Source organism: Peromyscus eremicus, chromosome 9 (genome assembly GCF_949786415.1).
Source record: "Peromyscus eremicus chromosome 9, PerEre_H2_v1, whole genome shotgun sequence".
Lineage (NCBI taxonomy): Eukaryota > Metazoa > Chordata > Mammalia > Rodentia > Cricetidae > Peromyscus > Peromyscus eremicus.
Window position 1 is genome coordinate 19,510,972 of NC_081425.1, and position 72,089 is coordinate 19,583,060.

Below are 72,089 nucleotides of genomic sequence, written 5' to 3' on the forward strand. Positions count from 1 at the left end.
CAGCCACACGAGAGGTTTGCTCTTGAGTCGGTTACTCAGTTATCCACTGTTGTAAAGACATCTTTTTCCACTTCACAGTGAATGTGTCTAGACAATTTATTCCAATGAAATGGCATCCTTTAATATTAACATTTATTACATTTATTCAAGACATGTCATCAAAAGGAACTGTCTGCTCTTTTAACTCATACTTTCTGAAGTTATCCTTTCCACTCATTCTTATTCAGAATGTGAAGTTGCAGAGGAAGATCTGCCATGGTATAAATGAGGAGCTGTGGTAGTAACCAGCCACTGGTATTCGCATATAATTTGGCATATGTTCTTAGTCCATGGAACAAATAGGGCTCATTATCATGCCCTGGTGTCCCCCAGCTTTTCTGTTAAAGAAATGATACAAGTCTGAAGATTCTTAACCACTCACTCCAAGTGATAAATAAGGCTTTACCTGTTATAGAAAGTCAAGATATTTACTATGAGTATTGCAGGTCCATCTTTCTCAAATTTCTTGTCCCAAACTGCAATTCTTAATCAGGGAAACCTTGGCTCCAGACCACATTTGGCAATGTGTGGAGGCATTTATGAATGTTGAGACTGGGACACTAGGTGGATGGAGCTATGCTATTGGCTTTTAGTGGGCAGAGGCCAGGGAAGTGCTAATGATGTACAAGGCTGCCCTTCATAAGGAAGAGTTGGCATAATCTGCTCCAAAATATAAATGTGTCATTGTCTAAAATACTTCACTATCTCAGCTTAGAGTGTAGACTTCAAATTTTAACATGAGGTCATTTAATCTCTACATTAAAATAGACTTATTTTGATTATTGTATGATGTGTACGTGTATGTTTGCACATGGGTATATGCACATGAGTGCAGGTCCCCTCAGACACCAGAGCTGTCAGATCTCCTGGGGCTGGCCATGGGTGCTGGGAACTGAACTTGGATCCTCTGGAAGAGCTGCAAGTTATCTTAATTGCTGAGCCATCTCTCCAGCCTCATTTCTACTCTTTATAACAACAAAAAAACTGAACATAATTTTAAAGGCACTTTGATGAAAATATTATAGCATTATTTGAAGATGATTTTTGAAACAAAAAACTGCTGCCGCACACACGTGTGTGTACCGTGTGTCATGCTCTCTCCAGAGTGGTTTATATTATGAAAATGAAGACAGAGTATTGGAAAATCATTTCTATAAATTATTCTCATGAAAATAATCTAGAGAATTATTTACTCTAGTACTTTATTGAGTCAGTAAGGTCAGGCATTTTACAGAATTGATTGCCTTGTTCTTTTGAAGTACAGTGCTTATACCTCTTTAACCGAATGAGTACAGCTTACAGATGAACAATTGAATCCTTTTACTGATCTCTGAGCAGAATTACAGGCTGTTGAAGAACGTGTAAGTTGTATTGACTCATAGAGAAATAGCGCATATCACACACACACACACACACACACACACACACACACACACACACTATTCACACAGTCAGAAACAAAGAAATGTACAGACTCAGCCCAGGCCTTTAAGGAAAGTAAAAGTGTGTGTGTGTGTGTGTGTGTGTGTGTGTGTGTGTGTAAACCAAACATAAAATACTCTCTTAGACAATTTTCTATTGAGCTTCCAAGTTCTGTGGAATGTTCCATTTCTAACTCTTAAGTCAATTTATGGGAGGGGTGTGTAAAAGCACTTTACGGAAGAGAACCCATGATCGCAATGCATCAAAGTTAAGCGGTAGCAGGGTTAGCACTCTTGAAAAATCACATAAACATTTCACATATAAAATATTATTCATCGAGGCAACACCCTCTATGGGGTTGAAAGATAACAACAGTGTCATGAAACTCTGTAGTTTGGTTTTCATTCTTCTTCTTTTTTTTCCTTGAAAAAAAAAATCCACCCCTGAAATGGAATCAGGAGCCGTGCAACAGAATGACAGCAAGATGGGTATAAATGGGAGGGAAATGAGGCAATTTTAACCATCCACCTCTCCAATATCATTACCCACAAACTTGCCCTTTTCCCCACCCCCTTTTCCCCAAAGACCAATGTCCCCCATCTGAACCGAGGGAGATGTGTGCTTTCTAACAGCTAAATCAACAAGGTCTCACATGAGTAGTGCTGTGCAGCGTGGTTGACTGATTTCATGAAAAACTAATCATGTATTCATCATTGAGATCAAACACTTCCTAAGTAATTATCATCCCAAACCAGTCGGGTAGGACCTGAGAAAGTGGCACTGCTGATGGAATCAGTGGCTGAGCAGAGGAGTTCTCCGAGCTTTTGTAAACCTTGGGTTGGAAGGCTCAAAACTGAGATTGTATTTTATAATTAAGAAAGCAGAGTTGGCAGGCTGCAATCCGGTTTTGCTATCAATCATAACAACTTTAGATTGCTTGGGTATTTACTGGGACACATTTAAAATTGACTTTTCAAGCATGGTCTCTGCAAATTTATTTTTATCTCAAAAGAGGGGAAAAATGTGATGATTTTAAAAATTACAGTATGATACCTGTGTGTGTTATCCATAGAGTGAAGTAGAATTACTTCCACAACCTCCTTATTTGAGGTATGGCATTTATCTATTTGATGAAGGGACATTATATATACTGAATTACATATCATTACAAAATGATTGCTTACAAAAATATCTTATTGTAGCTTTATGTCTATGATTATAAATTCAGATAAAGACAAATAATGTAACACATTAAATTCTTCACAGGATTCTGCATTCTGCTTTGTATGTGCCAGGTACTATGATTTTTTTTTTAACGTCTTACTTCTTTCCTCAAACAATTTAATGGGGAAGACAAAAATATAACCCCCATTTCCACATGAGCAAACCAAGCTATAGAAGTACTAAGCAACTTGCTTAGGATCACAAGTGACAAGGGGCAGAGCTGTGAGAACTCTATCCCAGTGAGTCTACGTGACAGCAGCCCCTTGACCACTTTTCTCCGGCGCTTCCTTGGCAGCTGTTGGGTTTGGGGCTATGAAAAAGTTTTCAAAGAGCTACATGCAACAGACTTTGAGACATTAAACAAATCTGAAAGTCAAAAAGGGAGAGTGTGTGCATTGGGAATTAGGCCAGGTTCAAAGCACAGCTCTGTTTGGTGACAAGTTTTCGAGCCTCGCCAAGGTACAGATTTTTTGATTTGTGAGATGGGGAGAATCCCTGGTGTCAGTTGTCAAAAGGAGAGCTAATGCAGGCTATGACTCTACCACTGCACATGTAAGAGGAAGGGCTTTGGCAATGTCCCTGAACAGGTTCCAGCAGTTAGCCAATGACATGCGATCTGTTTTACATGTCCACTAGACTCCAGGTATCAGCCAGAGAGGTCCTCAGAGACTCTGGCACAATTGTGCCATTGAACACCCCAAGTATCAGGAGAAAGTTCTTTTCACTAGATCATGCAACCATGGGAACACGCACATCACCTAATGTTTTAACTAACCACATATTTTCCTAATCACATACTACTTCTGAGAAGATGCTTCATCTAATTTATTACTGATTTTAAATCTCAGTTTATTAGTGTTACTTTATTATTAGTCCCTCCATTTTTACCCTTTCCTTAGTGAAATTAATGATTCATGAGAAGAGCATGCTAATAAAATCCTGGAAGAAGTCTTACAAGATAGCTTGACTATGATATTTAAAGTATGGATTTGTTCAGTAATACAAGTTACAGATTTTGTAAACCTGAAAATTTGCATTTTGTAGTCCCTTAAAGGTGAAACCACTATAATTCTTCATTCACATTTTATGAATTTATTTTCATTGTTCAAGATTAAAGAAAATTCAGTATATTTCCTTAATTGAGAAAATTTGCCTCATTTGCCAATCTTACTTTCTCTCATTTATTATTAACACTAACCAAACTCTATCCCATGTAACCAGTCTAGATTTTAAAGACTTTTTTATCCACAGACATATGGGAAGTATCATATATATTTCTACTTTTAAAAATTAGTTCTTTGAGAATTGTGTAAACGCATTTTGATAATATTCATTCCCTCCCTTAACTCAGACCAGATCCACCCCTTTCCATACCTACCCAGCTTTATTTCCTCTTTTTTTATATATATTTACCATTTCAGTTTTTGCTGCCCATATACTTTTGGATGTGTGACCCTCCACTGGAGTGTAGAGACCTTCCAGGGACCACAACATCCTTAAATAAAACCAATTTTCCTTCTCTTAGTAGCTAACAATTGCCAATAGCTAACAATTGCCAATAGCTAACAATTGCCAATAGCTAACAATTGCCAATAATTCCGTACAACGGGGTGAGGCTTTGTGCCTATCTGCCCTCTCCATGCTGGAATTTCATCTGACTTGAGCTTTCATAGCCACTGTGAGCTGATATGTGCCTCTGCCCTTCTGTGTCTAGAAAACATGGATTTCTTGTAGTCATCCTCTGAGTACTCCACTCTCACTGTCTCCCCTTCTACAGTGATCCCTGAGCCTTGGGAAGAGAGGGTGTGGTATAGAATTCCTGTTTAAGGCTGAGCATTCCACAGTCTCTTACTCTCTATACCTTGAATAGTTGTGGGTCGCTATGTTAAATACTGTATACTGCAAAAAGAAGCTTGTCTGCTGACAGTTCAGAGATGCACGAATACATGGATATCATGATAAGTTGTTAGGAATTAGTTAACACTGTGCTGATTTATCAGAATAATAGTAATAGGTTCCCCTCTAGCATCTGTGACCTGTCTAGTCATAGTTCCTTAATCCTGATAATAGTGCCAGGTATGGTTTTGCTTTATAGAGTGGGTTTTTTTTATCTGATAAGAAAGTGGTCAATTTAAGTATCTCATCCTGTTCATGCCACTATTGCGCTAGTATGTGTCTTTTGCTAGGCCAGTTGATAGGTAGCTTTAATTACCCACAGCTGGGTAAGTCTGATGACTATGTTTTTTTTTGTTGTTTTTTTTTTTTTTTTCCGAGACAGAGTTTCTCTGTGTAGCTTTGCGCCTCTCCTGGAACTCACTTGGTAGCCCAGGCTGGCCTCGAACTCACAGAGATTCACCTGGCTCTGCCTCCCGAGTGCTGGGATTAAAGGCGTGCGCCACCACAGCCCGGCTGACTATGTTTTTTCTTCAGGTAGCATCCACAACACCTAGCCAGTAGGAATGAAGCTTCCAAGTGATAGCCAGCTTGATTTCTCCATGCTCATGGATGTTCTCTAAGTTCATGTGTGTGGTGTCTTCAGCAACAGGGTCTTACTATCGAGTTCTAGATGGCAACCAAGAGCATTGACAATCACCTGTGATGTTTGAGGCTCTTTGGGAACTCACTCACCCACCAGCTTCAAAAGAGATAATGAATTCCTGGAACTGTACATTTGATTTGTTAGATGATCTTATAAAATTAGGAAATTTAAAATGGAGTTTTAAGAAGAAACCTCTTTATCAAAGTGAGTTTTTACACATTTACTTAAGATTAATTAGAAATTAAGATTAGTTAGAAAATTATGTTTTAAATAGAGATGTAGTATGATGTTTCCTCAAATCAGATCTATTGATGAGAGAACATCATTTATTCAAAAAATTTATTTTAGGCATTTTAAATTATTCTTTGAAAATTTCATGCATGTGTACAATGTATCTTGGTCTTTTAAGACATTCACAGAACCTTACTAATTTTCTTAAACTCTAGCACATCCTGTGGGAATGAGATCAATATCACACACATTTCATGATCTTTTAAGCAAAATTTGTTTTTGCCTTCTCACAAAATAAAACAACTCTTTAAGTGGAAAGGTCTTTTTTTTTTTTTTTTTGTTTTTTTTTTTTGTTTTTTTTTTGTTTTTCCGAGACACGGTTTCTCTGTGTAGCTTTGCTCCTTTCCTGGAACTAACTTGGTAGCCCAGGCTGGCCTCAAACTCACAGAGATCCTCTTGGCTCTGCCTCCCAAGTGCTGGAATTAAAGGCGTGCACCACCACCGCCTGGCCTGAGAGGGTCTTTTAATAAAAAAATGTATCATTTGCTGATGCTCACTTCCATGTACCTGTCAGCAGTAGGAGCATCTAGTTTTATTCATACACATTTATATTTATAGGAAAGATTATACTGAACTGTTTCTTGATTCTCAACTTACCTTGTCCATATAATGATGAATGAAAACACAAAGGGAAACATGAACTTTATTACTAACTCAGAAATTTTAAGAAAACACACTTTTAAAATAATAGACTACCTTATACAAGTCTAGAGACATACAGAAGAATAACTTTACCCAAATTGTCTAAATGGTTATCCTCTAAAACAATGGAAATGTGTTTTTTAATATTTAAAAATTATATCTATGAAATGAAATAATTGGGCTGAGCAGAAGGTAGGAAAGTTTGCCTACAAGGCTTATGACTTGAGTTGAATTGCCAGATCCCACAAGGTGGCAGGAGAGAACTGACTCCTTAGAATTATCCTCTGACCTGCATATGATTGCATGCATTCACACTCCATGGCAAAGTCAAAGCTCTTGATTTTGGTTTTGACCCAGTAGATCAATACTGATTGTTTTTAACCTACCAAGCAAAAAAGTTGATAGATATCTAACGTATTTGTGTTGACAGTTGCATGAATTGACCCCTTTTGATTTGGCTTTAGAATGGTATAGATAGTTTGTATATCTCCTCCTCATATTATAAGTATTTGTGTGGTGTGTGTGTGTGTGTGTGTGTGTGTGTGTGTGTGTGTGCATGTGCATGCTCATGTGTGAATGCAGTTATAATATTTACCATCAACTGAAGATTAAATGTTTGTTATAAATCTTGTCCACATTATGTGAAGAGATTATATGATGAACTGTAATGTAATGTAGTACTTAAGAAGCATGGATAGTATGGACATATCAGCATTTACACTTGTGTAGATATAGCCTTGGAAATGTCTTATTTGCTCAGTTTTCTGAATTACAACACAAGGCATTGACTTTATTCTATGTTCTTTCTAGCATTTATTTCTTGTTCAATTTCATTTGGCACTGTGGCTCTTTTGATAGAATAGCTGGGCTTTTTTATGAGGTGTCTCCATGTCCCTGTCATTACAGCATTTTCGTAATTGAAAACTCAAGAGATTGGGTCTGAGACTACCAGGACTATCTACAAGTGAAACTAAGACAAAACAAGGAAAGATTAAATACCTCATTTGTCAAAATACTGTAACACAAGTGAGAGATTATGTATTGAGGCAGGAAGAATCTTCAAGGACAATGATGCCAAAAACCTGGGAAAGTATTATGGATATAGTTAAATTCAGAGAAAGCCTAAAGCAAACAGAAAAAAACAAAATAGGATTATATTACAAAAAAGCATGCACAGTGTGGTGGTTTGAAAGAAGATGGCCCCCAAAGGTAGTGGCACTATTAGGAGGTATGGCCTTGTTGGAGGAAGTGTGTCACTGTGGGGTTTCATAAGCTCAGGATACTTCCCAGTGAGTCGGTTGACTTCCTGTTGCCTACAAGATGTAGGACTCTCAGCTGCTCCAGCACCATGTCTGCACCATGCTCCTCGTCATGATGATAATGGACTGAACCACTGAAACTGTAAGGGAGCTACCCCAAATAAATATTTTCTCTATAAGAGTTGCTGTGGCCATGGTGTCTCTTCACAGCAATAAAACAAACAAACAAACAAACAACAACAACAAAAAAACTAACTAGGACAGATGTGGTACCAGAGATTAGAGTATTGCTGTGATAGGCCGGATTATGTGTTTGCTTGGGAGAATTTGGACTTTGGTACTTTGTGTTATGAAAACAGTGGAATGCTTTAAGCACTCTTAATGAGCCATACTAGTAGGATCACAGAAGATAGAGGTGCTAAGAGTTATTTGAACTGTTGGGGGCTCACTCAAGAGGTTTCAGAGAAGAATTTTAGTATGTTGCCTAGAGATCATTCTTGTGATATTTTGATAAAGAAAGTGGCTGCCTTTGCCCTTGTCCAAAGAGTCTGTCTAAGGTTTAAATGAAGAATTTTAGATTAATTTCCTTGGCAGAAGAAATCTCAAATCCGGCTAGTATAGACTCTGTTGTGTGGATGTTAGTGGTACAATGAAGATTTATAATGAAAAGTAGCAAGCTGAGAATGGCAAATTTTAAAAAGTACGTTTTGAGGAGAAAAAGAGCACCACGAAGTAGAATGGAGCTAAATCCTATGTTCAAGGAGATAAACAGATTAAGAAATGGAATAAAGGGAGAGGTGACCTCAGGGCAAGATCCCACCCTGCTAGGTTTCCAACTTATGGAAAGGAATTAAAGAAAAGTTTAGAGCTGGGTATGGTGGTGCATGCCTTTAATCCTAGCGCTGGGAAGGCAGAGGCTGGAGGATCTCTGAGTTTGATGCCAGCCTGGTCTACAGAGCAAGTTAAAGGACAGCCAAGCATAGGCGGTGAAAGAAACAGAAAGCTGATGAAGATGGAATTAAACAAGGAGGTCATGTTCTAGCCCCAGGAAGCAGGAGAACTTGACAGCTTCTTGCTTTAGAGTTAAGGATAAAAGAAAGTAGTTATGGAATAAACCCCCTGAGGCCAGGTATGAGTCAGGGATGTCCCTGAATGGATTGTAGATTGTAGAATGATAGTAGAGAGGCCATTGAGTGAAGCTGTGAAATTGAAGCCTGGATTGCCTTGGAGACCCCAGGATATTAGAGATGCCAGAGCTGTGGGATACCTGACAAGGAGAGCTGCTAACAGGGAGCAGAAACAGCCCAAGAAAAAGAAGTGTGTTGCAGACAACAATGCTGAATGGAGTTGGAGATGAGAACCTTTTGACATCAGACATAGAGATGCAAAGTTTGGAGTTTGCCCAGCTGGGTTTCAGTCTTGCTTTAGTCCAGTATTTCCTCACTATGCTCCCTTCCCTATGTTTTAGAATGGTAATATATATCCTGAGCCATTATATATTGAAAGTATGTGATCTTTTTTTTATTTTATAGGGAATTACAGTTAAGAGATTGCATGAATCTCAGAAGAAATTTTGAGCTTTGGACTTGTAAACATTGTAGAGACTGTGGTAGACTATGGGGATTTTTGAAGTTGGACTAAATGCATTTTCCGTTATGAGCTTTTGGGGGCCTTGTGTGGAATGTGGTGATTTGAAAGAAAATGGCCCCCAAAGAGTATGGCCTTGTTGGAGGAAATGTGTCACCATGGTGGTGGGTTTTGAGGTTTCATATGCTCAGGACACAGCCCAGTGATTTAGTTGACTTCCTGTTTCCTGCAAGATATAGCAGTCTCAGCCCCAGCACTGTGTCTGCCTGCACACAGCTATGCTCCCCATCATGATGATAATGGACTGAACCTCTGAAGCTGTAACTGAGTCATCCCTAATTAAATGTTTTCTTTATAAGAGTTGCTGTAGTTGTGGTGTCTCTTCACAGCAATGAAAACCCTAACTAAGACATATAGGAAAAGGGAGAGGAACCAGTATTGTTACAACAAAAAGCTGAAATCATCAAATCATCTTGAAGGGGCTTTAGGAAGATTGAGGTGGCAGATACAGTAGGCAAAAACAGCAGAGATGCTAAGATGCTTTTGTCTGCTGTGAGCTTTAAATTAGACCACCACCAAACAACACGGAAAGATAACAAGGGGTAGATTTCCACTTGGGTTTCTTAGGAGCACGTTTTGCCTCATCACTAAATTGGTTCATTTCTATTTTCTCCAGATTTCTTGTGAAATAAAATACAAATCCTGTTCCTGAGCACTATTGGTGGTCATGCATTGCTGTAAATGATGCTTTTCATTTCTCAAGCCACCTTCTTTTTCAAAGTTCCATTTCAGAATTCTGTGCTATGCTAACCCTGTAGTTTATCTACTGGTATTAAATTAAGAAGAGAGCATATAAGATTCTGTGTTTAAGAGGAAAATTTAATAAAATCAACTTTCTCTTAGCCAATGGAAAGTAAATTTTTGGCCAGTGAATATTACCTTAATTACTGATAACGTACTGGTTGACACTTGGTAGACTTTCTACTTTTAGTGGATAATTCTTAGAATGTTCACATCACCTCACCTCTAAGATCATTACTTTACATAAAGTTCTAGTTCAGGTGGGAATATTTGAAAGCCTTATTAGATTTGCAGAACTGTTTAGGGAGGGTACTTCATGCTAGGATGTTGAATAATCTTACTTCTGTCTACTGGGCTTCCTCACACATCTATTTACTACCTTTTAAAATTGTAAATTAATGCTAAAGCTGTCATTATAAATTGCAAAAAAAGTTGAATACATCAGCCCATCCATACACATTGCTGTGCACAATAGAACGTTTGAAGACCCATGTAAAATAAATAAACAGGGAAGTCCATATGAAACTGTGAAAGGTTCATTACTCTTTGGAGCTATTAACAAAAATCAATATAAGTCACTTTTATTCATGCTAAAAAAAATCACTGTTTTGATTGTAACACTCATAAGAGCATAGTTCCAACAGCTTAACAGAGTTGCTTTCACATTTTATTTTAGACTAGGCTTTCTAAAACACACATACACACACACACACACACACACACACATGAGTGAGAGAGAGAGAGCGAGAGACAAAGGGAGAGAGAGAGCACATCAGATTTACCTATTATCTGTCTTATATCTATCTGTGCATTTGGGTATCAGTAACATTTAGCTGCATCTTCTTTTAAATAGTAGGTACCAGAGTAATATAGATCTGCTGTACTTTGAAACAATAGAATGCTATCCATTTCGATGTTATGTGCTCTGGCTTCCACAGTTTTATAAACTCAGTCTTCAATAACAGCCTTTGTCAAAGGACTCCCAGTTCAAAATTGTTCTTTTAGTCATCTGCACCCAAAATAGCAGTCCTTTACTGGTGTGTGTTTACCTATCTGTGAATAGGCGATTTAGAAATGAACTAGCTTTTTTTTTTTTTTCTCAGCATTGGACACTCATGAAAGCTCCTATTTCTATTCCACACTTTAATGTTTTTTTTTTGGCATATTATTGAAGTTTATTTCATGACATGCTTGTTAATACTTGGTAGTCAGAGTTTACCATCTCCCAAATGCAACTAGTCTTTTTTTTTTAGACACCTTTGCTTTGGTGAAAACATTCTGCCAGCCCAAGTTGGGAAATGTAGTGATACTTTATTTGTGCTGAAATGTGATATTTTATTTGGTTGTTAATAAATAAAGTTTGCCTGGAGATCAGAGGTCAGCGAGCTATAAACAGAAGTCAGGCAGTGGTAGCCAATGCCCTTAATCTGATCACATGGCAGGTAGATTCTCTGTGTGGTCAAGGGCACAGCCAAGCGTGGTGACACGAACCTTTAATCCCAGTACCAACTATAGAGACCTAGAGGTCTGTATAGACAGGCAGTGATGAGGAAGTCATGTGGCTGGACTTAGAGCCAATGAGAAGGCAGAGCAGGAAAGCAATAAAAGCACAGATCAGATGGGAAGAAGCTTTCTCTGTGGAAGCTACTGCTGGTGGTAAGTTAAGGCTAGTCATGGCTATTCGCTCTGATCTCTTTGGCTATTTCCTCTGTATTTGGCTCTGCGTTTCTTATTTAATAAGACTGTTCAGAAATGTGTCTACCCGGAAAGACAAGCATTGTGGGGTAAGGGCTCCCTCTACTACTTTGATTAGCCATCTTCCTTTATTCTTCCCTCAGTGTGTAAGACAGAAGTTGGCAGGACTGTTATTCACTTGCTTGAGTTTCTGCATTGGGACTCCAGGTTGAATTTTTCCATATGAAGTCCTGGAGGTAAGACTTGGTCAACTCACTGTCTTCAGAGTTATGATAAGTGAAGTAGATACAGCAATTATGACATCACTGTAACCATCAGGATGTCTTCCTATAGGAACACTTCTTCAGCTCTGTGCTGTCCCCCTAGCTCAGCAGGTGGATGTGAGCTTGGAACTAGAAGTACCTGGATGTGAACATGATTGCTGCCACTTTCTCAATCTATACCTTGGACAAGAGTTCATGAACTTTCAGTATCCTTATCTCTAAATAGGGGCAGGACTTTGTTTTGCCCATATCTCTGAGGTTTAGTCAATCTCTGCTAGCTTTGATATATGTTTCATTGTAAGCGTTCAGCAAATGAGGATATTAGTTTTCTTTTCTTCATATTTCCTATTTACTTCTCAGATTCTGGAATCCTTCAACACAGGGACCAAAATTATACCTCCATTTTCTCTTCATGTGTCTAAGAGGTAGAAACAGAAAGAATATTTAGTAAATGTGCTAGGATGTAAACAAGTGAAGTTGAGGCTAGCTGGGCTTGTCTTAGGGCTACATAAAACTTTCTAACTCTAAAAGAGCTTTTTATTTTTTTCTTTTGGGGGATGCTGTAGAAAAAGATACTGCTTTTACTTTCTGTTTATCAACTGTTGGTGCTCTCTGAGTCACAGAATGAGAAAACAAGCATGAGTCTTCGAACATATCATAAGCTCCTGTACATTGCATTGTGCTTTGTAGAATGGGTATTTCTTTTGAAGATTTTTTTTTTAAAGCTGGCAATGAATGTAGGGTGAAAAAGGTCAAGAAAAGACACCCTTACCATGACTTGACCCCAGGACCAAGGCGTGAAATCCCACCAATCCCTGAGCTTGCCCCAGAGTCAGGCTATAGAATCCCACCAATCTCTAAAGATTCCTGGGCACGAAATGCCACCAATACCTGAGCACAAAAACCCACCAATCCCTGTACTTGCCCCAGAATCAGGCCAAAAACTCCACAAATCCCAAGCTACCCTGGAAAGCTCCACCTCCCCCAAGAAACCCAATATAAGCTCTATCCTGTTCAGTTTGCTGCTGCTTCTCACTCTAGAGGCAGCCACTGTCCTAGATTTTTCTTTCCCAATAAATCTCTTGAGTGAGGTTTGTTGTGCAGTGTGGAGCACAACTATAACACTTTCACTGGGGAAACTTCCCCCAGAAGAGCTGAGTTGTTACACTCAGGGGACCCAAGCAGAGCTGTGACACTTCTCCAGAGCAGAGCTGTAACAGCTTCACTGGGGAAACCCTCTTCTGCCTACCAGAGCAGAGTTGTTCCACTTCCATTGGGGAAACCTTTCCCTGGAGCAGAGCTGTAAGCTATGGCTCTGAACTGCCAGGATACCTTTCCATCTGAGCCCCAATGCTTATAGAGATGATGCACACCTTTAATCCCAGCACTTGGAGGTGGAGGTAGGCAGATCTCTGTGAGTTCAAGGCCAGGCTAATCTACATAGTCAGTGCCAGGACAGCCAGGGCTCTGTGGAGAAACTCTGTCTCAACTCACCATGCCCCCACCTAAAAAAGATTTGCTTATTTTCAATCCTGTGTACTTGCGTGTATCTCTGTGTAGCTATATCCATGTGAATGCAGGTGCCTGCAGGGACTAGAAGAGGGCATTGGATACCCTGGGGTTAGAGTTAGGGGAGGTAGTAAGCTTCCTGATGTGGGTATTGAGAACTGAACTTGGGTCCTCAGGAAGAGTAGCATGTGCTCTTAATCTCCAGCCTCAGAATGGGGATTTAACTTGTGCTCTGTTTTGTCCTTAAAGTGACCAACATACTAAGAAAAATGTAAAGTGGGGAGGAACTTTATCCTCCAGATTTGCAAAGTATGTGTAACAGGAGACAACCCCACGTATCTGCATCATCTTCTGGTGTCCCACAGTGACACAAACTGAGCTGGAGAATGCAGAAGTTTGCCATAGTGCATCTCAACATTGAGACCCAAGAACACGCACGCACGCACGGAGGAGGCAGATGTTCTTCTCCGGCTCATGAATAAGAAATCTAATATATTTTATTGAAGTATACAAGTGGTTTTAGGGATAGTCGGAATATTACTACTGTATCAAAGGAGGAGTCAAGAATAATTAGATTTTTTTTGTGGTAGAAGCATTGTGTGTAAGAAGGGATGTCACATACTTAAGATGAGATACTTAGGAATAACTAATTAATACAAGAAGTGAGTCAACCAGGAAATGGAGAATTTAAGGGTCGAAGTAGGCTGCTTTCTCTGGGCAGGTTAATCGTTGAACATGATTGACATAGTCTTGCTTCATGGATGAAATGAGTAAAGCCAAACCAGACTTTCCTAGTACAAACATCTCCCTTGCCAAGGGAAAGGCTGTCTTCCTACTGGAAGAATTACAACGCAGTGGTGGACGGCAGTGGTTGCAGCATAGCCAGGGGGAGACAGGTGTGTAATGCCTGGCTATTGGTCTCAGCTGTGGTAAATTTCCATGCCTCAGCCATGAGTATGAACCCAGCCAAAAGTCAGAGTCTGTAGCTCCATTATCTGGTGTAAAGCCAGTCGGTGACTGGAAGAGGGAGCAGATACTGTTGAATGGTGGATGAGTTGAACAACTTTGGCAAGGCAGCAGAGCTTCTGGTGAATGGGATTTGGAGGGAAGACAGTATAATCACACAGACACAAAAGCCACCTCCTTCATTAGCAGCATTGCATCCAAGGTCTGTTCCTAAGAGGTACTTGCTATATACAGGGTAGGAGCTCTGGTTTGAAGGCAGTGAAAGAGACAATGGATTATTGAATGAGTTTAAGTGCTAGGTACTTACACTATGATAGGCCCTTCTAGGCTTCAGACTACGGAAAGCTTTGAAGGGCAAGGCTGAAGAGATTATATCAAGATGTGTGGCTTCAGTTACTGCCATAATACAGATGTGCTCAGGTTTGACATACATCCTGGGCAATGCTGTGACCTACAGAGATGAATAATACAAAATGCACTCATGAGCTGACTATGAAACGTTACACACAGCTTAGATGTCACCACTGATTTTGGGTGAGGGGCATATCCCTTGGTGAAAGTTATTTAGATGTGCCTAGGCAATGGCTCTCACAGAAAGCAAAGTGACCTGGATGAGGAGTGACTCAAGAAGAACTTAGGGTTGTATTCTAATACCACCCTTCAATGTGCTTTCTGCTCCAGTTTGCAGCTCTGATGAGAGAGAGATGCAAAATCCAAAGGAGAGGCAGGATATATAGGATTTATGGACACTTCACAGGCCTTTTTCCTTTGGATGAAAAATGAAGGTAATGAAAACCTTTACAGGGTAGTGTGTGGTGAGTGCCATGGAGATAATGCAGGCCCACTGGTTAGCACAATGCTTGTGGCACTTCAAGTATTCTATGAAATATCTCCAGTTAAAATTTTGTAAGAGACAGACAGGTGCTTGGAGACAGAGAAGCCCTGACAATAGCCCCCCTTCTACTATTCAGCAGCCTGTAAACCCTGCCCACTTATTTATGAAAGCATTTATGATCTTTAACACAGAAATAGTATTTGTGCATATCTTGCAGAGGTATGAAAGGGTTAAATCGCTATAAAGTAGTCAACACATGAGAATAACAATAGCACATACGACTTTATGTGACATTCTGGTTAGACAAGTGTGAAATGCAAAAAGGCATGTTAATAAAAATCCCCAAATTTTAACTACCATAAACTATCAACAAAAATTTGCTCATAAGCCATCCGCTTGCTGATGAGCTGCTGTTGAAGGAGGTACTGTATTGTAGGGCCATCATAATGCTCTTTGTAGTAATTAGCATTTGTCTGTATCACTAGGAGTGGTACAGGAGTTGAAGCTTTCAGACTTTTCACTGCTAGTTTGATCACAAAGATATATCTTCTGTGTGACCATAAGGGCATTGGTTGACCTTCCTGTGCCTTAAGGCGTGTAGACATATGCCTTCTGCCTAGCTTCAAAAGCCTAATGCTTACATGGCCTCTTTGAAGTTGGGTGTATGTTCTACAGAGTGCAGAGTATGGCCAGAGGCAAATCTGGCTCTTTGTTTAAAAAAGAAGAAAGGCCAAGGTAGTAACATATTGGTTGCTGATCACATGAACCCAATAAAGTACTCACATGAGTCTGAATTTGTCTGTAAACCCATGTGTATTCGTAAGTGTGTAATGTATGCATATATAAATTATACACACATTTGTATTAGTGTGTACATATATACACTGACATGTATTTACAGTTATATTCAGAAGTGTGTGTCCATGGAAAGTATACATTAAACATAATTAACACAGATTTTCTAATTTTTCAACTTCCAAGTTTATCATATGTATAGCAATTTGAAAATGCAAACTATAATGTGATATTTCTTTAAATATATTTAAGTTGTACATATGATAAGAAAGATCATTCTAAAATAGTTTAAGGCTTTGGAGCCCAATCCTTCAAAGCCTTGAACAGCATAAAGGTTTTATTTCACGTGTGTTCATACAAAATAAAATGCAGAAGTGAATTATCAATATCATAGGGGCCTGAATACTTCCCTTACCACAGTTCCCACACAGTGGGCAATGTTCCAAGAGTCAATTTTAGGATAACTCATGCTAGATTATGATATTTTCTTTAGTCATAGCTATATGGTAAAGCATATTTGAAGAGAAAGTGGTATTTTGCTTTATGGATGTCAGTTCTCATACTGTTTTTCAGACCAACAATTACACAATTACAAGACTAGTTCTTTCCTTCAAGTATTTCAGTGGTTAGTACTTGTCTCATGGTACAGAGACACATAGGTCTACTAAGCATGTCAAGGAATAGATTTATTATCTTCAGTTTTCTGAGTCATGGCCATCCATTTTGTGCTATTAGAAATGTTTCCAAATTTTCTTTTTTTATTTTTAGATGGATAGGGCAGGAATGAATAAAGAAACATCTGTTCACTGGCATGTAGAAAGAGAAAGAATCTTCTATCCTGGAACAACACAGAGAAGCTACCCTTGTTACAATATTTTCAACCCTATTTCCACCTTAGAGACAAATAGAAAATACGTATGCCTAGTAAGCTGCCTGTTATATTTTTATTGAAGTACCTTGTGGCTGAAATATACCTCTTGAACCTACATGTCCTCGTCATTCATATATGAAACACACTAATGATCTTCATTTCAGGTTTTGATTTTGAAAGCAGTACAGTGCCTTAAGAATCCACCTGGTGTTTATTTAATCCTTTCAGAAGGATCTCATAGCAGTGAAAACTCCTTCTGGCTCTTGCCACGAAAAGGCTTTAGCAGTGGAATGTTCTCTCACAATGGCATTATGATAGACGAAATGCTGTTGTAATTTATTAAAGTTCAGCTTTAGAATGGGTAGTTTCTTTTGTGTCCAAAGCTAATATTTCACAAGTCCAAGCTAAAATATGGTTTCCTTTTTGTTGTTGTTGGAAGATTTCAAAGATACAGCATTTGGAAATTCCTTAATTAGATCTAAGACTTTGGTTATACAGAGATCTGGCTTTGTAAGTAGAACATATTTACTTGGCAGTTGCTTTATTTAGTGATGCTGATTTCACACCATAAATACCAACAAAAACTCCAGCATGCTGACACTCCAATAGCTTTTTTTCTTTTGAAAACAGAAAACAAAGAAATCAGAGAAGATTTATGGAGAGTGGCCCAAATTGAAACCTCTTTGGAAACATCTTTCCTGTGTTTTATTTTAAATGGAGTACATGGATGGGTAATGCCAAGCTTGAAGTGTACATTAGAATATATTTCTATAAAAACACATCACACAATCAGCATTCATAGAGCATCACCACTCTGCTCTGGAAGACTTGCATGCCCATGGGTCATCCCTGGGGAAAGACAGGTTGTACATAAATACCAACTGCCCGTTCACAGTTAGTGTGAATATGAAGTCCTTTAGTCCAAGATAACATGTACACAGTGTGACATGCCAGTACCCAGCTGCATTAGTGCCGACCCCAGTGTATTTCCTTTTGACATTATTCCTTTCTCACTAAAGCAACATGCTGTTTTCAGACAGTGGTTAAAAGACAATAACTAAGATGTATGGAGTAAAAATAATGGAACAACAGCACTAATGATGGTCCAGGAAGCCATGTAGGGAAGAAACTGTATGGAGTGTGCATCACTGAGATGTCCTTGTCCTTAAGCATGAGTGAGAGCCCCAATCCCAGTACCTGATATTTGTGTTCATAGTAGGTCCTTAATAAATATTTGTGGTAAAAGCAAAAACTTAAAAAAAAAACAACAAAGACACAAAGACTCACAAGGGATTACAGGAGCAGTCACTAGTATGTGTCTTATTTTTGCCAAGTACTTAATACAAACGTATAGAGATAGATGATAGATAGATAGATGATAGATAGATGGTAGATAGATATGATAGAAGATGGATGGATGGATAGATGATAGATATGATAGAAGATGGATGGATGGATGGATGGATGGATGGATGGATGGATGGATCTGATACTCACAAATTCATACATATGAATTCTCAGATGGTCAGACAGCTCTGCTCTCCAAAGGATTGTGATTCAGAGAACATCGGTGAGCATTGTCCAGCACAATTGTAGCCAACTTTTACACCTTGCCCCTGTGAGATAGACAACTTTGGCTTACTATCCTCTTTCCCCATAATATCCATTTACTTATGGGTACAATATATTTGCAGGGTAGTTCTCTGGGTTGTCTTGGACTGATTCAGAGATGCTTTCTTAACTCTTAGCAGCCTGGCTTCCAATAAACTATAGACTTCATTTCTGCCTTCCTGCCCATCTGTTAATAGCAATTTGATTTCATGCAACTGGTGCATCTGAAACTGGCCAGTCTTACCAGACTCAGATGACTAAGCAATCAATCAGCACACAGTGAACTTGGTTAGTGTTATTCCATCAGCATAATAATGGTTGGTTTCTGAGTATTCGTTTCCATCAGGCATCTCTTAAATTTTAGAAGTCCACCTTATTTCTAGACATCTTGTCAAAGACTAGCTATTTATTTATCTATTTATTTATTTATTATTGATAATGCCATTTTTCTCTTTCTCATGGTTATGTCTCTGGCCACACTTCCTTGTTGAGTTCAACTAGAGATAGCTATGTGATGATGTTTGGGACTAGAATTTTCATGTAAGTTATATTAATCTTTTCTAGGCCTTTCCCATAAAATCTGTACTTCCACTTTTTACTGCCATTTATATATGCTGAATATTCAAGATTTCAAAGAGAACTGTGTTTTTTCCAAGAATGTTTTTTCCATTTCCAAGAATGGCTGTGTCTCAGTATCTCTGTGTCATAGTTTGAACCTGAAATGTCCTCTATAGGCTTACGTCTTGAATGCTTGTTCCATGGCTTTTAGCACTATTTGGAAAGTTTTGGAGCCTTTAGGATATAGGATCTAGAAGCAGGTACCTAAGGGTGGCCCTTTGAAGACTCTACATGGTCCTGGTTCCATCCCACTTTCTTTGCTACTTGGTCTGGGACATGTGAATACCTCCTGCCTGACACACATACCACTATGGAGCTTCTCCATCATGCTTTTCCCACCATGCTGGATAGAAACCTCTGTGATATCCTGAGACAAAGTAAACCTTTCCTTCTTTGACATGTTTCTTTCAGGTAGTTTGTCAGAGTGACAAGGAAAATGACTAACAGACTGTGGCATGTTTTCACATTCCTGGAGACAGAGCTATTTGGATTTTTTGAACGACACATATGTGTTTCAATTTTGCAAAGTGACTAAGGTCTAAAGCTCTGCTGGAAAACATTGTGCCTGTAATTAGCAAGGGTTGATTTCGTGCTAAGTGTTCTTACCTCTCATTACTCCTAAACTCCATATTTCTTTAACATATCTGATTCCCCTTATAATCCATATATTCCCCATCCATTATCAATATTTCCAGTAATATCAGTTATGATTTTACAAACAACCACAAAGCAAACAAAACAAAACCCAACCAACCAAACAACTAACCAACTAACCAACCAAACAACTAACCAACTAACCAACCAAACAACTAACCAACTAACCAACCAAACAACTAACCAACCAAACAACCAACTAACCAACTAACCAAACAACCAACCAACGAACCAACTATTTTCACACTTTAATTCCCTTCATGTAATATCTAAAATGCCTATTTTCTCCACCTTCAATTTGACTCAATTTTATTGTCTTAATAAGGCCTAATTATATAGTAACCTTGCTCTCTTTCCTGTCAATACTAAGTTAATTGCTCTCTTCCCCGCACTCACATACTACTTTGACTATAACTCTCATGTAGTGCTTATTTCTCTGGATTCTTTGCAGGTATTTCCCAACTGACTATGGGATGCTAGAGGGCATCCCATACTGCATACCTACTTTTGGGAGTGTCAATGAAGCATTCAAAACAGGTTTGTTGAATTATTTTTTAAGACTACATAATTCATTAACAAAGAAAAATAGTCTTTTTGACATATCAGGAAGGTATAATTTCTAATTTGCAATAAATGTGCATCTTTTTTTTTAACAATCATGCTTACTTACATTTAATAAATGCTTATTGTGCTTGATACTGTGCTGAAATCTCTATGTAATTCATCTTGTTTAATTCTTAAAATGACCCTATGAAGTAGCTATCATTGTCATATCCATTTTAAGTAATGTGTGAATTAGTTTGTAGTTATGAACAAACTATAGTGTAACGAGTAGCCCCCAGAGGCTCTGGAGGAAGTTGTAATTGATTTTGTCCCCAAGGTAGCAAAACATTTGAGAATTTCTTGACTTCTTTTTGCCTACCACAATTTAACAATTTAAAAAGTATATAAAGAAAATAATATACAACATAGAAAATTATATTTGATATTTTCAAGGTTAAGTTTGGCGATTCTTATATTTATTAATTGCTCCTGATATATTTGGAGACTACTAGATACATTATAAATCTCTGAGAAAACCATCATTTGACTTAAGGTTATTCATGAAAAACAGTGGAGCTTTGCTTTTTTGAGTATTAGAAATTCTCTCCACATAATCTTTGACCTATGGTCTGTCATGTCTATTGGATATGCTGGGGTAATGGTGGCCTAAAGATTGAGGGAATAGGCAACCAATGACCAGTCTAGCCTAAAACCCATGTCAGGAGAGTAAGCCCATTCCTGACATTACCTGGAACACCAACCTACAGGCTGGATGACACAGAGACCTAGGACAGAACCAAAAATGCTGGAGTAAAAAAACCGTCAATGTAATGATGCCTAATGACATTCTGCTATATACATATAATGGTGCTTAGCAGAGAGGCTTCATCCACTAGCTCATGAAAACAGATGCAGAAACATAGCGAAACATGAGACAGAACTCAGGGAATCCTACAGAAAAGAGGGAGAAAGGATTATAGGAGCCAGAGGGGTCAAGGACACCACAAGAAACTCACAGACTCAACTGACCTGGTATCACAGGGGCTCACAGAGACTGAATGACAACCAGGGAGCCTGCATGGGACTGACCTAGGCACTCTGTGTTTGTGTTACAGTTGTGTAGCTTGGTCTTCTTGAGAGACTCCTAAGTGGGAGTAAAGGCTGTGTCCAACTCTTTTATTGGCTTTTGGGACCCTACTCCTCATATTGGGTTGCCCTGCCCAGACTTAATACATGGGGTGGTGCTTAGTCTTACTGCAACTTGATATGCCATGTTTCATTGCTACTCATGGGAGACCTGCCCTTTTCTGAACAGAAAAAGAGGAGTGGATTGGATGGTGGGAACAGAGGGGTAGTGAGAGGAGGGACTGGAAGGAGAGGACAGAGGGGAAACCACAATCAGAATGTAAAATAAATAAATAAATTTATTTTAAAAAATGCTCTTGACTACATGATTCAGAGTAGAGCTTCAAAGGGAAGAAATAGTAGGTTATCAGACAAGAGTTGAACGTCACTGAATATTCACTGATCAGCAAGTCTTTTGTATCTAAATAATTGGTCCTGAATGATGTCTATGCCTGATACTTATGTGGTAAATGAAAATATTTTGTATTAATAACAATCGATATCAAAACAATGGAACCAACTATGCCATTCAGTAGAACAGATAACAAGTTATTGCTGACACCTTAGTAGATTATTACTTGCATTAGGCCAGAAATATGAAGAAATGGTTATTTGGTCCAGGAACTGAGAGCTGAGTTAGGAGGAAACATGCAGTACAGGATATCAATACTGTTGTTTTATTTTCTAAACTAATTCTTTATTCTTGTTCTCCTGTCCCTAAATTCTAACCCTTCTTCTAGTATTCTTTCCCTACTCCATGGTCTCCATATTCACTTCGTGATGGCTAGTGCCAACCTCTCTAGTCACCAGCTGGCAAAGTCATTCTGGACTTCTTTTCTCACCCTCCAGAAGCCCCCGATGTATTCATTTATCCCACTTACTTCTCTCCCTCCTGGAAAATTTCTCCTGATCATATCTGCTATCAGTCTTCTCTTTCTTAGTTCCAGGGGCTCTACTGCATGCTTGGTTATCACTTTTCACTATTACCTAATGTATATCATCTCTGGAGGAATGGTCTCATCTTCCTAATTAGATTGCAGGATCGTAGACTTTAGGGCCTGCCTCTTTGATGTACCAGAATCCCCCACAGTAAAGAAGAAGGGAAACTAATATTTACTGAGTTCCTGCTGTGTGCCAGGCTCTATGCTAGATTCCTCATAAATATTATCTGGCTCAATTCTCACAGCAACTCCATGAGTTATGCATTATTAACTTATTCTCAGAGATAAGGAAACCAAGGCCTCAAGAGGTTAGGTACATTACTACACATCACATCATTAATTGAGCTGGTCTTCTAGCATAGTCCTGCCTGTTTCCAAAGTTCCTGAATTTTCCAACAGGCTTTACACATAATATATATATATATATAATAGCACTGAGCTCCATTCATCACTCTCTTAAATACAACTTTTATGTTATTTCAAATTTCCCAGATATATATAAAGGCACTTATAAGTTATTACTTATCCAAGTAGATTATCAACCCACATGGTCAGGACTGTGTGCTCTGCTTTGTGAGTGTGCATGTGTGTACATCTGAATGTAGAGAACCTTTAATGTGAGTGTGCACGTGTGTACATCTGCATGTAGAGAACCTTTAACGTGAGTGTGCATGTGTGTACCTCTGCATGTAGAGAACCTTTAACGTGAGTGTGCATGTGTGTACATCTGAATGTAGAGAACCTTTAACATATACTTGTAAAATGACTGACCAATGGCAATCTAGAAAACTGAATTGTAGGAGAGATGTCTTTAGTATTCAAAACTCTTGTTAGCCTCAATTACACTATTTAGGGCATTTATATTTTGCCAATCATCTACTTAAAATAAAATGCCTACACAGTAGTATTACATGGCAATTGAAAGAAGTCTAAATCTCCTGGCAAACAAATCCAAAGAAAATGGAATCAATATAAAATAAAACTATAAATGAAGGATGAAATTTAATGAGATTTTATTATTTTGTCCTTTAAAAAGTCTTTTCTGGTATTATATATTGATTAATGGTAATTTTCATGGTATCCATTTTAATGGATTCTGAATATCATCAAAAATATCAATCAAAACTTTGTCACCTTCCTTGCCTACAGATTTCTCTTCATTTAGTATGATATAAAAATTTATCCCCTATTTGAACTTCCCTCATTATTCTTGGCTCTTTCAACCTGGAGTTGGGTATGGCTGTTATGGCACCTAACTGCATGCATCTGAGACTGAACAATGAAGATTAGGGACAGGTTGAGGCACCTTAAACTTGGTGAGCTAAAGAATGAGGCAGCCATGGGAAAGTTAATCCTGCCAGGTCAACAGCATTTCCTCTACTAGATCCTGCTAGGCAGAGCTGCAGTTACATCAGCCACTGGAATTTCAGCATTTGCAACTCTATTGCAGTTGTTTGAGGCCCTAAGAGGCTGCATATTATTTGTATAAGTTATGGTTTTATACTACCCAATCTTAAGGATGTCAATACATTTTGACAGCTTGTCTATTTCCAAGGCTTGAAGAAATATTGATTCTATATTTCAATGTATCATTAACAATCATATGTAAATAATGAGTTCCATGCTCTGAAGAAAACTGACTGGTCTTTCTTTTTTCTCCCAGTGTGTGTGTGTGTGTGTGTGTGTGTGTGTGTGTGTGTGTGTGTGTGTGTGTGAAGTGCTGTTTAAGGGTTGGGATTAGGATTCTGTAGTATAATTTCTGTGACTCCCAATTTGGCATCTTATGCTGTCACTATGAGCTCATGATTTCAGGTGAGGAATAAACCATAGCATGTGAACCCTCAAGCAAAAGAGATGAAATTTTCATCCAAGTGTCCTAAAGAATAAAAATGATGGCGATAAAAACAGAAAGTATTTGACATGGACAAAGTTGTTTCTAACTAGAGCGTTTTTCAAAGTTTTCTGAGGGCATCAATTGCTCTTTGAGCAAATCATTTAGAACAGAACTCATGAGAGCATCAGCAAATGATCTTCTTCAGCCTGCAATTAGATTAGTCATGCACTTGTGGCCTTGGATGTAGGGTCATTTGTATTCTAGAAGAATCTATGTGCCACAGGATTTAGAAAGAAAACAAAGAAAACTACTAAAACATGAACCAAGTATTGGAAATGTAGTTTTCCATTAAAAAAGAATTTAAAAATTAGAAATTTTTAATTAAAGTATAATCTTGTCATTTCCCCCTCCCCTGCTCTTCTTACAACCCCTTCTGTGCCCTCTCACTCCAATTCTTCCCATTTCCCAATTCTCACTTAAACCACTCTTTTAATTTTTAAAAGTTTTATTCCATAAAACAAAGGAAGATATAAATGTTGTAGTGGAGATATTATCAAACTCAGATTATTATTATTGCCATCACGAATGCCATAGTTATTTGTCACCCTGCCCAATGTATATTTATATATTTACTTTCTCAGTAATCCAGTTTAAAAAAATTCTAGCACCAGGGAAATACATCTTGTATACTGTTTATCTTCCTATTATAACTGTTCTCATCTCAATAGATAATTGTCAGAATTTTAAAAATTAATTGGGGTCTTGCAGAAGGGAATGTGCTGCGTGTTGTTAGAAAGTCTGTGGGAGGAATAACTGGTTGTACAGCCTAGTGAACTGTGCCTGATTTTTGGCCTGTGTCTGCTCTTGAAGGTTGAGGTGGCTGTAAGACCTACTGAAACCTTCTGAATACTGGACCAAAATGATGGGCAAAGTCGGTGCAAATGGTGTAATTCTGGATTTTTGTTCTAAAAAATTCTTAAAACTGTTTACCAGAGCTCCAAGTAATTATTATTGCTCTTAATTGAAGAGACAGTCATTTCATTAAATAAAGACAGTGTTAGTTGCTATATGGAAAATAGATGTCATAGTATCGATTTATTTTCTTTATGTTCGTCAATTATAAAACATCACAATTTGAGTGGGTATGGTGTCTCACTGTAATGTCAGTATTTAGGAGACTGAGACAGGAGGATCGGTTTTAGGAGAGCCTAGGCTTAATGTGAAACCCTTTCTCAAACTTAAAATAAAATAAAATAAAATGAGAAAGCCAAAAAAAGAAAACAAAATAAAATCACAATTCTTTCATATTTAAGAAACATACAAATAGGCAACTCTGGTGAGCAGACCTTACACTTTTATACCTCCTCTTTGCTGTTAACTGAATTGAGAATGATTGCATACATAAGAATATTTACTGATAATGTTAATCAAAAAATAAGAAGCCATGAATTTGAATGGGCGTTCAGGGGAGAGTGAGATGTCTTTTTTTGACCATTTACTGAGCAGACTCTAGTGCAGTGGTTCTCGATTTGTGGGATGAGACCCATTTGGGAGTCAAACTACCCTTTCATAGTAGCATGGTTACAATTATGCAGTAGCATTGGAAATAATTTTATGGTTGGGAATCATCCCAACATGAGGAACTATATTAAAGGGTCACAGAATCTGGAAGGTTGAGAACCACTGGACTAGTGTGTTCTGGGCTCTGTAAGAAGTGATTCATACCTGCATCTCTGATGCAGGCCGTAGTCAACTGTCAGCATCACCTGGGAGCTTGCTGAAATGCCTAATACTGTGGCCCATCCCCACCCCTGCAGCAGAGAGCAGTCAATGTAACCAACTCTGTAGGAGTCCCTGCACACTCTAGTCTCAGAAGCAAGGCTTTCACCTTCCTTTTGTGATTTTTCACCACAGCTCAGCAGTTGGGAGACTAAGGCATTGTGCAGGTCATAGGGCTATTATTCAGTTCTCTCTAGTCAACTATTCATCATGTTTTAGTACTCAGTTATCCTCTTCATGGGGGAAAGCTTATCCTCTCTCAGTTGTCCAGCTCAAATTCTACCATCTCAACTAAAACATCTTTTTTTGTTTGTTTGTTTTGAGACAGTAAGACTACTAGGTAGTGCATACTGGCTTCAAACTCACAATCCTCCCAAGTCAACTAAATTATTCTTAATGCAGCATGTTCCAAATAACCTTTATGCTTATAAGTCTCTCTTTGTCCTTCGGTTATTTTTTAGTTTGTCATATAATAGTTTCATTTTTATGTAACAATGCAAGTATCCATGAGGACAGAAACCACTTTCTTTTGACTTGTAGTGTCTGTTGTACCCAGCACAGCATCTACCATATAATGCGTGCTTAATAGATGCTTGAGTAAATTAACAATTGCTTTTGCCCTTTAAATAAAGCCATCCTATAGTTCATTAGGACAAGTAAATCCAGTTTAGTGTATTAACAGCTGCTAATTGCTTCAAGGTTATTACTGCCTGGCTCACATTAATATTAATAATGACAATTCCTACCAGGTCTACAGGATTTTATTCCATCCAAAGCATTTCAACACTTAGGCCATTTAATCCTTACGATAGTCCTGTGGGATGAGACCTCTATCATCCCCATTTTACAGAAATTAGGTGGTCTGAAAATTAAGGAACACTATAGAACGGAAACAGGTTACAACTCCAGCTTCAGGCAGTTTTGTCTCTCTGACGCACTACACTTCTTATATAAAGTAAAAGACTTTGTCAAGTGTTGTCTGTGGTAGGTAGTCTCATATGTGAATAGTAACAAAGCTACTGAACACACTGAAGTCAGATATGATGAGGGAATGATCTACAGGGTTTGGTAAATGGTTGGTGTGGTGGTAGAGAAGAATGGGAGATAGACTTCTATAGGTGCCTGAAGTTCAGAGTTTGGGAGCTTATAGATGTTGTAGTGCTATTGATGAAACATACCCAGGGCAGAAGAATGCAGAAAATATAATTTGGGAAACACAGAAAGGTGGCGGCTCATTGGGTTTTCATCTTTCTACTTCTGTGATTATGATACATGTTGAGTTGGAGCTTGAAACTGAATAATATTTTGCTCATAGGCCATATCATGTGAGTGAGAATTAAATTCAGTTGTTGCAATCACTGAATCTTTGGGACCGTGAGTTGCTATAGTATCATTTCTGTACTAGGCTAATCTGACTCACAAATACTAAGAATGCTTTAAAGTTATATGGCTGAGTAAAGAATATCCAGATTCTTGGTTTTATACTATTTCATTTTATAGTCCTCCCAATTACTGTGAATGAAAACTGTGTTATGTTTATGAAAATAGCATCCTTGAAGTTTGCTGGATTCTCACCTAAATAGGCTTAAAATTAGAAAGAATTTTTACCTACTTGTTGATGGCACAGAATGGAAAGGTCTAGGATCTGAAGTTAGAAGTTCTGAGATAGAATCTTCACTGCTATCTAGATATATCCCAAAGAAATTATCTTAACTGGTATTAATCCAATTTATTAGTTACCAATTAGGTGACTTATACTAAGTAATGCATGTAGTATAAAGAGCCAGCCAATGAGCTGTTGTGGGTAAATGGAATCTTCACAGAAACCACATCTAGTTCTCTATTTAGCCAGTGAAAATAAAAGTAGCTGGTTAAACTAAAAACTTCTGTACAGTAAATAATGAAAAGAGGGAAGAGACAATTTGTATATTTGGAGAAAATATTTGCAAATTGTATATATGAAATAGATGGACAAAGGATCAGAAGAGATATGAAAAAAATAACCCAGACATATAAATATCAAATAGCTATGAGGTAAAACAATTAATGAATTCCATCATCATTGTGTAAATGCACCACATTTTCTATATCCATTCATCCTTGGATGAACACAGAGGCTCTTTCTATTTCCTGTCTACTGCCAATAAGGCAGAAATCAACATGGGTGAGCAGGTATTTGTATGTATGTGCTCAAGAGTAACACAGCTGACTCATGGTCTTTGAGAAACTTCCACATTGATTTCTCTATTGGCTGCACCCGTTTGCACTCACACCAGCAGTAAATAAATGTTTCCTTTTCTCTACATCCATGTCAGAATTTGTCTTTTCCTTTTTTTTAATCTTAGCCATTCTGATCGAGGTAAGATAAAGTATCAAAATAGTTTTAATATGCATTTCCCTGAATGAAAGAAAATGAAGAAGTTGAGGATGTTGAACATTAAAAAAATTCTCAACTATTTGAATTTTATTATGTAAGAATTCTTTTTTTAGTTCTGCACCCAATTTTAATAAGGTTGTTTATTTTCTTGATGCTTAGCTTTTTGGAAATTCTAAATTCTAACCCTCTGCCAGATGTATAGCTGGTAAAGATGAAAGGTGATATATCAAAGAAATGCAAATTAAAATGTGACTGGAAACAAAATCCTATTATGATGGCTATTATCACAAAAATGGAAGGTAAGTGTTGGCTAGGATTTAGAGAAGAAAGAATCCTTGAACACTGTTGGTGGTATTGTTATTCAGTATATACAATTTAGAAAATAGCCTAGAAGTTCCTTAAAAAAACAACCAAAACAAACCATGGTTTTCATTTGGTCAAACAATTCTACTTCTAAATATATATCCAAAATTGGTATATTGAAGAAATGCTTGTACTCCTTGCTCAAGATAACAAGAAAATTACATGTTTATCAATAGATGAATGGATATATATATAATATATATATATATATATATATATATATATATATATATATATATATATATATATAATCTCCAAGTTTCAAATGTTATTGGTCGAGGAAGTCTAAGAGACTCCTAAAACAACACAGACTATTGCTGTCCCTTTGGTTGCTGCCCAGAAATTGAATGTAAGATCCTGGTGCTGAAGACACCACACACTTTGGACAAAAGTCTTTGAGGAATCAAGACTGACTGAATTGACCTGCTACCTCCTCTTTGAGGACTATCTCTCATAGTATTGGAAGGTGCTATGCAAAATGCCAAGGGAGAGGAACAGTCAGTTAACTTATGCATCTGTAAAGTCTATGAACCACACCAATGACAAGATCAGCAAGATATTCACAATGGTACAATAGCGGTACTACTATCTTGGGGGTAACCAACAGCTCTGTTATTGGACTTAAAGACAACACAGTAGGAGGGAATAGCTGGAGAAGTCATAGACCCAAGAGAAAAAAATTGTCATGTTCCTAAATCAATATAATTTCTAAATGTGTTCTAAATAACCTTATGCCCACACACAGCTATGGCTCTCAGCCCTCATCAAAAAAACTTCATTTTTACATTGATGGAAATTATCATAGAAAACCACAACTGGTTAAAATGCAGACACATGTCTGGGGTGCCAAATTCCAACTCATATTTTTTATTGTAACATTTAAATCTAAGGCTTAAGGAAAATTGTGGAAGAGGGGCCAGAAAGGTAATAGCCAGAAGATCAGGATGTCTGCTGTGAGAAAGTGTTTTCTGTGTACGACAGGGAATCTGCACCATGAACTCTCAACAGTATAATTGTCTGAACAATACCCATGTGACAGTACCACCAGTTGTCACACCAACACGGATGAGGCAACTCTCACAAGACCCTACCCTTAGATGAAGAACTATAGATGATCAGTGCCTGCCGAGGTAAGGAAAATCAGCCTCCTCCATGCATTAGCTCCCACATATATTGTCCAATTCCAAGTGGTCATCCCAGAATACATGTACATACAAGCAGAGATAAATGGATTTACTAAGTTATATATGCATGTATGTATACATATATGAACATAGACATATGTATATGTATGTATGTATATATGTATAACAATAATTGAAGAGATCATGAATTTGAGAAGACAAGAAAGGAAATGGAGTGGAAAGAGAGAGAGGTGGGGATGATATAGAATCAAGGCTCTTGTATGAAGTTCTCAGAAACATAAAATTATTACTTTTAATTTTTTTTCAAGATTTTTTTGAGAATATAATATAATCACCTCATTTCTCATGTCCCTTTCTTCCCTCCAAATCGTACCACATACCCCTCCTTGCTTTCTTTCAATTTCATGGCCTCTTTTCTCAATAATTACTGCTACATTCATAAATGCATATTAATATATACATATTTATCCCTAAATACAACTCACTTAGTGTGCATAATGTCACTTGTCTGGATGTTCTCATGACTGACCCTCTGGATAATAAATTGGTGTGTTCTTCCATAAAAAAGGAATCAAGTTTCTTTCCAATTCTTACACTAGTTAATAAAGATGAAAGAGAGCTCAGGACTTTTAAAGACATTTAAAGACAAGCTACTAAGGACCCACAGGAAGGTGGCAAGGATGGCCAACACAGGCACAAACCACAAGCCCACAGACAACTTTCCATCAAAGATCCAGTACAAATGAACTGTCTCTAATTGCATAATGGATCCAGGTCTCTAGGGCTAGATAGATTATTACTGATTTTAGGTCTTATCATAGGTTTTTCATCCATAGAGAAACAGTTGCCTGTGTTCTTCACTGTTGAGGCACTGCATTCTGGAATATAAGCATGTGTTTCCTTATTTGTTCCATTTTCATTAAATATATATCAATTTATAAAACACACTGAAAATAAAGCTAAGAACTGAACATCATTATTATTTGTTGTTTTGGGTCCTCAAAAACTATTTCTCATGAGTCTTGTTTTTCCTGGCCCCTTGCTGAGCATCTCCTCACACTTATTCTCCTTTAGTCCCCAGGACTTTGGCTGGCACCAAAGGACATTTCTTTCCCCATGTACTTGGGCTCCCTTTTATCATATTTACTTTTCCTCTATTCTGGGAAACAGAAAAATCACACACTTACCAACACATTCCCAAATTCTTCCATGTTCAAAAGCATCTCTTGGGTTTCCCTCCCAGCCACCATTCTATTTCTATTCCCGCATGATGGTCTGTGACTACTGTCTCAACTTCCTCATCAACCATTCTCTCCCCAAGCAGGTTTCCTTCTGGCCCTTCACATCATGAAAATGACTCTTGTCAAGGTCACAATTGACCTTCATGATGCTAAATCCAATAGACACTTGTGTCTTTTCATCTTATTCAATCTCATTAGCATTCAACCCAGCTGGCTGCTGTGTGTTTCTCGAAGCATACCCCTTTGTTTGCAATGTCCTTCTCCTTCATATTCATGCTTGTTCCCTGACTTCCATGTCCATTCAGCTTCTTCCTCCTTTGCTGACTCCTCTTGTTTTCTGTAACTTAATGAGGGGACTCCACCACTTCCTCTGTATTCTTCACCAGGCAGGATTTACTACCCCATGTTGTTGATTACATGCTGATACCTCTGTGCTTACATCTTCAGCTCTAAATACAAAATTATATGTGATGTTTAAAGAGAGAAATATAAAGATATTCCTTCTTTTGGCTTCAAGTAACACTCTTAAGTAATCCCTCTTAAAATCCAAAATCCATACTCATGTGTTTGAGTTTCAACTCCATACTCCCACTTAAATGTACAATAATTTACTCAAAATTATTATAATTTTCTACACAATATTTGTCAAACCCACTTCTATATGATATTTTGACTCCAGAAGTTCAGTCAGCAGTGGTTTCAGGAAGAATGGAATAGCTTCAGGGTACATGGCTGATGTTCAGTGCTTTACTGTGCCACTTTTAGTTTCAAGATAACAGGCAAAATAATTCTTTAAAACTACAAAATAGGTCATGTCTTACTTAAAACTTTTAGTACTATTTAGATTTCAGTATAAATGTTGCTTCTTTGCAAAAACTTCCCCTAATATTCAGTTTAAAGTGGTCCCTTAGGTGACTAATTCTCATTTCTCAAATTTATTACCATCTTTGTGTCACAGAGACATGAGCTCCCCCCCCATCTTGGCTAATTGTACAGGGTTTTCCATATAATAACAACAAAAATACTAATGCTGAAAACATAAACACACAAATGAATGCATCAATTTATTTATTTAGCAGTATCTGGGATACTATGTCACAGCTTTCTGTGAATATGGCTCACTCTATAACAATAGTAGTTTAGGAGAGTTTACAACTCACTTACATAGTGAGATTAGTGATTTCACCAGCAATTGGAATACATTACATGACTACCTCTTTCATGTCTGTGCAAGCGCAGTGTTTTACACAGCAATAACTTGCTTTATGCATATACATAAAGTCCAGAGGAAAGTCCACTTTTGCAATTCTCTTTATAATCATCAGACATAATTCGGTATTATTAAAGGAAAACATGCCATACTATAGTGGTGAGCACCTCTAGTTTTGTATAGGCTTTTGATGTCCTCACCTTTTTTTTGTGCTCTCCTAAATATTTTGAAAGTATAGCATTAGTTCTTCCAAACTATGTTCTTACCCAGATAAGTTGGGGGCATGCTAAGTATGGTCTTCATTCTTGAAATAGTCCCAAACTGTAGCTTCTTGTTTTTATGACTACATCTCCACAGAGTCTTGAAGTCTTAAAAATATAGTTACTTGGCATGCCTTTATATGAACTGGATTCTAAATGTTCCAGGCAAGGACTTCCATGCGTGTGTACTGCAACAACTTAGCTTCAAATGGAGCCTCAAACCACCTTGATTACTATTTATTCTAGATACAAGGGAAATGGGAGTTATTTCTTTACTTAAGGGTGGCATTCTTATTATGTGCTTACTTGGCTACTACCTCTCAGCCCTGCACACACAGGACTTTGTTATTAGGCCTTGCAAGAAACATTCACCTCGGCTTCCTACACATTTCATCTTCTGAAGCCTTGTGTGAGATTCTTCTCCCAAGTATTTAGAGTTTAAACCATGTGTCACTGAAGGCCACATCTTTATTGCTGTCTGAGCCACTGTTGTTCAATAGAGGCCACCGGCACAATGCATCTTTGTCTTGCACCAGCTAATAACCCAGGGTACAGCAGGCCTGGCCTGCCATTAACATTTACCACGGCTACATTCATCTGTACTGTATAAAAACTGAACGCTGGCCTGGCTCTCCTCATTGTTTTCAGAACCTTGACTCTCCTTACCATTCTCATCATCCAAATTTATTTAAGGATGAAACTATTAGAAACACAATTGGTGAATTAATGTCATAGGGACTGCTGCTGGCAGCTCATCAATTTTTGATATGCCACTCAGACAAATGAAACATAAGCCACCCAGAACAAGGGGACCTTTTGACACTTCAAAGGAAACCCCTATGGGTGGTTTCCTCTTGAAGCTACACTAAACTGGCTCGATCTCCTCAGCTGGAAGCTGCCAATGTCTCATTAACCCCTAAAAAGGCCCGGCATGAGCCTCTCTTTCCAGCTGTAATTATGCCGTGCGCTCCTGTTATGCTGCATGGAGTCGAAACACTGTCACCCGCACATTACAAACATCCGTCCTAATTGAAAAGCAGATTAGACTCTTGTGTTAATTAGCCAAAAAGCCCGCCCACTTGCATGCATTATGATTGCCTCTTAAATACTGAGGATGTTGAAATCCCTCAGAAAGACAAGGCAGACTTAATTGCAATAACCTGCACATTAAGTTTAATTTACTTTAAATTTACCGGTTTAGCAGGCTCATTTGATGGTGTTAATGTTCTAGCAAATTAATTATCTGAATTAGTCATGCCTGGTGGAGTTTTGCAGCAGAATACATTGTACAGTGGCCTATTAATAACAGACAAACAGGACAGGGTTAATGAGAAGATTATGCTGGAGTTCTTAAAAAAAAGGGATCTTGCATGAATTCAAATATAATCACCAAAGTGCAAATACAGACTCAGAATATAAACAAACTGAGATTTATTATACTCTGTGGCATGCCATCCAGGAGAAACAGTAAAACATGATGGTGAAGTATCCGACAGCAAGAGCCTCTTCCATGAACTCCTCTGCATCCCTCCTCTCCACAAACGGTTTCCTGTTAGCGTGCATATGTGAAAGCTGTGGTGGGCAACTGAATGCCTTCCACAGGCTGCAGAGATGGAACTGGAATGCCAGCTCATAATAGCTCTCCCTGGTTAGCTCCGTTGCCCTTTTAGTAATTTACAACACTTTGAATGAATTCTGGGCTTCACTTTTAACCATCCCTTTGATCAGATCACAATACCATTAGCCCATAACTAATCAGAAATAATGATTATCTACAGCCTGTCTTTTCTGCCCAGGCAAGATCTTTCCAGTATTGTGTTGGTAATATGTCAGGATAAGGTAAGAATGGAAATGCAATGGACTGGGAAGATCAGATCATTAGGTCCTTTAGGTGATCATCTAGGTGGTCCTGTCTAGCATCATGAATAAGACATTCTTATTCCTTTTTCTATCCCCAGATCCAAAGTCAGAACCAGAAGTACAATAGCAGTTTCAAAACATTTCCTTAAAGTTTTGGAGTGGATGAAATATAAAGCAATATTAGTATAAACTTTTGAAGAATCATTGAACCTGGAGACTGTTATATGGTATCAGTTCAGTCCTGACAAACCTGGACTCTCTCTGAAGTCTGTGTGGTGGTCCCATCGTTATAAATACTCTCTCTACATTTGGTTCTAAAGAGATGAGCATAAGCACCCTCTGCCATCCACAGCAGCAAGTAATAGCCCCTGGGCATCAAACTAATAATCTTTGACTGGCTTGAACTAAATACGGCCATGAAGTGATTGACCTGAACATGCCAGATTATTGATTGGGCTGGAAATGCCTAAGCCATCATTTTCTTGGAGCAGTCACTGCTTTTGTCTTGATCCCATCCACAGCTGTCACACTGTGGAGAGCCATTGAAAGAGTCCACATTTTCATCCTTCATACATCTATGCTACTCGGCTTCAAATAAAAATGCCACCACTTGAAAGGCTGAGTTTTGATTCTCTTTTTTGTTGTTGTTGTTTTGTTTTGTTTTAATTATCTCATTAAAAGCCAAGGGTTTGGGTTGAGAGTGGAGAGAGACATGCAGAATATGTAAACTTGCTTTATGGGCATATTTAATTTGGGGGAAAATAATGAGAATAAAAATTGTTTCAATATGTTCTTTGTATTGTGTCAATATATCACACAGCTCATTTCTGGAGTCACATTTACTGTTAGGGTGGTTGGGTTTTTTTGTTGTTGTTTTGTTTTGGTTTGATTTGGTTGTTCTCTGTTGAATTAACAATTTGCAGCAGTAAATGAAACTGGCACAAAAAGCAGGTGTTATTAAAACTGGGCAGGAAGAGGACAATAACAACATCATTCCTCTTTAAAGGCCAATATGCGGAGGACTGAAACGACTCTGGAACCCATAGGGAATAGAAAATACAGCATAAAGAAAATGGATTTCAGTGACACATAAACAAAAGGCAAATGACTAATATATTTACATGTAACATGTGGTGTATTCATTGCACACCATGGTGACAGAATTGTTTATTTCATTTATAATTTATACAGCAAAACCTTATTAAATGTGTAACTAGTTTGCCAGATGATAATATACATGGGAGATGAGGCTTCCATTATAGAGCATCAGTAACAACAAAGCTTTGCATTTGTGAGTTAATTTTTCCCAGTTCTTCCTTTCCTGAAGTGCACTCTCAGAATAGAATCCTTCATCTCTTCAGAAAGTGACACCATGGTAGGAAGATAACGATGCATTTCTGGAGCAGAGAATTCACTGGCAAAAGATTCCCACATTGGTGTTTTCTAGACTATCTCTTAAAAAAATATTAAGGATACCCAGAGTGCAGAGGAACCTCAAGGTAATTTCAAAGGTTCTAGGGAGAATTTTCTCTGGCAAAACAGCATTCTGTGACAGGCCAGCAGCACTGGAATTTGGGACCAGGCCAGAGATTACTTTAAAGACCCAAGAATCTCTAGTAAGTGTTATAAAAAGGATGAACGACTTCACCTTGTCACTCTCTTTCAGATGAGCAATCAGGCTAATGTCTTCATGGCAGTTCCAGGAACTACACAAGCCAGGGACATATGTAGTGGAGGCCCAAGCAGATTTGGGGAATCATCACCCCCCAGATATTGATTCAGCACCTTTTTGTTTGTTTATTTTGCTTCTAATTCTACAATTCTTTAGTAGAAGCATCTCTTCTGTACCTATTTGCTTTGTATGTGAAGACCTAACTCTGTCATTATTCTTCTGGTTCCTTTCAAAATAAAAAAAAAGGACACCTCATCTTTAGGACTTTCCTCCTATTTGGTGAGGATGAAATCATTGCAGAATGTTTGCGGTGTGTGCATATGAGTGACGGTAGGGTAGGTGGGGTTTGTGGGGGATGAAAGTGAGGTGATGGAGAAATGCTTTTAAACAATAAAATGTATTTTACTTCCAAGCACGGAGCTGTCAGGCTTCATTTCAAATAATGTATCCTGACAGTTCATAGCAACTCTTAAAAACTGGGTGAAGCTTTTGCAGTTGCAAACTAGTGTGATAAAACATGAAAATACTTTATTCAGGTAAAGTGGAAATAGCTGTTCAGTTTGGTTAAGTTACACAGAAACCTTTTCCTCTCTAAATTAATGTACTGTGGTGATGCCTTGCCTGAGACACTCCTGCTGTCCACTTAATAAAAGTCCTTTCCGTAAGAACTGCGTCTTAGTGCCTCAAAGCATTAGTCAGTGTTGCAAACCCACAGCTGGAGAACCTTGAATGCTCACAACAGACATCCGAGGAAATGAATCTTTGTGTTGCCAATCATAAGTGATAAATGTAAAGAACACAGGTTTATTCTGTCTCTACTTATTGGCTGGGAATGAGGAAACAGTTGCTGATTTTCATTTTCTTATTTTATTTTTATACATTTTTCTTCATACTGGGTCCATCATCACCCATGTGGAAGTGACTGAAAAGCTGGCCAGTGTTAATCAGACACACAAGAGTAGAAAGTAAAACAAAAGCAAAGCCATGTGCATCGACATTGAGCTTCACTTTGTACCAAGCCCACTGCTAATAGCCAAGATGTGAATAAGGTACACAGTGTGTATTCTCAGAAAATCACCATTCATTGTCATGGCTGCTGTCTACTCACGTGAAACATTCATGGGAAGTCAAATCCAGACATGGAATCAGACTCAAGTTGGTAGATGATCTTCTAAGATCATCAGTTAGGGGGACATGCATTCTTGTCATGGAATAATTGGAGGTCTTAAGTTGGGAGTATTACAGATAGAGAACTAGGGCATTATGAGTTGAATTATGCCTGTCCTCTGCCCACCCATATATTGAAATCTTAACCCAATGCCCGTAAAGTGACTGCATTTGGAGATAAGATACTTAAAAGAGGTCAAAGAAATGGCTCCTAGTCCACAACCTGGTGTCTTTTTAAGTAAGAATGAGGACAAGGACGTCTGCAGAAGGAAATTCAGGTAAAGGTATGAGGCCACCCACCCGTAAGCCCAGGAGAGACCTCCAAAGAAGACATGCTGCTGACAGAAAGACTGCATCTGCTCTCTTCCTCTTAGTCAGCCAAAGATCGTCAGCAAGCAAACAATGCTTGCTGATATTGAAGAGAGCACACTAATTTTATTAAATCTAGCATTTCCAATTTTTAAATCAGGGAGTTAATCTTCTTGCAACATTTTCTAAAATCCAGTACAACAGGGATTTATTAAGTAATCCATCAGTTCCTTCTCTGTTAGCATTGGTGGCCCCATCTGTACTACTAAGTGAAAATAGAATTCTCTTTTGCTAATAAAGTATCAGTATTCATATTAGTCCCTGAAGACATTAGTCTTAGTGACTCTCAACTCTGGCCAGCATGCCACACCCAGACCTGTCATCTTGACCATTTTTTTCAAAGTTCTTTTTAAGTTTTACCTTCTTCATGTAAACTTCCTCTTTCTTTCTCCCTGCTCTTTCTCACTATAGGCAATCATCCATCCCTGTCATTGTGAACTATGTTCTGGTACAAATTTGAAAGGAGATCATGAGAGAGTTAGTCCTTTGTCTTATATTGATTAATTTTATTTCTCTTTGTCTTCCTAGATTGGAACACTCTTGAAGGTATGAGGCACATTGAGCTTCCATCTTTGGTACAGAACAGAATGTCTGACACAAGATGAGTAATTCTCTAGTTAAGGGCAGAACAATGAATCATGTCCTGGTTATTGGCAGACCTTAGAGTATTATTTTCCCTGGCCACACTATGTTGTCTACCTTTTAAATTTGATTACAGTAATGGAATATACATACCTTTCAATGGAATGTTGTAGGAAAAAAAGTACCAAGTACTTGAAAATATTAAATCAGAAAGCACTATTCTGCAGCCTTTAAAGATAATAATAATATAATAACCTCATATTTATTACATATCCACTATGAGCCTACCTCTTGTTAAATGCTTTCTTTGAATACATTAAATTTCTATACAACCACGATTGCTGTGGATCTTGTGTTGCCTTCCTTCTCAAACAAAAGCTAAAACACTACTCAATTTTCATCAATAGATGAATGAATGAAAATATGTGATCTATGTATACAATGGAAATATATTTTGCCATGAAGTAAAGTCATGATATATATATATATATATATATATATATATATATATATGAACTATGAACACTGGTAGAAATCACTATGTTAAGCAAAATAATACAGATTCAGAAAGGCAAACACCATGTATTTCTTATATGCAGAATTTTTTAATTTCTATGTGTGGATGTGTGTGTCCATCTCTTTGACTGTTTGTCTGTCCATGTCGGTATTAGTCATGAAAACTGAAAGGGGATGATAAGAGAGTCAGTAAGTGTCCTTAAGAGGTAAGGGAGAAAATAGCAAGTAATGGAATAAAACTATTATGAAAACAGAGAGGAGAATAATTTGAGGGAAGGAAACTAGTAAGAGGAGCAAGAGAACATGAGGGAATGCAGTGGGGGAATGAGGTGGGTAAGAACAAAGTACTTTCAATGAAACTCATTACTTTGCTAACTAAAAAGTAAAGTAGTGATTAAAACTAAAACAAACCAAAGATATACGCTGATTTGTTTCTATCACTGTGATAACTTCCCTGTGCAAATGGACTTAAAGGGAAAAGGATTAGTTTGGACTCATGGTTTAGTCTATGGTTTGTTGGACCTATCTTTATGGGCATGTGTTTATTTAACACATGACAAAGATTGCAGCAAGGTAGAGAAATACTTCTCACCTCATGACAGCCAAGAGCAAGAGAGAGAAAGAGAGAGGGAGAAGGCACATTGTTAAGAAACCCTTGAAACACACCCACAATGACACACTTTCTCCAACTAGGTTCTACCTTCTAAAAGCCCATTTAACCAATCAATGGATTAATCCATTGATGAAGTTGGTACTCTCATTATCCAGTCGCCTCTCAAATAGCAACATCGATCCTTTGACATATGAATGTTTTGAAGGGACATTTCATTTTTAAACCACAACATGGCTCATTCTCAAATATTAATGCCATCGATCAGAATGACTGCTATTACTTTAGTCAGTTTCTCCAGACTCCTTTTTTTATGAACATATTTCTTTTTTCCAGAATCCTCATGAGCATCTGAGAGTGCCTTGCTTATTTATTTTCTTTTTTAAAAAATATTTTTTCTGTTGGTAGGCATAGAAGACAAAACCTTAGTATTAATAGAACTATGCAAGTACTTAGATTATTTTTGATGGGTTAAAGAATGAAGAACATGCTCATGATCCTTGGTAGACTCTGACCAGTGGAGAAAATGCTATGGTAGCCATTGCTCTTAGAAGAAAAGTAGAAGAATGATTGATGTGTTCCTTGTGTCTCTAAGTTATGAATCACAAGATATCCAAACAATGATCTGTACACTGTTTTAGAAGTAGAAACCATGTATAAGGCACATAAATTGCTGAAGGGTTTGCCACAGTAATCCCATCCATGCTTCAAGTCTGCATTAGTGACAAAAGAGCTTCCCATTAATTCCTTTGGGTATTTCAGAAAGTAAATCCTGTAGGGTATGGTTCATAATACTCAAAACATAGAATCGATTCTATACTAGAATTAACAACAGGATGAGGCTCTGACAGATGTAGTAGAAATCCTGCTGAGTCCAGAGTTGAAAGAAGATACAGGAAACAGGGCATGGAGCCTGTGAAAACAGCTCAGCAGAAACGGATAAATGTCAGTTCCCAAGCTTTCCTGCTGACCTCGCCTCTGGGAAATCACACCACGTAGTATACTAGAGTATGAATATCTGGTGTCAGTTTGACATGGCAAAACCTTCCTTCCATTAGGTTCAATGGTAAAATTATGTCAAGGTAATTATTTAAAGTTACAATACAAGAAAGAACTGCAGACTCATCCATTGATCATGGACCTTCATCACTAAAGAAGTCATTGCAAGATCCTGTGCATTGTAAAGGAAGCATTGAAGCACTGAGAAGCATAGCTAAGAGTGAGGTAAAAGCACCTATTTTCAGCATCCAATAAACTTTTATTTTTCTTTCAACTCAGATAAAGTCAGCAGAGTATAGCAAAGATGAGAATTCAACAAATGCATACATTATAGTTCATTCAGAAAATAAGAACTATTTCTTCTAAAATTGATGTTGGTTTGGATTTGAGTTTTGGGGGATAGTTTTCAAATAAGGGAAACATGTTTGATTAAACTCCAAATCAACACTTTATTTTCTAATAAATAATTCATTTTATAACAAAATAACCATCATGATTCTAATATAAATCTATTATTATACATATTAGTTGCCTTTCTTGTTGTGATAAAACAGCTGAAAGAAGCAACTTAAGGAAGAAAGTCTAGCGGGGGCTGGGTGGGGGGATTCAAGGAGAGACGGAGATGCACACACAAAGAGAAAGAAATGGAAAGAGACAGAGATAGAGAGAAACAAAGACGGAGAGAGACTGAGATGGGAATAGAGATAGAAAGAGACAGAGATTGAGAGAGGCAGAGACAAAGAGAGGCAGAGACCATGAGAGTTTGGAAAGCAGGGCCTGACTGGTCCCTAACTCATATCTCCTCAGAACAACCCATGTTCTCCAGACAGGCCTCACATCCTAAAGTTTTCAGATCCTTCCAGAACAGTGACATCAGCTAGTGATCAGGTGAGCTTGGATGCTACATTTTACACTTAAACAATGACATCACCTAACTTCTTCCCAACACTCAAGAGCTCCACCATCGTCAATGGCTAGAATAATGGTCAGCACACATTAAGGACTAATCAAATATCCTTTTGAAGATGTACATGGTTATAGAATTTTTGTTAAATTATTCTTGACAGAATTTGGTTGGTGAACAGGAATTTGGGCTGATCACTTTAGGAGAGAAGACCAAAAAGTTGAAATTCACTTAGTTTTAATTTTACTTTATTATTTTAAAGAAAAAATTATTGTGTTGCTCATTGTACATGATACTGTGTTATATAAGGATATTTTCACATATGCATTCACTGTACATTGCGCTTATTGCTCACAGACTCTCCAACTGTGACCTTTTCCCTCTTCTTCCCATGAATCCTCCGTCTTGAAAGATTCACATCTACTTTCAGGTCTTATACACATACTTGATTTTATATATCTATTAAAATCTAGAAACCACAATTGAGAAAACATGTGTTTTATGAGACTGGCTTAATTCACCTAATATGATTGATTGTCCTAAGTTATATACATTTTCCTGCAATGACATAACTTTGTCTTCCTCATGACTGAAAATGCATTGTACCACAATTATCCATCCCTCCCCTCTGTTAATGGACATATAGGATGGTTCCATAGTTCAGTTGTTGTGACTAGTGCTGCAGTAAACATTGATGTGCAGATGTCCCTGCAGTACCTCAACTTGGAATGTTCAAGGTAAACCCCTAAAACTGGTACAGCCAGCCATTTGCAAATCCCAGACTAGTTTGTCTTCTCACCTACAATGTATAGAGGTTTCCCTTCGGCCACATCTTTACCAACATTTGCTCTTTTAATGAGTAACGTTCCATCTGGGGTGAGATGCAATTTTAATTTGCATTTCTCTGATGGCTAGTGAGGCTAAATATTTTTTTATGTTTACTGGTCATTTGTAATTCATTTTAAAAGAACTAAATGTTTATTACTTGAGTTGTTTAATTTCTTGCTATTTAGTTTGATTATTTGTATATTCTAGATATTAATCCTCTGTTAGACAAATAATTATCTGAGATTTTATCCCATCTTGTAATTGGTCTCTTCACTGAATTAGCTAAATGGAAGCCTTTTAATTTCATGAAGTCCTATTCGTCAATTGCTGGTATTATGAAATTCTTTTCTTGCGTCATCAGTGGATTAATACTTTGTGATGATTGTTATTAGCACTATTATTTGTTTAAATGTACTGTATTTGCTAAGTATATCCTACTTTTGGAAATACTTTTAAATAAATCATGTAATTTCACAGTCCTCTTGTGAGACAAAAGTTATTCTTTTATTTATTTTTTGTTACAATCAAGATTTGGGGAGGAAAATAAAAGTTAGTGCTGAGAATTTGGATTATGCCAACAAACAGCAATCACATCTTCTGGAATCATTATCTCAAAAAAATAGAGGCTTACTCTATATAACGTTACTTGTACGTATGTTTTCAGGGCTGACCATTTGGTGTTGGCTAACCAATTGGTGTGCTCCTCCCTGGGAAAGACTGTTTCTCCTGTTCTCAGCATTCCTTAGCTGCCTGTAGTTCGTGGGTTGAAGCCTCCTAAGCTTCCCCCTATGTCCTTTGCGGTGTCTGTTGGTGTCATCTTTGTTTAGCTTGTGTTTGGGTAGTCATATTGTTGATACATCATGGGTTTAGAGTCTAACATTATTAGGACACACAATCTCAGAGCAAACTCCCTGATCTTTGGCTCTTACAATCTTTCCACCCTCTTTTCTGCTATGTTCTCTGAGCCTTAGGTATGGAAGTGAGTCGTCGCTGTATGAATATGCATATACGTATACAATAATAATTAATGACAAAAGAGGCCAAGAATTTGAAAGAGAGCAAGAGAGGTAAATGGGAAAAGTTGAAGGGAGGAAAAATAGGAGAGAAATGAGGCAATATATTATCTCAAAAATAAATTAAAAATGTAAAGAAAAAGAGGCTTAGGTGAATACTGAGTGAGTTATTCAAGACAATGTGTGATTACTATCATATGAAAAATGAAGATGTTCTCATTCTCATTGGATACTGCACTGGGAATAATACAGCTAAAATGAAAGATGGTTATATTTATAATTTAATTTAACAATCCAATTTATTGGTGTGGGATTATCACACAGAAGTTGTACCTATTATTTAATCTATGCACTTGAGTTTTAGGTAAGTATGTGCCCATGAAATCTTTATATGCCATAAATATAGCTTTTACTTCCGAAACTTCCCCCATTTTCTTGTTCATTATAGCCAATGTTTGTTACAGGAAAACTTAGCATAAACCCCACCCTCTTAAAGTACTATGACTAGCCTGAGAAAGAGGAAGATTGACAGGTGTTAGTTAAAGGACTCTAAGCTTCAGGTATACCAGATAGCAAGTCTTAAGAGATCTACCACCCAGAAGTTTACTAACACTAGATCATATACTTTTTTCAAAAAATAGATTTTTACATTAAATCTGTAAGAACATAAAGACAGCAATCTGCCTAGAGCTCTATGGAGAAGCACGATGTATTCCAAGGATTCTTAGGAGACCAGTGTGGGCACTGACACACTCGTATTACTTTGAGAATCCCTGAAATCCACCTACTGTTCTCATGTCCCACGGCTGTCAGACTTGCTGGTTAGTTACAAGCCCTGCTCAGGTTTTCTAGCTAGATGATGGTGCCCTGGACAGCTTAAAGTGTATGTTTATCATGGATTTATTGACATATTGATGCAGTAATTGCCTTCTTATCTCCACAGGTATGTATCCTCAGCTACTAAGGCCTTACGGTATGATGGCATAATGTCAAAGGGATCCTTCTGTTGTCTGTCACCGAGAAGAGGAAAACTCAAGCTAAACTCTCTGGGTGCTCAATAAAGATTAATTTCTACAATCTACTGCCTATTAGTTTCTATAAATTGAATAAAGCTGGGATTTCTCCTCCTTGAACTATCACACCTACTAATGCTTTTCAAGATCTCTTTCTCCTTGTCATTTTGCCTGAGTTGCTTTTTCAAACACACATCTGATGATGCAATTTAGGGAATTGGATACAGTTACAAATAAAGCCTAGAATCAAGATCCAGTTTCTTTTGTTTGAGGGGTGGGTTAGAATCTCCTACTACTTCCCAGGTTAGCCTGGAGTTCACTTAGTGAAGGATGACTATGGACTCCTGATCCTCCATGCCTCCATCTCCCAACTTCCCATCTTCCCAACTTTACAAGTGTGTTTCACTACACTTAAAAAAGCACCTGGCCTTTCCCATTAAATATGATGTTAGTTGTGTCTCTTTCTTTCTACAGAGCATCAAACCTTTGGCCTTGTTCTAACCTTTCCCTTGATAATTCTCTTACAAGTCCAAATAAGAAAAGATTTTTTTTCTACAGCTGGCAGATTCAAGAGTACAACAACTTAGAAAAAAAATTCAAGCATCAAACAATGACCAGTTTGTTGTTGTTTTCAAAATTTTTAATCACTAATTCAATTTCTCTATCTTTATATAACTAGTTTGTACATAACAACTCATATTGACCTAACATGTAGAAAGATCATATGGAATGGGTTGTAGTAATTTATAAAAACATGTTTGTGGTGTTAAAGTGTATGAGAGCCTAGAATAAATTATTTTGTGCCTGTAAATAAAAGTTTACAGTACAAGTATTAGAGAATTGTAGTATTCTCCTACTTTTTTCAATGTCCATATGTTTGAGAGGGGAAAAACATTTCTACCTATTTCATACAGACATCAAGTTCTCCTGATCCAGCTGAACTTCAAAGAGGATGTTTGAGTGTGCATTAGTTCTCCTACTCTCAAACATCCTCCTTGAATGGTACTGGCTTCTGGAAATCCTCTGTATGTTACTTTCTCCTGTTCCTTTGGGCAAATCCACCTTGAATTTGCATATGAAGCATTGTCAAGAATTCTCAGGCAGGAATGGACAGTTGCCTATGCCCTGGCATTCTCTTCTTTGGATTCACCAACACACTGATTTAAGAGTTGTATGAGTCCCAAGTAGTTATTCTCTTGGATGGGAATGATTTACCTCTGCTTGGCTCTTAAGTTTCATCTTGCCAAATCTTCTGTGTCCCTTGCTCCTGGGGTGCATCTCTGGTGGAGCCTCTTGTGGCAACACATCCTTTCTCTGAGTCTACTCAGCCTATACTTGCCCTTCATAACAATCTTTGGCTCTCTATCTACATCTGAGTAGTTGACAACAGAGCATTACTTACTAGAACATTTTTGGGGAAATTATTCATCTTCTACTAGATTTTCTTTTAGCATTTCTTCTGTGACATTCTGTTATATTCCTCATTTCAAAACTTAAAGCTGGAAAGTAGTTATTGCCTAACATTGAACTGAATTCAAAATACTTTGGATATCTCACCGATATGTTAGCTATTGTTCTTAAAAGTAGAGTCTTTTGGTTAAATGCACATATAAGAATTTCATTTGGTATTGCACAAACAATTGGTGTGCTCTTCCCCAGGGAAGACTGTTTCTCCCACTCTCAGCATTCCTTAGCTGCCTGTAGTTCTTTCTTGGTTAAGGTTGAGGCTTCCTGGGTTTCCTCCACGCCACTTGGACATGTCTGTTATTGTTGTCCCAGTCCACTTCATGTGTAGACAGTCAGGTTGAAGAAAAATAGGTCATGAATTTGAAAAAGAACAAGAAGGGGTATTAGAGAGTGGCGGTTGGAGGGAGGACAGGAAAGGGAGAAATGTAATTATATTATAATATCAAAAAATAAAAGCAATAATAGAAAAGAATGTCAATAAACATTCAAAGAATCTCAAGATTTAATTTTAACTGTAAATGTGAAGAAAAAGAATGTGGTATTGACTTTGAACCCTTTTCCTCTTACTGTAGATAGTGGGATAGTGTGGCTTTGGCCCTCTCGGGACTATAATGGCACTAGATAATGTTTATCTTCTGCTATTCATATTTTAAGCAAATTTCATAGATTTTCTTCCTATTAAGCCAGATTTACAGGGGTGGTTTTTCTAAGTTATGCATCCTCTTACTAAGAAGAAGAATTGTGTTTTCTGCCCAGGTGCATCTGACAAGTTGCAAAGAAGTCTGTGTAGTCAAGTACAGGCAAGAATTGACCTTCCGCACAGACATCATGAGTCCCTCCCTGTAGCACAGCTGGATGCTGGGTCCAGGTTTGCACCATTCACCACAGATCCTCCATCTTCCACTGCTATTCACCACCACATTCCCCTTTTGTACCTGGATAATGCACTTCTATATAGTTCTGCTGCCACAGTTCTTCCAGGTGTTATTTTAAAACAAGTCAATTATAGTTCACAGAATCACATACCTTGGTGGAATGTGCTAAAATAAAGAGCTAGGCTGTAATGTAAATGATATTTATTTTGATATATGAAGTTATACTCTATCCATACACTGAGACAATAGAGAAAAACAAACAGTTGATTTTCCCTTCACTTTGACCCTTTGGTACTCAGGGGATTGTTGGAGGAGAATGCATAATATGACACAAAGTATCCATCTCTAGATCATTAGCATTAAATCCAATTTAGGATAATAATGGTCTCAAGTGGTTACATTGTGGCTATTTAATGCCTTACAAGAAGCATATTTGTGTTGTGGTAGATTTCCAGGAACATATCTATAGCAGTTTCTAAATCTATTGCTTCTTAGAAGGATTTATTTTTTTTAGTTCATAGATAAATAAAAAATATTTCCTCCAGCAGATACTGGATTATATGGAAAACCTTTCATTACGTCTACAAATGTGAGAGAATATCCTCTTTTTGATATAATAATACAAGGAAGTGCTGAGTTTACGTCTCAAAATACCATGTGAATGAATGGCCCCAACATGGTATAACAGCCTGTGTTGACTACCCAAGGGAGGCCTTACTTTGTATAAGGAAGGGATGAGAGTGGGATGGGGGTAGGTGGGGGAGAGCAGGAGAAGAGGAGGGAGGGGGAACAGGAGTTGGTATGTAAAAGGAAAGAAAATTTTTTAATAAAAATTATATATATGAAAAGGTGCAACATGTTCTTCCCACAAGGACACCTTGGGAAATCTGCCCTGTATCTCTACATATCTTCTGGATTTGTTCAAATAGGAGGGTGGTTAGTGACTGTAGAAGCCATGTAGTACAAGCTACGGGCAGGGATTCCAGCCAGGTGCTGGGCATACTGCTTACCTACATTAATGGGTAAGGCATGTAATCTCTGAATATCGGTTCCCATGCTCTAATATGGCTGGTGCAGGGTTTACATGAGCTGGCATCTGTGAAAGACTTAGGATGGTACCCAGAACATGAAAGCATCAGTTATTAACTACTATTAGATCAAAATACAGAGACTTATGCTTCATAATACATGTAAATATGCTCCCAAGTATATAATTTTTCAGTTCACTTCAGTGAACTAGAAAATCTACTGTGTATATTTGATATCAAAGTACGAGGTGCTCAGCAAGTTGCCAGGGATACAAACAGGAAAACAACATAACCATTATCCTAAAGGGTTTTACTATTTAAAAAGGCAGATCTGCTCCAAAATGATTCTCAATTACTGTGTTAAGTATGTAAATAGAGTTGTCAAACTGTTATGAACACACACACACACACACACACACACACACACACACACACACACGTATACATGATGGAATAACCCTCCCTGAGAGACCTACTCAAAGAAAGATGTATTCAACTGGCTGTGGAAAGGGGAGTAGAAATGTATCAGGTGACGGACTTCATCTGTGGATGACAATGGATCTGCATATCACTTTGTGTACCACATACTTTTTATCACAAAGTAGTGGCATCTCTTTCTAATCAAGCAGATTTCCTGTAAAAGGGTAGTCATGAAGAATCGGGAGGAAGAGAAAGGGCAATGATCGAAATTAAAAGAAGAGAAAAAGGGAAGAGCCTGACTTCCCCAAAGGTAAAGTTAAGTCCATGAAGAAAAAATGCGTTCCTGGGTCATATCCTATTCAAAGGCAACAATGTCCCCGAGGCTCATTTTAGTCAGTTAATATGACACACTGAAGCTAAGGAAGGAGCTTCGCCTTACTGTTACGAATGGAAGAACTTTATTTGGAGATGGGAGTCCTCCAAGGAAGCAATGCTATTTTAACTGGTTTCTGCGTGGCATCCGAATTTGTCCCCCAAGAGGTGATGTCCTGACATTTCAACTGCAGTTTGCCCAATTCTGCCTCCCTAGCCATTGGGGAAATTCATCTAAAGCTGCAGAAAGGGCTGGAAATGTTTGCATCGCATTAATAAACGGGAAACCGAGGAAGCCGCCAACTGGCAGCCGGGTGTATTTTGGTGGTTTGATAAGGCTACTAAAGAGTTTATGATGTGACAGATGTTTCACTACACTATTGTGAAATGAATAGATTATGAGAAGTAATTAGATGTACATTGGAATCAATGCTGTTATCATCGAGGCCTTCGGGCGATGCAGTAGATGAGAGCCTTGGCAGCAGGTGGTCCAATGGCTCTGAGACAGGAAGACACACCGCAGGAGACTGAGTGACAGGTTTCACAGATCCAGGGGGTGAGAGATCTGAGCTGGGGCTTGCATTTGTAATCTTTACTCATGTATAAATAATAACAACTCCACCATTGACTTCATATGCTATGTCATCGCCCCTGTCACCCTCTTACAGACACAGTGCTGGTCTCATCCACACGGTTATTCTCCATCTTGCTCTTCTCAAATATGCATATGCATGTTGATTGTAGCTGACAGCTCTATCATTTTTTTTTGAAGGAAGATTTTATAGCTAATCATCAGATGATTACATTTATTTTTAATGCCTGGCATTGAGCCACCATTGTACAAAACTTCCTATAGGTTTCAGATCAGAGCCTGCAAAGTACTTTAACTGCCTTTCATCGGGAAGTCAACTTCTCTCTGGCTCAGTGACTAACATTTAAAGGGACACGTTTGCTTCTCTGCTCTGTAAAATCCCTTTGCAGGAGACTTGGCAGGGTCACCCTCCATGCTTGAAGCAACCATATGGAGCCTGCTGCTTTCAAGAGGAGGTTTGCTTTCTGCCAGTATCCAGGGTCAGCTATGGGCACACTGGGGAATGCTGAAGTTTCCAAGGACAGAATGAAGAGGGAGGAAAGAAATGGGTGATTAGAGGGAATTAAGTGATGGATTCTCTGTGTACATCTGCTACCCTAGGAAGAAGACGTAGCTGGTAAAAAGCACTTAGTAGTCCTTGTGTGCTTAAAATGGCAATGGTATTTACACAAAAAGGAGGACAGCTTTCTGGAATGATAAAAGAATATATGATTCTAACAATTCAAAGTTGTCTCTCTAGAAAATAAGTAGCACATTTTTGTAGTGCTATACACAACATATGTACAAGTTTATAGAACTCTTATTCATGTGTCTACCTGTGTAACTGAACAAATCTTGCATTCATTCTACTGAGGACTATTCATCGAACCTTTATGATATCCCTATCAGTTACTGCTGTGGGTATATACTTAAATGCTCATGTTACAAAGAACCCAACTCCCCCAATTTCTCTCTCTCTCCCTACTCTCTCTCTCTCTCTCTCTCTCTCTCTCTCTCTCTCTCTCTCTCTCTCTGTGTATACACATGAGTGCTAACATGGTTCTTGTGTGCCTTTCATGAGACATTACATGTCTTATTATGGATGCTTTGATATTACTACGTGTTGTGTTTTAAACTCATAAATCATAGAAAAAAATCAGTATAATCTGATGAAATAATATTAGAGTTATACCATAGAAATGCTAAGGGCTATTATAATAACTAGTGATCTTAACTAACATATTTTGGCATAACCAGGAGTGAAAAAGCACATTCTGAAATGTTTAAGATTTTCTCACTGCTTAATAATCAACTAGTTAAAAGTATAAAAGGGACACATTCCACATGCCAGATGTCAAAAGAATATTGAACATCTAACTGAATGAAACAGAAAGCTCTTGTTTTTCAAAGATCTGTTTTATCAACAGATGTGTATGAGGATCCCCAGTGAAAACTGCAAGATCCAATGATTCTGATAGAGTCCATCGCTGTTCAATCAAAACTTCCTTGGAGGGCAATAAAGCTCCACCTTTCACAGATAACAGGACCTTGTCAAATGGGCGTGAAGAGTAACCTGAAGAGGATGACTGTGCATCTAGCCTATCCCCAAATGAGCAGAACTCTCAGTTATCACTTCCTCTCCTGGCCTCCACTTAAGGACTACTCTGCTAAGAGCACTGCAGAGGTCACCACTTGATTCTCACAAGAGCTACAGAGGGCAGGGTCTGTGCTTAGCTTCATTCTTATAGGTTAGAAAATCAGGGGTTGCATGGGGTAAGAAAATTGCCTGAAATCACCGAAGAAGTGTTTAACTCCAGTTTAAGATAAACCATTTTATTCCAGAGTTGATGTGGTCCTTTGAGTGTTTTTGTTGATGTTTTTATTGTTGTTTGTTTGTTTTTATTTTTTCTATAAGACTTAAAGTTTAACAGTCTTCAACAAATGGAGGAAGGTTATTCACATGAAAATTTCTTTACTCCGTTATCTAATAACTCTAGAATTCACCGCAGTGGTGTTTATTTATACAAGACTTGCACATGAGGGACCCTTCCACATTTCGTCATGGATGAGGGCATGGCCAATGAGGCCCCATCACTCCCTGAGAGACTATAGTCAAGTGTTGTTGGGAAAGAGGGTCATTTTCTTTAGTGGTGTAGCCTCTGATAAATTGTTCCCACTCTGATAAATAATTCCCCATTCACATTCAGGGAAGAAGTTCTAATGGACCTGCCCCTCTCTTACACACACACACACACACACACACACACACACACACACACACACAGAGAGAGAGAGAGAGAGAGAGAGAGAGAGAGAGAGAGAGAGAGAGAGAGAGAGAGCAGGAAAATAGGAAAATAGGAGAGAGAGTTTTGAGGAAGAAAGGTTACAATTGGAGAAGGAGGGAGAAGGTGGGGTAAAGATGACTACATTCATTATGTAAACTGTGAAACTGTTAAAAAATAAAAAGTAGCACCAAAAACCAATTACAAAAAACAAGGCTTAACAATGTGTATGTTTCTGAGTCAGAATTCTTGAATTCCTTTGTTCACAGTATTAATTGTAAGGTTTAGGATGGATTGTTCATGTGGTATCCAGTGACTAGTAAATTCTGCCACCTTTATCATGGTCATTAAACTAATAACAGTGTTTAAATAATGATTGACTGAAACAAGATTCTCAGATTGTGCATGTAGTCATTAAAATCAGAGGACTGGTATAGCAATACTAGCAAGTTTTTAGCATGTACATAGAAATGCTGAACAGGCATCTACCTCTCTCTCACTCACTTTTTCTCTCTTTGATGGTGCTATAGACAGAGCTCAGGGTTTTACACATGCTAATCCTGTTAAAACACTGCTGCTGAGATATCTTTAGATTTGTGTGTTTAACTTCGAGTACCTACACAAGCCACGAGACTAGAAAGGGGTCATTGATGTATCTGTGGGGAGAGGTTTGAGAGGGGTGGGACAGTAGAACACAGGTTATGAAAGAGAAGGGGGAGTGATGGAGGTAAAAGTTTATGTGGGGAGAGGAATGAGAAGGAAGGGTAGTAACAAAAGGAGGCTTCAAAAAGCCTTATGGACTTCACATTTTAGCTCTGTTAATGGCTGGACAGTGTTCTCTTGTGGAAATATGCCAGAGTTTTTTATTCATTCATCAGTTGGTGGACATCTAGGCTGTTTCCATTTTATGGCTTTTGTGAATAGAATAGCAATGAATATTGATGAGCAGATATGTCCACAGTAGGATATAGAGCCCTTTAGGTCATAGACCTGGGTGGTACAGCTAGGTCATGAGGTAGATCTATTTTCAGCTTTTTCATGAATCTCCATACTGATTTCCATTTTAGCATATACTAGCTGCACTCATACAGGCAGTGAGTAAGTGCTTCCCTTTCCCCACATTCATATGTAAGTGCCATAATAATGACTGGCCTAGCAAGACATAGCCACTAGTTCAACAGTAGAATGAACATCACACATGTAATCACTTTCTTACTACATACATTGTTTACTCCACAAGATGAAACTCATACCTGGCACCATTTTAAGATACTGTGGCTATACAGGTCATAGGTCCTAAGGGAGAACCTACTATTAATATTCTGCTAAATGAACATAGTATTAAACCAACTCTTAATTATTTGTTGTTACTCTTATAGATTAGTACATCTCCCATCATCATCAGAGAAGCTTCTATTTGAAGTAGAGGGTGATTAACACAGATACCCACACTGAGGCAAGGTACAGGGAATAAAAATGTGTGGAATGCTCAGCGCCAAATGTAATATATACTTCCCATTCTATCCTCCCAAGGGTCAGGCACCACTTCAGAAGAGTGAACAGAAAGATTGTAAGAGATATAGATGGTAAATGACTACAAGGAAAGAGCATTTTCTGGGACACTGGAGGGCAGTTGTACATATGGACTCATAGTGGTTGTGACACCATGCACAAGACCTATGAGGCTCAAGGCAGACAAAAATCTCAGGATAGAAAGAAAAGACAGGCACAAAGTCATCCCTAGCTAAGGAGCTGATGGCAATTGTTAGTGGCTGGGAGAATGTGAATTAGTTTTCTCTAAGGATGGGGCCCCTGGAAGGTCACCATCCTCCAGTGAAAGACCACACATTCAAGAATATATGAGCAGCACAAATTGAAATTTATGTGTTAAAAATGAGGGGAATGCAGACTGGGTGGGTAGGGAATAGGAGTGGTTCTAAGGGGAGTTGAAGAAGGGGTTAATATGATCAAAACATATTGTACAAAATTACCAAAGAATTAATAAAAATGAGAAAGACAAATATAGTAAAAAAAGAAAAGAAAAATCCATATAGAAGGAAACATTCTATTTATAAGATTACTAAGAACATATCAATAATAAAAATAACAAAAAGTTTGAATGGAAGTACCCCACAGGAAGGGAGAATAATGTTTCTTCCAGAAGCCATTGGTCATTGCACAAGATTTCCCATACCCTTTGAGTTGTTGGGCAGGAAGTCAAGAGACTTCCAAAAGAGAACAGGCCATTACCATTGCTTTGGGTTCCCATCAGAACTTGATGATAAAACCCTACTAAGGAAGACACTATGCTGTGGGATGGTCTGTATGTCAAGTGTGTTGCTGATTGGTCAGTAAATAAACACTGATTGGCCATTGGCTAGGCAGGAAGTATAGGCGGGACTAACAAGGAGAAGAATTCTGGGAAGTGGAAGGCTGAGGGGGAGACACTGCCAGCCGCCACCATGACAAGCCACTTGTGAAGATGCCGGTAAGCCACGAGCCATGTGGCAAGGCATAGATTAATGGAAATGGATTAATTTAAGCTGTAAGAACAGTTAGCAAGAAGCCTGCCACGGCCATACAGTTTGTAACCAATATAAGTCTCTGTGTTTGCTTGGTTGGGTCTGAGCGGCTGTGGGACTGGCGGGTGAGAGAGATTTGTCCTGACTGTGGGCCAGGCAGAAAAACTCTAGCTACAACACTACATACTTTGGGCAAAGGATGTGGATAAATCAAGGGGGGACGGACCTAGAAGCTTCCTCTCTGCTAGCTTCCATACAGCCCAAAGTTTCTAGGCACCCTTCTATGGTAGAAAAGTCATAAATCATCTTGCTTAGCCGAGAACCTTGTGAGATACAATAATGATGAAGCTATTAAGAGACATCATTCATGCAATAGTGGTATGAATATTATGGTGCAACCAACCCATTTCCGATTTTTTTTTTTTAAGGTTCAGTTCATAGGAAGGAACTCATGCCTTGTCGTGTAAACCTGGTCAAGAACCTGTCCCTGGAGATATTATAAGCCCTAGGGGAGAACATTCTATTATTTTGCTAAATCAACATGATACCAAACTGCCTTCTAAATATTTATTTTTATATTCATAGATTAGTGCAGCCCTCACTTCTTATCTGAGAAGCTTTATGCAGTGAATAGCAGTTAATGGAGACATTTGTAACTGATCCACTTGCAGAGAATAAGTAACTGCAGAGTGCTCAGCTTTAAACGGGGCAACTATATTACACCCTGCCCCTCAGGGCTCAGGGAGTACTGTGAAAATGAGAGCAGAAAGACTGTAAGATCCAGAGTTTGTGGAAGTCCACTGCTAAATTACATTTTCTGGACGTAACATGCCACTTGAACTCATGAACACACTTCCGCTCTGGTTAGCTACACAAGATTGGGCCATCAGCATTTTGTAATGGAAAGGTGATGATGAATGGTGGCCAGCGGGGAGAAGTATCACCTTCTTCACTGGTGTAACCTCTGATAAGTTGCTCACACTTCAGTAAGCAGTGACCCCAATGCTCATGAAGGCCACCCTACTTAAATCCAAAAGGTCACACTCACCACCCCCCAAGCTCATGAAGGAAACCCTATTTAAATCCAAAAGGTCACACTCACCCCCATGCTCATGAAGGTAACCCTGTTTAAATCCAGAAAGTCACACTCACCTCCCGCGCTCATGAAAATCCAGCTATTTAAATCCAGGTCACATACACAATAACATGAAATAGAAAGGGGACTTGGGAAAAAGAAAGGTTTCACCATGAAAAGTAAAATGGGGTGAGAAGGACTAAATTTTATTATATAAAGAAACTGTCAAAGAATAAAAAGTAAACCGAAATGAGAAAGAAATGTCAAGAACTTTGTTTTAGGACAGACCAGACAGTTGGAAAATTTCAACTCTCTTGTCTCCTAGTATTATTTATATTTAGATCAAAAGTTGTTGTTGGACCTTTGGAAAAAGGAGATGAGCAATTGATGCCAAAATTCACTTGGAAAAGGAAGCATGAAGGAATTTATAAGAAAACAAAACAACCCCCCCAAACTTTAAAATATACTACAATCCTCTGTAAGTAAAATATTACTATATTGACATGCGAGAGAAAAACACAGAAATAGAGTCAGGCTCATGAGAAATTTAGTGCATAATAAAGGTGATAGCTAAGGTCATTTAAACAAAGTTGAACAAACACTTCTAAATACTGTAGGAAAACAAACTCCGTATCTATTTAATATTGGTAAAGTAAAAGTGGGCATATAAATACCAGAAATTCATGGCTGAATTCCCCTTTTATGTAGTTACAGGAAAATATCTTTAAATTACAATTTAAAAATCCAGAAGCAAAAAAAGTAAAGAATAATTTGGCTGTGTAAGGTCCTTTCATTTCCTCTCAAGACAAAGTCAAGTCAGAAGACAATAACAACATTGGAAGAAAACATTTTCAACCTAAGAAGTCACAAAGATAGGCTATCTCTTGTTAGAACTTTTAAAAACTGAAGATCAACAATCTGATGTTCCCTATGAAGTAACAAGTGATGGTAGTTAGAAGATCAGTTGAACAAAATATGGTGAATCTATAAAGTAGTTCTACCCAATACTGTGAAGCTTTAGCCAGAAGTAAAGAGTCCTAGGAACCAAAGTAGAGCGCTTTCCAGGACCTATCGAGGAGTAATACATAGAAAGTGCAAAAGACTATCTATAGTAGGTTACTTTGCTTTTGTACTCATGAAAGGAAAATAAAAAAATTATAATGCATCCAGTTTTTTTTTTCAAAAAGTATAGTATAGAGGAAATAGAAACCAATATGATTGATTAGTTGTCAACAGGGGCTCTATTGAAGGGAGAATGGAGACACAATGGAGCAGCAGAAAAAAAAAGTCAACTGTCAATTCTCCAATGATGTAGTTTTTAGGAGTAATGCTGAGGTTTAGAATAATGTTGACAATTATGGTCTAGATGTGGTTTGACATCAAGGATCCATGTGTTAAAAGGTCATTGCTCAACGTGGTGATATTAAAACTTATGGGTGGACCTTTTAAGAAGTGGTATGTAAGCCAGGTGGTGGTGGCACACGCCTTTAATCCCAGCACTCAGGAGGCAGAGGCAGGCAGATCTCTGTGAGTTCGAGGCCAGCCTGGCCTACAAAGTGAGTTCCAGGAAAGGTGCAAAGCTACACAGAGAAACCCTGTCTCAAAAAAAGAAAGAAAGAAAGAAAGAAAGAAAGAAAGAAAGAAAGAAAGAAAGAAAGAAAGAGAAAAAGAAGTGGGATGTAGTGGGTGACCCCTGGGTCACTGGGTCACTTCCTTCTTTGGAAGGAATTAATGTAATTCTGATAGGGCATCTGGTAAATTCTTGAGAGAGTCTTGTGAAAAAATGACTGACCACTCCCCTCACTCAGTTTCCCATTTCACTTCTCATTCTGATGTCTGTCTCTGTGATGCCCTCTGCTATGAGATCCTCACTAGAGCCACGCCAATGCCAGTTTTGCCTGTGTCCTTGACTACCAACAACTGTAAGACAAATAAGTCTCATTTCTGTACAAAGTTACTCAGGATCAGATGTTTTGTTATAGCCACAAAAGAGACCAATACACTAAAATTTCACTTGCATTAAAAAAATAACAAAAATTGACTACTTGCATTATAAAAAAAAAATTGACTATGAAGAGTAAATCTAAAATATCCTTCAGAAGTTAAAATAACTGTAATACAAATTAATAGCAAAACTATACCAAAGAGAATAAAACAACTGGCCTAAATATTTTATTATTCTCTTCCCAACAAGCTACATCTAGGCAAAGTTCTCTTAATGGATACCTTTTGTGTGGAAAGTTTAGTGTTAGTACTGTCTTCAGAGTCTTTAAACTTATTTCATTTAAATTTCACTTTTGTTTCTAATTTTTGATCCCTATTAACTGAAACCAAATATCATAAAATTCCCAGGTGGCTTACTCTTAAATGGCTGGTCACCATACGTTCTAACTTTCTGTATCCAAATGGGTGTGTTAGGGATCTCCAGGGTGGAGTGGTATATTCATTCCCATTACAATTTATCAACTAGATTTTATACCATCACTTAAGCCTGTTAAGATCTTTTAAAATTCTCAAGCTATCACCAAAACTAGGTGCTGTTGGATCATCTCTAAACGTGTTGAGTAAACCTGTGTCTTTGCCTGAGCCACAGATGAAAAAGTTGAACAGAACTGAGCACCTTCTGGATTGACATCAATTATTAAGCTGGTACTCTTTCATTGTACAAATTATAACTGACCTGACACACACAACATATCCCTGTATTCTGCCAGCTGGGCTCCATTTTGTTCACTGGGATGCAAGGGCGAAGTTATCAAACAATATTTTGAAGCTTAGTCCCTTCTATGAATTGTGTCCTACATTTGCTGTTTGGCTGAGAAAAGTGTCTCTAGTGGTCTCTCTTATCACAGAGGTCAATTGAAGTCTGGCTCCATTTGTGCTCTGGCTGGCTTAGGACTGATCACTGAAAAACTGCCAACATGTCATTGTAAGTGGCATCTAGAGGAACAGGAAATAACAACTAGCCAACAAGGTATTGTCTGTCATAATTTCAGTCCACACACAAAAAAAAAGTGGTAGATGAAGTTACACCATCATTTATATAGAGGTAACTCACATTATTCTTAGCTAAGAAATACAAGCTGTATTAAGATAAGCCTTTTAACACTATTTAGATGGATGTATTTATTTCATTACTCTAAAGAAGGGAATGTCAAATCCACAACTGTGTATACTGTTCAATGACTAATTCACATAGTAACTCTAGTCAACCTAAAAGTAGCAACTACTATAATGACTTCATGAATACTTGGAGCTTTCCACTACCTTACAATATGGAGAAAGCCAACTAGATCATCTTTAGTTACTTATACTAGCTTTCTTTGAAGACCTGTGCTCCAATTCACAACATGGGTGTTTTAGATTTCTAGGTACTGTTACCACTTATAGAAGACATGTTCTACAATGTCAGAACCTGATGCAGCCCATTTTATGGACATCAAATATTAAATTTGGAGATAATTAGGTCTTTTGCTTAAAAATTCTTCGTAATATTCAACTTTATATAAAAACATAGTGAGGGAACTCACAATCAAAGAGATATATCATTTAGCCATATCAAAACGTCACTAGAAAGCCCTGGTAATGCAAGCCTTTGATCTCAGCTATTTAAGAAGCTGAGGAAAGAAAATGACAAGTTAAAGGCCAGCCTGGGATAAGAGTGAGCTCAAGACTTGCCTGGGCAACTTAGGGAGACCTTGTCTCAAAGCAAAAATAAGACGAGAACACTCCACTTTAGAAACACTAAACAACCCAGGCTGTTGCCAAAACTATAGGTTTCTCTCCACAAACTGACAACAAGGTCCCATTGCTGAAGACAACACCTACACAATTTATTGAACTTGGAGAAAGAAGCAGAGATGGTGCCCACATAGAGCCTTCACCCCTTTGTGTGAGCATCTTTGGTACCTGAAGGGGCTCTGCATTCCATCAAAGGAAAAACATAAACATGGACCCAGCCACAAATCCTTTGATAGACAGTGATGTTCTGCCTGCAAGATATGCTAGTGCAATGGTGGCAAAATCCTACCAATATCTGATTTGACTTACAGCCCACTCTGCTTGGGTGGCCGAGAGTCTGAGACTAGATAGCCCAGGGACCTAGGATGAAACCAAATACTACTGTTCTAGAACAAAACAAACAACACTAATTGTAGCAATGAAATTACTCCCAATGATATTTTGCTATCCTCATAGATCAATGCCTTGCTTAGCCATCATCAGCAAAGCTTCCTCCTATGACAAATAGGAACAAACACAGAAACCCACAGCCAGACATTATGCAAAATGAGAGGCCTTGGAATACTCAGCCCTAAACGAGATGTCTCCATCAAATCTCTCCCCTTACAGCTCAGGGAATACCATTGAAGAGGAGCTGAGAAAGAAGTGTAGGAGTCAGAGGGAATGGAAGACACCGAAGAAACAAAACCCTCTAAATAAATAAGATTGACACACATGAATTCACCAGGACCGTGGCAGCATGCAAAGACCTTCACAGGTTTGCACCTAGAATGGAAAGAAGTGGACACATGACCCCATCCTTAATCCAGAAGCAATCTCTAATTGATAAACACTTGCAAGTGAAAATCTAGCTTTCTCCAAGGGAGTTTCACTGAGGAAACGAGCTACTCTTAAGGGTAGGGTGCATACCCAGTAGTAGATGGCCAACAGAAAGTGAACTCGCCAGCATCGTTGGAGGCTCCTTGTCACATAATGTCATGTCAGGGTTATTCCTTTTTAAAATTTTTATTTTACTTTTATTATTTTATTTATGTTATTTTCCCTCTCTCCTTTTATCCTATAGGTCCTTTGAGTATATATTATAGTTTCCAATTTAGTGTTTTTATGAGATTCCTGGATATGTGAATGAGTGGGTCTTTTTTTCTTTGCCTTTGTTTGGGATCTTTTCTTTCTATTTGTTTGTTTTGTCCAGTTCTGATATGTTAAATTTTATTTTTTAGATTATAATCCCATAGAAGCATGTTTGCTTTCTAACAAGGGCAGAAAGGGAATGGCTCCAGAGAGCAACAGAGGTGGGTGGGAGCTCGGAGTAGAGGGAGGAAGGACCATGATGAGCATATATTATGTGGGGGGAAATCTATTTTCAGTAAAAGGAAAAAAATTAAAAAGTGAGATGAGAGGAGAGAGAGAGAGAGAGAGAGAGAGAGAGAGAGAGAGAGAGAGAGAGAATACCTTAGGTTAAGTATGGAGTATGTTTTTCTCAGAGGGATACATCTTTCTGCACTGCAGGATGCTGACTCTGATATTCTTATCTGTAATGCCGTAGATGATTTTAGCTTGCCTCCACAAGCATTCTTTCTAGACTTGTTCAAAATGTTTGTGGCCCTTCCACTCCCAGTCATCTCCATCCTTCCCCAGATCCAGTCATTTCTTCCTCTGAGCCACTGAAACATTTCCATCATCACACCGAGGAGACGATGTGTTTCAGTGCGTGAGACTCCTCAACCAGCCTGTCTGCTCCTTAAGGACACCAGGTCACATCACGCAATGGAGTTCTCACCTTCTAAGAGGAACAGACACAGCAGCAGACCCCGCAAAAAGTGACAAGAGGACAAAGGAAGAGAGGGAAGAAGGGAGGGAGGGAGGGAGGGAGGGAGGGAGGGAGCCAGCTCTGTCTCTAATTTTGCGAACTTGGGTAGAGCAAGTCACTACCAAACCAGCATTTATTCTCCTTAAACTTCAGATTAAGCAGTCTATTAGAAAGGCCACCAAATTACTACAAAATTACACCAATCTATTTACTGATCATTTAGATGCTTCTCATTTTTCTAAAAGGGACATAACTGAATCATTGTTTACAGTGAGAAAACATATCTGAAAATACTTTAAGCATAAAATAATTTATTACTAATATCTATAATAGTAATAATAATAGCAACAGTAATACTTAAAATTGGTAATAGTGTGTTGCACCCAATAAAATAACAGCCCATTATTAAAGTAATAAGAGATACATATAAATTATAAAAAGTAAGTACCATTTTTTAACGTGGGGGTGTGGGCTTTGAGATAGGGTCTCATGTAAACTAGACTTGCCTCAAACTTGATGTTCAGCTAAGGCTGGTCTTAAACAGATTTTCATGTATCAAGCTTCCAAATGCTGGTATTATAAGCATGTATTATCACGCTTATCTATATTACTTATTTGGAGATTTTTTTAAAAAATCACAAAAGTGCTGAAAGTTGTTTCATTTATTAGTTTCTGCTCTTCTAGCATTAGTAGTGACTTAGATCTTAAAGATTTGAGGGCCTTCCCAGGCACCTATCTCCCTACCAGGCTTGTTATCTCTCTTTCTCTCTCCCATCCACTGTCTCTGCCTTTTTGTTATTCCTGAAGACTAGTCAGCTGTCACCAATTTACATGATATACAAGACTTCATGGAGGAGTCAGCTGCTGTGCCCAACACAAAATCAGTTTCTTTTGGTGAATCTGGTGCTATTGCACTTGGTTTTTCTGAGATTGTTTTAAGTTTGGGCTGTGGAACAATTAATGCACAACTTTAAGGTTCAGGCACTGTTAAACATAACCTGTCATTCTATTTTCTAAAATGTATATACTCGTACGTATATCTTTTTCTGTTTGGGCACTTGCAGTAGTTTGAATGAGAAATGTTCCAGACAGGCTTAAGTATTTGAACACAGGTCCCTGGGGGACCCAATTTGGTGAGGTGTAGAACCTTTAGGAAGAAGAGCCTTGCTGGGGGAAGGACATCACTGGGATAGACTTGAAGCATTTATAATGTCACCCCACTTCCAATTCACTGTCCCTGACTTTTGTTTGTAGTTGACAGTGTGATTTCTCAACTCCCTGCCTTGGTTGCCAGCTGCCCTGCCTTCCCCTTCATTGTGGACTCTCCCTCTGGAACCATAAGCCAAATTAAACTTGTCCTTTTATAAATTGCCTTGGTGTTTTAACACAGCAACAGGAACATAACTAATTTTATTGTTTAACACAATTATACAGAAAGCTCCTTTGACCAACTGTGGTTGAAATTTATTTGTCAATGTTTTAGAATAAGAAGAAAAAATTTGCTTTGTAAAATAAATAGCAAAGTGACTGACCTGAATTTTAATCACTATATGAATTTTCTGTTCTCAGATAGAGTCTGGGTAAGAAGTCTATGTTCAGAACTCTTGCAGTATTGATTTCAAGCTTTAATAAATACTTGAGGTAGTACATTTATATTTGTTTTAAAATATTTTGTAATTCAAACATACCCACCAAATTTCTCACATCATCCAAAATAAACTACAAATCAATAATCAGAATGTCAGGTACTCTAATAAAAAAGTGAGTTTCAGAAGAAGAAATACCAAGTTCTTTTAGACATATGTATACAGTCCTTTTACACTCAAAGAAATAAAAGTAACAATATATCACACAAAGCAATGCAGGTAAAAATGTATCTCACATGTGCAAAGCAAACTGGTAAGAATGAAAACTTCAATATACTGAAAAGACAGAATATACTTTACCTATCACCATGGAGATTACATGTCCATCAAGAAAGGAATACTGCAGTAAAACTATAATACCTCCATGGAGTGGGAGGCCTTGTGGTTTTTACCACAAGGAGGCTATTCATCTTTTTGTAATGCTGTGGTCTTCAATACTGCTCTTAGATTCAATGACTTCATGAAAGGTCTCCCAGGACTCCCAGGACTCACAAAGAGCTTCTACACATAGGATGTGTACTAAAATCCACAAAGAACAAAGGGCCAAGAGCAGAGAACAGAAGAATCAGGCACAACTTTACAGCTGTATTTTCTCTGTGGAATCACATGGACAACATTCAATTCTCTTAGAAACAAAGTGTGACAGCGTTAGGGAAGCTCGGTGGGTCTTACTGTCCAGTATTACCATTGGCGGTCACTCAGGTAGACTCAGAGCACCCTCACAAACTAAGAAAAGATGTCCAGGAGCCCATTAAAACCCAGTGCTGAAGATCTTTAAAATGAAATACATGAACTTTAAAATCTTTGAACTTTAAAAACTTTGAACTCTTTGATGCACAGTTTTATTATTTTTATTCTGCAAAATATATCACCAATAATACAATTCAACAATGGAAATTATCCTAGCAGCAGAAATTAGCAACATCTATCATAGAGTAAGCTGGACACCGGAAAGGCAGAGAAGGGAGATGAAAAGGAGGTAGGTGGAAATTCCTGAAGAAATCAGGAGCATGGTTGGATGGGTAGTTATTTGGTTTGTAAAGTTGCTTGGCTTGCCTCCTAACTGGATACAGTTAAAATTTAAATTTTATTGTAATATATGCAATAAAGTACATTTTATGTTGTGATATAATGCAAGCTCACATATATACATGCACACATAAATCAAAATCACACAAAAATGTCTGACCTTTAATGTATTCAATGTACTGATATTTGTTATCTCATCTCATTATTCACCAATATATTCTACATCCTTATAAAGTATTATATACATTTATATTTGTGCATGGATACACATGGTATATGTACATGTATAATTATCCAGGAGGTTGCTCATCAGACTGTTAATCAAAAGAAGTGGAATTCTTAGTGTAACTGTTCATATTCAACTGGGGCTAATTTAACTGCTTTGAGGGCATGAGCATTTTTTCTTTACAAAAGCTAGAAGGTAATTTGTAAAACTAAAATATCTTGAGATGTCAAAGATTAAAAGATAACCAATAGTTCTAAAGCATGTCAAACCAATGTTTACTGGATTGATCAGAATTGCCAACATTTAAAACCAGTATTATTTCCGATACAACTCACATCACTGATACAGAGAAGTTACTGGGGATAAGTGGGAAGCAGATTGCCCTTTTAATCAGCATCTGAACACTTGAAAGCCCATCCTTGCAGACGCTCAAGAGCTACTACTCTCCCTATAGTGCCCCATTTATTCAAACCCAAGAAGAATAATTTGGGGTATGGTTAAGTAAACATATAAAACTAATAAACTTAAATGAACATGTAACCAAATTATTTTAATTTTTTAATTTGGCAAAGGGAACTTTTTTCCATAACAATAAATGTGGACAGTGACTATTTGTGAAACACTGTAAGAAAGATTCTAAGTTCACACATGTATCAAGTGTGTCAAAGGATGCTATAACTTACGAAACTCCAGGAGTAAATTTTAAAATTAAAAATTTTATTTTATTTTAGAAAATTTTATGTTAATGATATTATTTTACCTTTCTGAAAAATGAAACTGGTGGTATTTACATTATGATTCTGTATTGGTTTAACTGAAAGCCGTCTTTTCCTGTTCATAACTGTACAGAAGCAATGGTGCCCATCTGATCCTGAGGCTAACCCACATCTTGTCAGCTCTTCTTTCCTCACCTCAGAACCTCAGGCACCAGCCTAGGTGATGCACATGACATTGGGTGTCTGAAGAATTAACACACCACCCCCAGGTAATGATGCTTAAGGTTCCAAAGACAGAAGTCACACCCACAGCAAGCTCTATCACTTTATCTTTTTGTTAGAATTTATTTTATTAATTCATGTTTCTCTATCTGTGAGTGTCTCTCACACATGTACTTGCACCCTCAGAAGCCAAAAAGGAGAGTCAGATCCTGAGTAGCTGGAGTTATAGGCAGTTGTGAGCTCCTGAAATGGATTATGGGAACTGAACTCTGGCCCTCTAGAAGAGCAGCAAGCATGCTTCACCACTGACCGATCTCTCCAGTCCTTCTGTCACTTTCTGGATAGAGCTTGAAGTGGCTCTTAAAGGTAACTCTGGATGGTAAGGCCATGCCAGCAGTATGCTCACCTTTATTTGGATCGCAACTTCCCAGGATGATTATTTTCTTCTGTAAACCCAGTGCAATTGAATAAAACTCCACATCCCTGTAAAAAGTTCTCCTTTTTACATTTCTCCACACATTAATATTTTATGGATAAAAAGGTGTATATGATTTTTAACATCCTGCTGAAATTGCATTTGTTTATCTTCCAAGGCCAATATTCACTCAGAAGTTATCTTAATTTCTCTTCATCTTGTGAAGATCTTTTGTTGTGTAATTAAGGCTGCCTATAGCCAAACAAACATCTAACTGAATCTCATAGGAATTAATAAGCATGATTTTCCAATAGCTTGGGATTAGTGGAAGTTTCTGAAGAATTGGTCTTAAGCTTGATAATGAAAATGTTGGAGTGTAACTGGATTACAATAGCAAATGACCCAAGAGAATAAAGAAAACCCCCACAATCCTGAGCTACATGTCATGTCAGGGCTATGATAGCTACCATCCAAACCATAACATGGTGTTGAAATTTCGATAAAATGAAATTAAAATTTGTTCCTAAGAATCAATATCAATGTAAAATTTTTAATTTAATCTTTGTAGTAAATATGCCCATAGAGACCATAGTAAAGTTCCCAGGCATAGATCATAGAAACTGACTGAAAATCATACGGTCATAAAGGCAGGTTGGACCACTTCACATAGAGCTCAGTTTGAAGTGTTATGACCCCAAACCTCTTGTAGACACAATAGCCTTATAAAAATATAAACAATCTATCATGTATGCCCATGTAATGTACAATTAATTGTGAATATTTACTGATCTGCTCTCAAACTCCCCAGTTTTTTTTTTTTTTTGGAGGGGGAAAGGGATTTAATAAACATGTTTTAAGCACTATAACTGAATGATTAAAAAAAGGCTATCTTTTAAAGTATAATTAAAGCTCTAAAGTGATAATAAAGTTATGAGCCATATGCCTGGAACCCAATGGATTTTGTTTCACCTTTGACTCAAGATTTTTTAAAAAGGGGGGAAAAAAAGAGGCCTGAGGTTTCGGTCACACTATATTTAATCCAATTTGCTTTGGGTTTAATCTCCAAAACAAGGCTGGTCTGCTAATTCCCAATTATAATGGCACATGTAATCAGAGTCCTCATTAACAAAGACTGACTATATCGTCTATTAGGAATGGAAATTTGAAATGCAAATTCAGCAAATCAAAACATTAAATGAGCTGCTACCAAGATGCAGGAGCTCCCGCCAGGGCAGACCATGCTGGCTAACACCTGCCCTGGATTTTCCCTCCAGCCTTGGTTGCCTTCGGTTCCAGTCTTTGCCTCCTAATTGACCTGCTTATGATCTTCACAACAATTAACATATGCTTATTAGTAATGGCTGGTTAAAGATTTCAACTGCTGTGGTTTACAAAGTCTAATAGAGATGACACACCACAGGAAAGAGAAAAATCTCACCAGCAAAGACAGTGTTTGGAGTGCATATGCTAGAAATCGCAGGACTGTTGACAGTGTCTGAAAATGCAACCAGTACTGACTAAAAACCAAAGCACATGACTGCAGGCCTCTTCAGTTCTGAGAAAGGAAGGACACAGTGCGTCTGTCTTTCCTCTGAGCAGGTCATGTCTAACTTAGCTGTATGAGGAAGGGGAGGGAGGGGGTGAAAGTGCTCTCCTAACTGGGAGCAATGGCTTCTTTTCTTAAAAAATAATCACCATGAAATGAAAACAAATTTGGTACACGACAAGTATTTTACTTAAATCAGTATGGGATGATGGTGCTTTTACAAAATTATGTTCAAAGTTTACAATCTAGTCATCAAATACCTACTACTGTGGCTTCTAGCTAGCTCCTGAATACTTTACAGCGTTGGACTGTTGTGGGCTTCCTTTCTGATTCTAACCATAGTTTTTGATGTAGGAGATATTCCATTTGCTCCAGGGTAGAATTTTTTTTATTTAGAATGATAATTTGAACATTTACAAATATCAATTTTCTTATTCTCTTAATGTTTAGGAAATAGTAGTTTGGTTATTTAAAACTCAGTGGGCTTGGCTTTGGTGCTGGCAGATCAAATTTATATGTAAGTCAGTGTTGACCTTTTTTTACATAAAATGGAAGACTGCCTTGCATCTCAGGGGAATTTGAAGTATCACATAACAGGAAGACTTTAGATATGTGGAAGAGTTGTCTATTACTAGAGAACAGATGAGCAAACTTAGAGCCTTTGGATGTCACACATTTATTAGGTTTTATTAATTCTGCAGGTTGGATGTATGGGAGTGATATGACAAGATTTCTGCTTATGGGCTAAAATCAAAATGTTATCTATGGCTACCGGTTTCTTGGATTTAAGATTATTTTTTTGAGATCAATACTTGTTAGCAAGACAAGTTTCCTTTTTGATGTAAGATTCAGATTTCAGGAGCTGGAGAGACACCCCAGAGGCTAGGAACATTTGGTGCTCTTGCAAAGGACTTCAGTTTGGTTCCCAGAACCCACATGGCCAGTCTCAAGTGTCTGTAACTCCAGTTCCTTTTTCTGGGCTTTACAGGCCCCAGACACACATGAGATGCACATAGATACATGCAGACAAACACTCACACACATAAAATAAAAATAAACCAGTCTTTAAAAAAAACCCTCAGACTCCATTTCCTTTCCTGGCTGTCAGCCACAGGCTTCTCTCACCTTCTGGGGTCCTCTCATACCAGTGTGTCAAAGTGCCTTCCCTACTTCAAGCCAGCAATAGTCCATTGAGTCCATGTAGGTCTTTACACTTCTGACCTCCACATCTGCAGCCAGCTGAAAAACTTGTCTTCAAGGTACTTAGCTAAGTCCCATTAAGCCAAATAATGCCTTGATTTGAAGGTTACTTCTCTCTGTTTAAGAACTCATGTAGGTCACATGGGTCCTTATCAGCCATCCCACTTCCCCCCATCAAGAAACCACATTAACCACCACAAATCACACTCACCATTAAAACCCTGCTCACATTCTTGGTTCAGGATGTCTTATACTGATTTGGGTGTCACTACCTTTTCATGTCTGATGTCTTAGGGTTTCTATTGCTGCAATGAAACACCATGACCAAAATGAAAGTTGGGGAGGAAAGGGTCTATTTGGCTTACACTTCAGCATTGCTGTTCATCACTGAAGAAAGTCAGGACAGGAACTCAAACAGGGCAGGATCCTGGAAGGCATGAGCTAAGGCAGAGGCCATGGAGGGGAGCTGCTTACTGGCTTGTTTCCCATGGCTTGCTCAGCCCACCTTCTTAAAGAACCCAGGACTAACAGCCTAGGGATGACACTACCCACTATGGGTTGGGTCCTCCCCCATTGATCACTAAATGAGAAAATGCCTTATAACTGGATCTCAAGGAGGCATTTCCTAAACTGAGGCTCCTTCCTCTGATGACTAGTTTGTGTCAAGTTGACACATAAAACCACTCACTACTTATGGTCATCTGATGTTCACCTAACAGTCCTTTCTCAATCCTGACAGCACCAGAGTGTTCATCGGAGCTATCCTAGTCTTTCTCCAGATGTTCTGATATATATATATATCTCCTCCCTAAGTTATTTTAATTTCAGCCAAAATTGACACATGATGATGTAAGGATAGGTAAGGATAGGATGTAAGTATCCAGACAATGAAGTAATAGCATCCATCCGGAAAGGATGCTCCTTGTATTTTCCTCCAACTTCACACACTGAGCCCCCTCCACCTCAGTCACTCTGGACTTACCTGGACTTCTCGAATTCTCTTTATTCTTTTTGCTTTGTATATTAATACATCCATATCCTTCCAGATCAGCATCCCTTTCCTACTCACATCAGCACCTAGCTCACTCCTACTCAGCATTTAGATCTCATTCCAACAGTAATTTCTTAGAGAAAAATTAATTTGATCTTACAGGTGGCTGTGGCAGAGGAGCAGCAGGCAACATTAGATTTCAGGGGATTAACCCATACGAATGCAAGGCACTGATGCATGAATCTCAGATAGGCAAGGCCCTGAGAGCTTTGGCTCCAGAATGTCTCTTGCTATTGCTATGCCTTTACATGTTTGCCACTGCCATTTTCCTCTGGTATCTGGGTATGGTGTGAATGGGTATGTGGGGGATCCCCACGGCCTTTAACGTAGTGTGATTATCTCATGGAAATATCCCATTCTACTGGTTTTTTTACCTGTAGATTATTATGAAGATAATTTTCTCTTGAGCTGTACTACTATTTATAATGTTGCCCCTCCCCTGATAAAGCAGGGCCTGCAGAGGGCAGAAAATAAGAACAAGGAAATGTCATGAAGCTAGGACTTATGAGTTTCTCTTGAGGAGCCCTGTAGACTGTGGTTTAGGTTAATGATTAAGGAAAACAGTTGAGTCCTAGTAGTTAGCCCAAGTTCTTTCTGATATTGGGAAATGTGTTCATGGGTTTTGGTGTGTATCATAGCTAAAACAAAGCATTAAATAATGACTTAGGTTAGGTTAAGATGTTTTTTGTTAATGGCTTTGAGGTAGAAAATCTTGGGGAACAATTTAAAGTTTAGAAATGCATACTTTTAATAGTTGAGCGAGGGATTCCTTGAAGTCAGAGAACAGGAACAGTGGCAGCCTGGCTATTGCTGGCTGATGCACTTTTCATGCTAGTATGGGTTGGAGATCAAAGGTGATAACTAATTCCTTCTACTCATTTCTGCCCTCAGCTTCCTGATACAAAAAACTGTTGATGAGTGGGTATGCACCCTGAGGATTTAAAGTAGAGGTGACTGTTTGTTTTTCATATATAAAAGTTTAGATTTGTGATTCATTTGAGATTTTTATAAGATTACCTTTTAAAATAAATATTAAAGTGATTGGTTCTTTCTTTGTAACCACAAAATGTTGTCAGACAGTAAAAGAACTGGCTGAGAAAAATGCCTTGTTTACTTACACTACAGTTGCATGAACATGAATGCATGTGGGTTCTTGGGGATAATTTGTTTTTCACCTGTATATGTAAAATATTTGATCATGTAAGGGATATGGAAAACATGATTTTTTTCCTTGTATTCATCATAATCATTCACTTAAAAAATAGAATGTAACCACATTGTAATTTTTATATGGCTTGAAAGATTTTTGCTGGGGTATATAAACTGTAAAGAAAAAATTAAGACTGCACAGAAGGGATACATCTGTATAGAGGTAAGAAAAGAAATAAAGAAATGAGACAGAGAGTTAATAGAAAGACCCAAAAGGTGTGTGTGTGTGTGTGTGTGTGTGTGTGTGTGTGTGTGTGTGTGTGTGTTTCCTTTTTTGCCAGCCCCAGAGAATTAAGCTTTACTCCTTCAGATAGAAAAGTCAAATTTAGTGATTTGTCCTCCAACTCAGTGGCTCCCCCACCCCCAATTCCTGAGCTGCTGAAGGCTAGTCCTCACAGCAGCATTCCATGTTCATCTTCTACAGACTAAAAATCCCACAAACGGTACAGTGTCTCAGCCTGGATGATAGACTTCCTGTGCCAAAGTCTTGACATTACTGCACCTAACTGCTAAACACTGACAGTTTATTTAATATCCCTGTGCCATAGTCCGAAGATATGTAAAATGGAGATGACACATTTATTATTGAGTTGTTGGTAGGATGATAAGGCTAATACACAGAGATAATTAGAATAGGGACCGACATATAATATGCACTATAATGCATTCATGTTTAGTTTTAAGTGAATCTATCATATGATGTCTGTACTTCTTTTTAAAAGTACATGAAAAAGTCCAAGTCTGTGTTTCCTTGTCTATTCTTTATTTCTAATGCTTTACATGCATTATACAGTAGAAAGAGAGTGAAGAGATGGCTTCGCCATTAAAGGCTAGGCTCACAACCAAAAATATAAGAAACACAATGGAATGCAATAAATAAAGGGATGCAAACATGATATGAGTAAACAATTAGGGTTATGTTTTAGTTGCACGACATTGTCTTGGATGCATTCTTTTGTTAATGCCCACTAAACACATGATTTTTAAAACTTAATAATTGCAAATGACTAAATTTTCCTTCAATGAAGATGTTTTCAAATTTTAACCAAATGTTTAAAATTCAATTTTACTTTTCTTTTAATACTAGTTTTTTTGATATCTAACATTTAGAGTGAGACATGATGCAATGGTTTAATTGTGAAATTGGGTGTGCTATATAGTTCAGAATCTGGATGGTTAGAAATTGATAGTTCCTTGTTAGTATTTTGGAAATATTCGATAATAATAACACCAGTATAAAGTTTAGTGTGCCTAACATACTTCATAAAACTAATAAGCCATTAAGCATCTACCTGAGAGCTCCTACTTCTTAACTTTTAATTTAAATTGATTTTATGTTTAATTTATGAATGCTCAAAATATTATGAAATCTAAAGGAGAAATGCAACCTCATAAATCAATGTGTTCTGAATTGCCAGTTTAATTTCCATATTGATTTAGTGCCCAGGCTGGCAGTGTCTACTAAAAAGCATAAAGCATAGAGTCATCCTGGATAAAGGGTCACATGGGTAAGACAAGAGTTAAAGCCAAACAACTTCTGAATATTCTCCATTATAGAAAAACTAAGCATATTGATAAGCTATAATTTTAATTTTGATTTGTACCCCACTGTTATAGTAGTTATGATATTTTGTGTTTTCCTTTGTTGTAGTTGATGTCATAACACAGTAAGTAGTAATGAATTTGGCCTCCTGATAAAAATGTAGCACATACAGGTTTCAAACATTTGTGTGTGAAGGAATATACTGTTGTGGAATATTATTTTAAGATATGTTACATTTGTTTATGCTATGGAATATTTGTTTTAATGATGCAAAGATGTTTTGCATTCTTTTATGTTGCATTTGTTTAACTCTGTGAAGCTATGTTACTTTGCCTGTCTAAAACACTTGATTTGTCTAATAAAGAGCTGAATAGCCAATAGCAAGGCAGGAGAAAGGATAGGCAGGACTAACAGACAGAGGGAATAAACAGGAGGAAAAATCTGGGAGAAGGAGATCAAGGATTGAGAAAAGGAGGAGAGGAACATACCCAGCCACACAGCCAGCCATGGAGTAAGACTGAAAGTAAGATATACAGAAGTAAGAAAAGGAAAAATCCCAGAGGCAAAAGGTAGAAAGAGTAAGTTAAGAAAAGCTGACTAGAAATAAGCCAAGCTAAGGCCAGGCATTCATAAGTAAGAGTAAGACTCCATGTGATTTGTTTGGGAGCCAGATGTTGGGTCCCCAGAGAGTAAAGAGCCAAAAGAGTAAGTGTTTAAAAAAAAAACTACAATACACTAAACTTTTAATTACAAAATTGCAACTTTAGTCATCACTAGATTTGGGAATTGCCATTAAGCAGAGAACTTTGAAGTTATTAAAATAAATTTAATTTTTATTGGTAGTACAAGATTGATTCTAATTTATGTTATGCCAAGGTATTCTTATGAATCAAATTTTAATTTTTTTAGAAAAGGAATACAACAAAGAATATAATAAAGAGCAGATAATCTGGAATTAAAATGATCTAACGTCTCTCTTGATTCCACTATGTAAGCGTTATTGTCCTTCTGTAAGTTACAGTATGAACTATTGCATGCAAAGTACTTCTCATATTTACAGGCATAATAAGTCTTCAATAAATCTGTGTTATATTTTAATAATGAAAATAATATTCAGAGTGATACAATTAAAAACATTTATAAATGATAAT

The 72,089-nt window shown here is 37.9% G+C and overlaps 1 long non-coding RNA gene across 3 annotated transcripts; it reads left to right on the plus strand.

The window, feature by feature from the left end:
* Nucleotides 1-11,821: 11,821 nt before the first annotated feature.
* Nucleotides 11,822-44,038, plus strand: LOC131919162 (uncharacterized). 3 transcript variants are annotated; one of them, XR_009381180.1, is made up of 6 exons: nucleotides 11,822-11,968; nucleotides 12,123-12,187; nucleotides 20,073-20,158; nucleotides 38,036-38,053; nucleotides 40,274-40,439; nucleotides 43,903-44,038. It is a non-coding gene; the product is annotated as an uncharacterized LOC131919162 (long non-coding RNA). The 3 variants fall into 3 exon arrangements; XR_009381182.1 differs by lacking the exon at nucleotides 40,274-40,439; XR_009381181.1 differs by lacking the exons at nucleotides 38,036-38,053; nucleotides 40,274-40,439; nucleotides 43,903-44,038 and adding exons at nucleotides 29,474-29,713; nucleotides 34,398-34,915.
* Nucleotides 44,039-72,089: the final 28,051 nt, after the last annotated feature.